The sequence below is a fragment of the Peromyscus maniculatus genome, chromosome 7, assembly GCF_049852395.1.
Source record: "Peromyscus maniculatus bairdii isolate BWxNUB_F1_BW_parent chromosome 7, HU_Pman_BW_mat_3.1, whole genome shotgun sequence".
Taxonomy (NCBI): domain Eukaryota; kingdom Metazoa; phylum Chordata; class Mammalia; order Rodentia; family Cricetidae; genus Peromyscus; species Peromyscus maniculatus.
In genome coordinates, this window is record NC_134858.1 from 35,608,038 (window position 1) to 35,680,126 (window position 72,089).

The 72,089-nt window shown below is 37.4% G+C and overlaps 5 protein-coding genes and 1 pseudogene across 7 annotated transcripts in view; all 6 read left to right on the forward strand.

The window, feature by feature from the left end:
- The first annotated feature begins 6,358 nt into the window (after positions 1-6,358).
- LOC102928317 (olfactory receptor 8B8-like) lies at positions 6,359-7,295 on the forward strand (annotated as a pseudogene).
- A 20,021-nt stretch (positions 7,296-27,316) lies between these two features.
- LOC102928318 (olfactory receptor 8B3-like) lies at positions 27,317-37,316 on the forward strand. The gene is made up of 3 exons (XM_006998634.4): positions 27,317-28,219; positions 31,442-31,477; positions 37,236-37,316. Exons 1-3 carry the CDS (start codon positions 27,317-27,319, stop codon positions 37,314-37,316), a joined length of 1,020 nt encoding a protein of 339 aa, XP_006998696.4.
- Positions 37,317-38,076: 760 nt separating this feature from the next.
- On the forward strand, positions 38,077-39,015 carry LOC102927726 (olfactory receptor 8B3-like). Its single transcript, XM_006998632.3, has one exon. The coding sequence runs from the start codon at positions 38,077-38,079 to the stop codon at positions 39,013-39,015; it is 939 nt and encodes a 312-aa protein (XP_006998694.1).
- A 5,847-nt stretch (positions 39,016-44,862) lies between these two features.
- Positions 44,863-45,795, forward strand: LOC102928024 (olfactory receptor 8B3-like). Its single transcript, XM_006998633.3, has one exon. It carries the CDS (start codon positions 44,863-44,865, stop codon positions 45,793-45,795), a length of 933 nt encoding a protein of 310 aa, XP_006998695.3.
- Positions 45,796-61,324: 15,529 nt separating this feature from the next.
- LOC102908975 (olfactory receptor 8B3-like) lies at positions 61,325-62,275 on the forward strand. The gene has a single exon (XM_006999001.4). It carries the CDS (start codon positions 61,343-61,345, stop codon positions 62,273-62,275), a length of 933 nt encoding a protein of 310 aa, XP_006999063.3. The 5' UTR covers positions 61,325-61,342.
- Positions 62,276-66,693: 4,418 nt separating this feature from the next.
- The window catches only part of LOC102911481 (olfactory receptor 8B3-like), a 5,918-nt gene continuing 522 nt past the window's right edge, over positions 66,694-72,089 (forward strand). Inside the window, exons 1-2 of one of the 3 annotated variants that reach the window (XM_042282111.2) lie at positions 66,694-66,710; positions 69,516-70,449. In XM_042282111.2, coding sequence (XP_042138045.2) covers positions 66,694-66,710; positions 69,516-70,449 — 951 coding nt within the window. Of the gene's footprint in view, positions 66,711-68,187; positions 68,331-68,623; positions 68,638-69,500 lie in introns of those variants that run through there. The other 2 variants (XM_076575566.1, XM_042282110.2) reach the window with 2 other exon arrangements.

A 72,089-nucleotide genomic window follows, 5' to 3' on the forward strand; every position in this document is an offset into this window, starting at 1 on the left:
TCAAACATGCTTTCCAATGTATCTAACTTTGGATCAGCTAATAGGATATCATCCATATAGTGATAAATTATGGATTGTGGAAACTTTACATGAATTATCTCTAATGGTTTCTGCACAAAGTATTGACACAAAGTAGGGCTGTTTAACATTCCCTGTGGGAGGACCTTCCATTGATATCTCTTGACTGGCTGAGAATTATTATAATTAGGTACTGTGAAGGCAAATTTTTCTCTATCATTTTCCTGTAAGGGTATGGTAAAGAAACAGTCTTTTAAGTCAATAACTATTATAGGCCATTCTTTTGGTAGCATAGAGGGCAAGGGCATCCCAGTCTGTAGGGAGCCCATTGGCTGAATTACTTTATTAATAGCTCTCAGATCTGTCAGCATTCTCCAATTACCAGATTTTTTTTTTAATAACAAATACAGGAGAATTCCAAGGACTGGTAGATTCTTCAATGTGTTGAGCATTTAACTGCTCTTGAACCAGCTGTTCTAAAGCTTGTAGCTTCTCTTTTGTCAAAGGCCATTGTCCAACCCAGACAGGTTTATTAGTTAGCCATTTTAAAGGTAAGGCAGTTGGTACTTCTGAGAGTTCAACAACAGTCGTGCTCTGTTTGTGAACAGCCTGAATGGTTGGTGACTGATTTTTATAGCATGTTATGATATTATTCCTAGAAACATGCATTGGTCTGTATTCCTTTTCTGAAAGTGTAGGAATTTTAATCTGGGTATTCCACTGTTGTAACAGATCTCGGCCCCAAAGATTTACTGCTACATTTGCTACATAAGGCTTCAACCTTCCTCTCTGTCCTTCTGGCCCTATGCATTCAACCCATCTCGAACTCTGTTTTATCTGAGATAGGGTGCCAATCCCTAACAGTTGGACATCTACCTCTTGAAGAGGCCAATTCGGATACCATGATTGTGGTGTAATTATAGTCACATCTGCACCTGTGTCTACCAGGCCCTCCAGAACCAGGCCATTAATTCGAATTCTAAGCTTTGGTCTTTGTTCATTTATGGAAGTCTGCCAAAATATTTGTTTTATAGTGTTCTTTGTAAACTGTGATCCAGCTATCAAAGCTGTTTTATCATCCATTGCAGTATCGGTTTTTACATTAGGCATTGGTTTATTCAGTTGTCCTGGAGAGGAATTTCTTCCACAGTGGCAGGGAATGTTCGTACTACGTTTGGTTTGGGGGCCTGCAAGAGGCCCCCTGAGGCGTTTCCCGCCAGTAAAGGGTTGCCTTGTATATCTATTTTTGATCTGTATTCACTGGTCCAATGTCGGCCTTTGCCACATCTTCTACATAATCCAGGAGGCGGTTGGGGTCTCCTGTTTAGGCTATTCCTAGAAGGAGTATTGCTTCTAGGAGTACCCCATGTACAGTTTTTACTTATATGACCTGGTGTACCACACTTAAAACATTTGGTAACACGGGGCCTTCTTTCACCTCTGGGATTTGTCTCTCCTATCCAAGCCTCATTACTGTAGTTAAGAGACTGAACACCATTAGTATATTGAATCCATTCTTCCAAAGGAGCTGATCTGATCTTTAATGGTGTAAGTATTTTTCTGCATTCTGCATTAGCATTGTCAAATGCCAAGGACTCAGTTAATACTTTTCTTAATTCTTTGTCTGACACAGCTCTTGTTATAGCTCTGTTCAGTCTTTGTAAAAAATCAGTGAAGGGTTCATGCGGTCCCTGAAATATCTTTGTGTATACCTCAGTTGGTTTTCCAGGTTCTGGAATTTTTTCCCAAGCATTTAGAGCTGCTGTATGGCATAGGGATATTGTATGCTCATCATAAGTGGCTTGTACATTCCTGTCAGCGAAACATCCCTCACCAAGTATTTGATCTTGGGAGATCACAAAACCTCTGATTTTACCTTGTTGTTCTAAATTTTTTGCCTCTTATCTCAACCAGCTTTTCCACTGTAACTGCTGACTATATTCTAGAACAGCTGAAATTAACTGATGCCAGTCATCTGGAATGATTCTATGTGAGGTAGACCACGAATTTAACATCTGTTTTACATATGTGGATTGTATCCCATACGTAACTACTGCTTCCTTTATATTTTTCAAGTCCCTTGTTGAAATTGGTTGTAATGTATATGTCATATATGGCTCGGGGTGTGTGTCATCTGCTGGCTTCTCATGGACAATAACAGGATAAGCCATTGTATGAGAGCCATTTGGAGATGTTACAACCTCTATGGTCTTGACCTTCTGCTTATTAGTTCCCTTGTCATGTTTACTGAGAGTTTCTTCTAGGGCTTGCAAACGAGCACCTAGGGTCTGTTCTAGGGAGTGAACCTCCTCTCTTGCAAGGGACTCCATATTTCTCATGGAATCATAGAAGTTTTTATGTTCCTCAGAAACACATGATTCCATGGACCTTATCCTATCAATTAACGATAATCTTTCTTCCTTATATACTGTCTGAGTAGCCACAACTTCACTCTGGAGAGTTAGTGTTCTATCCATTAAATATTCATATTTATTATCAATAAAATCAATTTTGGGTACAAGCCTGTTTTGTAAATCCTGATTAGCAGATTCTAGAGAAAGAATCTTTTTCTCTAAGCCTTCATTGCTATCTTTGAAAGCAGATTCCAGAGAGAGAATCTTTTTCTCTAAGCCTTCATTGCTATCTTTGAAAGCAGATTCCAGAGAGAGAATCTTTTTCTCTAAGCTTTCATTGCTATCTTTGAAAGCAGATTCCAGAGAGAGAATCTTTTTCTGTAAGCCTTCATTACTATCTTTTAAAGCCTGTATCAGTCCCAATAATGACTCATCTTTGTTCTTAAACCAGTGTTTGAACACTGTGTGAATTATTATGATGAATACCAAAATGGTATAGCCCAGATATGCCTTAGGAATGTCGTATATTTCCAGGAAGATGTCATTCATCATACAGGCAAAAAGGTTTTTAAACTCTTGTGAGGTAATGTTGTCGGCCATATTACACGAATTACTCAAAATTTGTTAGTCAATTTTAAGGTGTAAAATTATCAAGTACCTTTACTTGAAACAATATGCTTACCTTTCATGTAGTAGCACTTTTCAGCCAGCAGGTGGCGTTGGTACAGCTCCGAAACAGGGCCTGCTGGCGATCTTGGCTGGAGTCGGAGGGAGATGGCGGAAATCGGAGCTAGCACTCTCCTGCCTCTTTCGCTGGTCTGTGGCTAGGCTAGGGAATTGAGATCGGACTAGCTGCTCCCTTTTTTGGGAATGGAACCGTATAGGTGTTCCCTGGTTGTATGGAACTTTGCAGGCGGGTTTAGGTACCTGCCAGCTAGGGAGGAGACAGCGGGAGCCGCCCAGGCCTTTGGAGTTTGCCCCACGTGAGCGCCAGATATTGGAGAAATTATTTTGGCCACTCCACGTAGTTAAAAGGATATTTATTAAATGGCGTAACTCACAAATTAAGTAATGGGTAGGTCCCAGGGTCTGGGGAAGGTGTATCGCAATCCAGCGGTGTTCTCCGGAGCTCTGCACAGTCAATCTGCACCGGTCAGCGTTCTGGCACCGAGCGAGCGCCCAGAGCGAGCACTGGCCCATCCAGCTCTCGGGTCCCCAGGTGCCTCCCCTCGCCCTGCCTCGTAGGCGTGACAGTTGCCAGAGTCTCAATGGGGGTTGGAACTTCCAGAACCAAGCTGGAATGGCTACCCACTACACCCAGGTATACACACAAAGGACTTCATTGATTATAAAAGAGATACTTGAAAATGCATGTTCATTGCTACTCTATTAACAAGAGCTACAAAATGGAATGTAGATATTCATCAACCAATGAAAAGATAATGAGAATGTGGTATCTATACACAAGGGAATAACAATCAGCCATTAAGAAAAATGAAATTTGAATTTAAATGGATGAAATTGGGAAAATTGCATGTATAGAGGAAAGAAACATACATTCTCTCACATATATAGATGCTAGCTCAAATCTCCTGTTTTATGTATTTAGCTTGAGGAACATGTGGACATGAGGAAAGTATTAATGGACCAGTATGGGAAAGGATGTATTTAGGGTGGCAGCCATTGGTAGGTTGCCTATGCCTCAGTGGATGACCCCCACGCATGCTCATATCAGCTGCAATATTTGTTCTTAGGAAGCATATTACTAGGTTAAAATACCATGATCAAAAACAGTAAAAAAAGGGTTTTAATTTAGCTCACATTTCAATGATATAAAGTCTATCAGAGCAGGTATGGCATGGCATGGCATGTTGGCAGAATCAGGAAACTGGCTGGTCACACTTTCATTCTTACAGAGAGAGAGAGAGAGAGAGAGAGAGAGAGAGAGAGAGAGAGAGAGAGAGAGAGAGAATGGTGTGACAAAACTATAAACCATTAAATCAACCAACCTTCACTAACACACATTCTACAGTGAGGCTTTCCCTTTAAAGGTTCTATAATATTCCCAGGAGACCTGCTCTTTTCTGAATGGAAACAGAGGAGTGGATCTGGGGGAGAGGGGAAATTGGGGAGGATACTGAGAGAAGTGGAGGGAGGGAGAAACTGCAGTCAGAATGTATTAAAAACAAGAAGTAAAAAATAAATTAAATTTACAAAGGTTGCATAACTTACATATTGTAGAATATTATTTTGAAGTATGTTGTATTTTTTCCTACTGCTTTTGCTAACAATGCAAAGATGTGTTACATTTGTTTGATTAAATAAAATTAACCTGTGAGAAGGAGGTTGAGTCAGCAAGTAGCTGACAGGAAGTGGGTAGGGAGAAACCAAGTGTGGTTGGGTTCTTAAGTGGGGGCTGAGCACTATGGAAAGAAAAAGGTTGGCTACTTGCTATTCAGCAGAATAATTCCACCTCAACCTTTGAATCTTGAGATCTTTAGAGGGATGCAGATTTAGATAAAGTTTCCCTTAATAGCTTAGAAAGAGTTGGTGCCTGAGGGAACATAATTCCCTCAGACTGTGGCCTTTGCAGCCAAACCACTGCTAAGTTGCTGTAGCTGATTAGGACAGTAGTTGCTTAAGGGGGAGCCACTGTAAATAATTTTTTTAAAAAGACAACACTTCCCAGAAGAATCCCACTAATGGGGACCAAGTATTCAAATACATGAGCCTATTTGAAACATTTTTATTTAAACCACCACAGTGGAGATTATATATATTTACACACACACACACACACACACACACACACACACACACAACTTTCAGAGAGTACCAGCTAATAGAATGACCCTCTGTCGACATAGAGTATGTTTTCCTTAATTTCCTATTCTCTGGGATATCCTGATTGATGAGAAATTAAAATGGATACACAATGGCATGTTTCCACCCAGGCAATTTCATTTTAGTGAACAGGTTGTAAATACAGGACAGCTAATGCACCAAAGTGTTTCCCCAGAGAAAATCCTGCAGAAGCATAGGGCTTCTAATTTTTAATGAGGTCCCTAGGATTTACAAGGTCATAGAAACCTCTTGAGCCATATTGGCAGCTTTTGGCATCAGTAGATGCTATTTATCTCCCCAAAGTTAGAGAGGACCCTCTGGGCCAAACCTCTCCATCGGTTATATTCTGTAGCTAATGATTTCTCACAACCTTGGAGAGCGAACAGTGTATTCTGGATCTTTCAGTCCAGAATTCATTCCAAACTAAAGGATTAGCATTATGTTTTACTTCATCATATGCTCCTAAATTCACCAGACCATCAGAGGTCTTGGGACCCCCTACCAATGCTGTGAAGGGGAAGTTAAGAAGTTCCATTTCTGAAGTCTCCATGCAAAAAGGTGACCGTTTTTGTTTTTGGAAACCTCCTCTAAGGGAGCCAAGGAGTGTTTGATATTCCTCATCTCATCTGAGACAACCATGGAGTCTGAGGTAGGAGCTAGCCTACCCAGTTAGAAGTGCAGGAGAGTGGTTGAAACAGTCTGCCTCTTATTCTCACAGAAATAAATGATTAATATACACAAAAACTTTAATATTAATCCTTAAATATCCTTTGGTTATGTGTTTTTATGTGTGGGTACACACATTCCATAGATTGCATGTGAAGATCAGGGAATAATTTGCAGGAACAGGTCCTCTCCTTCCCTGTTATAGATCCTGGGGATTGAATTAAGGTCATTAGGCTTGGACACAAGTGCTGTTACTGTTTTCCTGGCCCAATATTCCTTTTTATACATTCCCTTAGTATTATAAGGGAATACATATAGAAATGTAAATGGAAAGGGAAAGTGCAGAGAAGAGTGTGTTTGAGAGTGATTTTCCGTTCTGGGTCTTAATATTGTTATGTATGGTCTACTGGAAAAAGCTAGGATATTATCTTAATGTTCCCATTTCTTACATTCTCACAGATACAACCTGAGGAGAAATGGCCTCCAGCAATGGTTCCACCACAGTGAAGGAGTTCATCCTGCTGGGCTTGACACAGCAGCCAGAGCTCCAGCTGCCTCTCTTCTTCCTCTTCTTGGGAATCTATGTGGTCTCCATGGTGGGGAACCTGGGCTTGATGGTTCTGATCATTTTGAACCCTCACCTGCACACCCCCATGTACTACTTTCTCTTCAACCTTTCCTTCATTGATTTCTGCTACTCCTCTGTCATAACCCCCAAAATGCTGGTGAGTTTTGTGAAGCAGAACATCATCTCCCATGCTGAGTGCATGACTCAGCTCTTTTTCTTTGCCTTCTTTGTTATTGATGAATGTTGTATTTTGACAGCCATGGCCTATGACAGATATGTGGCCATCTGTAAGCCCCTGCTTTACCAGGTTACCATGTCCCATCAGGTCTGCTTTGTGCTGACAATGAGTTTACACAATGGGGTTTGTGGGTGCCATGGCCCACACAGTGTGTATGCTGAGACTGACCTTCTGTGCTGGCAACATCATCAATCACTACATGTGTGACATACCCCCTCTCCTGAAGCTCTCCTGCACAAGCACCACCATCAACGAGCTGGTGGTGTTCATAGTTGTGGGTGTCAATGTGATAGGACCTAGTTTGATCATCTTCACTTCTTACACTTTGATCATTTCCAACATTTCCCACATCCGTTCCACAGAGAGCAGGTCCAAGGCTTTTAGTACCTGTAGCTCTCACATAATAGCTGTTTCTATTTTCTTTGGAGCTTCGGCATTCATGTATCTTAAGCCTTCTCCTATTGGAACTGTGGGTGAAGATAAGGTGTCCACAGTCTTCTACACCATTGTGGGCCCAATGTTGAACCCTTTCATCTACAGTTTGAGGAACAAGGATGTCCACATTGCACTGACTAAGACTTTCAAGAAAAGCATGCTTATATAGATAGAAACTTTTTTCTTATAGATACAGATTTTCGTTGCTGCAGGCAATGTATCAATCTATGGAGAGAATCCTATGAAGTTGAAATGAAATTCCAGTTATTTGATAATATAGAAATTTAATTGTGCAAATCAGTTCACAGACCAAGGCATGTAAAGAAGAGGGTGAATTCTTCACTCTTTAATAAATAGTAAAGTGAGTACATCTGTTCTTGACTCTCTAGCTTGCTTTTAGGTTTTCTAATTTTTGCTTTCTGTTTTTGTCTCAATATGAGTAACAAACTCATGGTTGTTTTGTCTCAGCCTCATGAGTGCTATAATTATAGGTAGGCATATACCACTGTATATGGCTTATATAGATTTAAGTAACATTCTGAGTTAATAAATTAAAAAATGGCAAGATTGTGAGGGTTTTTGTTTTTGTTTTTATTTTGTTTTTAAACTGGAAACACCTAGGATCTTGTAGAACTGTGATGGGTATGCATCGATTCAGAGGTCTTAGAGTTAGTCTTTCCTAACTGAGGAAACCTCTGTTCAGTGTTGAACAAGCTTCTGTCGGGGAGATTTCTTTCTTCCTCTAAGAGAAGAAGAACAGTGTGAGTGTCCCTGTTACTCTGATTTCTCTTTCCATTTTAAGTTCCAGGGAATTTGAAAAAGTGAACTCAAAATTTCTTATCCTAATTCCTAAGGACAGGAAATGAAATAGCAATTTTCAGTGGCCAAATGGAACCTAAACTTGTGTGCACATCTCTGACTTCAGTAACATGGTGGACATGCAGACAGGCTATGTCACTGACAGGAAGACTAGCTAGACATTCTAACAATACTCTGAAGAGAAAGTTTGTTCTGATCAGAAATGAATTTTATAATCTTAATTAATTAGCAGATGAATATTTTAATTATACTACTTGTTTCAGAGGTTTATGTGGAAAAATCATGCAGTTTGTACTTGACTCTTTATGTAGGAGATGATATGCAGAACACTTATGGCTTTTTTAAGAATGAGAGGTCAGGGTGGGCTTCACTAAGGATGTGGTTTGTGAGCTGAGAAGTAATTGAACAGAGGGAGCCAGCCATAGAGAGGGAATTCACAGCAAAAGGGGTATTTGGCACAAAGTCTGACTGGCAATGAAAACCTTGATGCAAATAGAAGCAGGAAAACATTAATTCAGCTCCAATATAGTTTGTAAGGACACAAATCTGGAGATTTGTGTGATCCATGAAAAAAAAAACTTAGAAATGAAGCTGATGTGTTAAGGGTCTATAAGGGAAAGGATGGGTACCACTAGAAAAAAATAAAATTTCCTGTGATTTTAATCACACAAAGGACTATTTTATTTTATTTTTACTGTCTTGAAGTACTAGCTATGTTTATTTTGTACACTCCCTCAAGATACAGTGAAAATTCCATTGCTAATTTTTAGTGAAGTTCATTACACAATCCACCTTTAATAATACTGAGATGCCATTATCTGTAGAGCCAGTGTCTTCCCTAATATTTGCATGTTTTTCTCCAGAGCAGTCATAAGCTGTAAGATCTGAACTGTGTGGTCAGGTACCAAAGTGAAAAGCTTTTTTGATCTCATCATTTCACCCATTGGCACAAATGTCTCAATGTGGAAGGATGACTGAAATTGACCTCCTTTTGGCTATAAATTCTCAGTTTTGTGCTCTGTGTCATCTGGGACTCAGTTTCTCAACTAAAGATGCTGTACAGGTTAAATAATGTGTCACATATTTAAACAGAACTGTCTTGTTTCATCTTGTACAAGTTTTATGGCAGTGTTTTCTCTGATGCAGAGCCTCCCTGAAATCAGCAAGTGTCTCACACTATCACTTATCCCCATTGCTGTTGTATTATTGGGAGTTCGAATATAACTGTTGCTGTGCAAGCATTATCGTAGCTATTGAAATTATCATTGCCATTCAAGATTCTTTGTGCATATGCATGTGTATTATTTACTAGATATGAAGTAGGCCTACAGTTCAATAACTTTAATTAAAGAAAATATAACATGAGCTGAACAAAGATAACACCAATGGTCATGCCAAAGTGGATGGGGATGGGGAAAAGCCCACAGGCTTTCAACCTTACACAAAGAAGTATAGGCAACTGAGAAAAATCTGGGGGAGAGGGGTGGTCTTCCCCAGGCAAGAAAATGTCAATTGGCTGTCCAGTGCCAAATTGTCAACCTGAAAATGTAAACACAATTATCAATATATGGACAGAGAAGGTTATATTTAGGAGTATATATGCATATACATATATATGCAAGCAGTAACAATTGGTGAAAAAAGAGGCTAGGATTTGAAGGAGATGGGGGAAGGTTTATATGGAAGGGCTTGGAGGGAGGAAAGGGAAGGGATAAATGTTATAATTATATTATAAACTCAAAAAAAAAATCAGGGGCTGGATCAGTGATTCAGCAGTTAAGAGCACTCGCTGCTTTTGCAGAGGACCTGGGTTTGGTTCCCAGAACCCAGGTCAACTCACAACCGTGTGTAAATCCAGTCCCAGGAGATCAAAGCCATCTTCTGATCTTTCTGTTTACCAGGTGTGTGCGTGACTCACATACCTATATTCAGGCAAAACACTCATACACATAAAATAAACAAATCTTTAAACAATTCAATTATAACATAGCAATGAAGTGCAAAGTAGAAGGACATAGAGAAAATAATAGTGGTTGTAAATTTTCAAATATTCAAGGAAATTAATGTTCTTGGTAGGAAAAGTATTTGTTTATTTAGATATTTGTCATAGGATAACAATAAAGTGGTTTGGGATCTCTGGGACAGCAAGATACACACAAATGATGAAGCTCTGTCCTACTTTGTTCCTGAGACACATGTGAAATGGCTGTTGGCAGTTGATGGCTGCTGATGGACAGATGGTCACTTTTCTTCAAGGACATGGCAGCTGGTATGTTGCTTGTGCCCTGGTGGATAGCCAAATACCCATGTACTTACAGGTAGCCCTAATTAGACATGGTGTGACTAATAACAGTAAAAAAGAAGACATGAAGTTGGAAGGAGGATGGAGTGGGGTCACTAGGAGGATTTAGAGAAAAGTAATGCTGGACGGATATGATCTGTACATGACATATGACTGCATATGAATTATGAAACTTTCAGGGAAGAAAAATATTATTTTAAAAATAAAATAGTGGCTTCTACATTCAAATTCATGTACCCGATGGCTTTGTCTAATTCTTGTTATATAGTAGTATCTAGAAACTTATAATTTTTTTACTTAATCAGTAAAATAGTAAAGTTGCCAAATATATACAATTCCAGTATATATTTGGCAACTTTACTTTCTTTTAATGATATAAAATAGGATGTTATCTCACACATAAATGACATTGGTGTTTCAAGGAAACTGTCATTTTTGTTTTGCTTTATTAATGATGGTTAATATTAATGCAGTCTCAGTAGGCTAGCACTTTGTAGTAAATTGACATCAACAAATAGATACAGGGTTGTTAATGTAGAGTTTATTTTAAAATGAGGTTTATAGTGTAGCCTCTAATCTAATTTTGTTGATATCTTAATAAGTGGAGGGAGTATAAATTCAGACAAGGATATTCATGCAGAGTTAAGGTCCTTCAATAATGGAAACCTATGTCCAGACTGACCCTGTAAAGAAAACGATTCCAGTGTTTCAGGCACCCAACATGCTGTATTATGACCTAGAGTTTTCAGTAGCAACATTAAAGAATTACACACACACACACACACACACACACACACACACACACCATTGTAAGCATATACTGAGAAAAACAAGACAGCTAAAACAGAAACCAAAATTCAAAGTTTAGAAGAATTGGATATTAACTAGATAACTTTTATCTCTTTTTAAAACTGACACACAGTATTTTTACAGACTGATAATTTGATACATGTTTTCAGTCTAAAGGGCAAGTTGAGGCACACCAAATATGAGATAAAAAAGTTTATTGGACCAAAATGAGTTAGCCAACCAGACAGAAGTGGAAAATTCTAGTTCCTCAGAAAACATGCTCTTGAAGTCATATCTGAGAGGTTGGGCTCATGGCAAACCCATTGTTACAGTTGTCAATAAGAATAGCACAGGAGCACTGGAAGTCTAATTGGTGAGAAAGAGGAGGGTTTATATGAGCGAGAATTGTTGAAACCAAGGTTGGATAAAGCACAGGGACAAATAACCAAATGAATGGAAGCACATGAACTATGAACCAAAGGCTGAGGGACCCCCAACTGGATCAGGCCCTCTGAATAGGTGAGACAGTTGATTGGATTGATCTGTTTGGGAGGTATCTAGGCAGTGGTACCAGGTCCTGGGCTCATTGCATGAGTTAGCTGTTTGAAACCTGGGACTTATGCAGGGACGCTTGGCTCAATCTGGGAGGAGGGGACTGGACCTGCCTAGACTGAATCTTTCAGGTCGATCCCAGTCCTCGGGAGAGACCTTGATCTGGAGGAGGTGGGAATGGGGAGTGGGCTGGGGGGAAGGGGAGGGGGGCAGGAAGGGAGAGAACAAGGGAATCTGTGGCTATTATGTAGAACTGAATAGTATTGTAAAAGAAAAAAGAAAAAAAAAAGAATAGCACAGGGCACTGAGTGTTCACCAGTTATTTTCCTACACTTGGGTTAAGAGTTGTGGTAAGCACAAAGTGATCTTTCCCATCATATTTATTATCTTTATTGCATCTTTGCTACTCAGAAAATCGCTAGGCTAAATGAGAATGGTGAAGGTGACCAGGACCTCTTGCATCACATGTCTAGGAAGTGAAGAATTTCATGACTTCATTCTGGTTACATTTTAAGTGTTCCTTTCTTATTTCCCACTTTCAGTAAGTAAATTATCCTGGAAGCATTGGTTGTAGATCTGAAGGCCTCATGTTGCTTGTACCAAGACCTCATGACTTGTGCCTTGGAAGTTGTGCCTTACAAAGAAGAAAAGATAAGTCTATAGATAAGAGACCAGGGTCAAATTATAGACAGCTATATGGGATCTTACTGATACCAGACACTTAGTTCCATAAACCTGTCTACCGAATTGTTTCCACAATGTAAAATAATTAGGATACAAAAATGGATAAGGGGTCATAGATAAAATTATTTAGGGTTCATTTTCCATAAATCTGTAATATTCTCAGACAACAATTTACTTAAATTACAGTTTTTGTCCTATGTGTATATTCTTCATCATTTTGACCAGAAAATGATTCTCTGTGAAACAAAATTTCTCTTTTTAAACTTTCTTTCTTTTTTTTTTTTTTTAAAAAAAAAATCTCTTACAAAGATTTCCTCTGTAAAACACATCCACTGGGCTGAAAGGATGGCTCAGCCGTTGAGAGATTGTACTGCTCTTGAAAGGAAGTCAGCACCCTCTTCATGTTGTTCAATACTGTCTGTAACTGTAGCTCCAGGATCTAATGCCCTCTTCTGGCCTCTTCTGGCACAACCCCCCATGTGCACAAACTCACACTCATACACACACCTATAAGCATAATTAACATGTAACAACAATTCATGAAAATATTGAATTTGAAAGAGGGCAAGAAGAAGTAAATAGGAGGCTTTGGAGAGAGAAAAAAGAAGGGAGAAATGATCAAATTTAATCCAAATCTTGAAAAACTAAGAAACATGCTATTTACACCTGATTTTGTTTAAAAATAAAAAATAAAATCTCTTAAAATATAAATAAATATAACCATGGCTGGCTGATATCTATGGGGGAGCCTCTCTGTATCTGAAGAGAAACAATGTAAGAGTGGATGGGTGGGGGTGGGGAGAAACTGTGAACAGGGGAAGGAGGGAAAACTTTGGTTGGGATCTAAAAACAAAACAAAACAAAACAAACAACAAAAATATAAATAAATAAAACACATATCAAATGTCTCAAGAAAGCTGGGTTCCCTTCTAATGTTTGGCTTCATTCATTACTTCTAATCCTCAGCAATGTGAGCCAGCAATTTGTAGATTGATATCAATTCATGATGTAGAAATATACATGTTATCATAATATAACCCTTTAAGGTGGAAACAAATCTACATATATCTTTATTTAAAATCATATGAACAAAATGCTTAGCTCTATACTTCAACCATGTGTTTAATAGTTGATATCCTGGTCTTTTAAAGAACGATTTGAGCCGGGTGGTGGTGGCACACGCCTTTAATCCCAGCACTCGAGAGGCAGAGCCAGGCAGATCTTTGTGAGTTCAAGGCCAGCCTGGGCTACCAAGTGAGTTCCAGGAAAAGCACAAAGCTACACAAAGAAACCCTGCCTCGAAAAACCAAAAAAAAAAAGAAAGAAAGAAAGAAAGAAAGAAAGAAAGAAAGAAAGAAAGAAAGAAAGAAAGAAAGAAAGAAAGAAAGAAAGAAAGAAAATAATGATTTTGGAGATCTAGGGTCCTGATAATTTGTTGGTAGCTTCTGACTACATCCTGGATTCAGAGTATAGAAATTCCCTTGTCCAGGGAACTGTAGGAAAGTACAGCTAGTCACTGCAGTGTTTTCTGTTCACTACAAGGCTAACCTAAAGGTTCAGTTGCAATAAGAAGACTTCATTTGAACGGAAATGAAGATCCTACTCTGTTAAGAATATCCAGAAGTAGGAGCTTGTATTGGGGCTAGCTTGTATTGTATTATATTGGGATTATTGTGTTTATGGAAATTTCAGAAATCAATGTTAGGGTGATGTAGGTGGCAGAAATAGCATGCTCTGCATTCCCATGGCCCAGGCATTTTTTAAATCTTATGCTTGTGATACTATAAGGCCTTCATTAATGATTACAAGACATGATAAAATCTCAACATTTAACATCTCCTTTTTCCTAAATACACATGAGTTCTTTTTATTGAGCACATTTAAAATCTTTCTTCCAAGCAGTGTTTTTATTAAAATAAAGATTTGTGCATCTGTATAGGTTCCATTTTGGTCATCCTGTATGTTCATATAATATGTAATAATCAAATCAAACAAAGATTTCTGTATTTTCAAATATGGACCATGTTTGTGTGTTGGTAATTTCACATTCTTGTAGTAATTTTGAAACCCATCACTGAATAATTCTGGTGATTATTCCATTCCCTAGAAAGAGGCTTCAGGGTCTTCCTGGTTTATCTTCTGTTGCTGTGATAAATACTTTTAGGCTCTCTAACAGGCCCAAGCATTGCAAATATGGTGCTGCAGTCTTCCCCTCTCCACTTCCTTCTCCCTTGCTAAACTATTAAACTATACTCCTAAAGCTAGCCACCAAGGTCTAGTCTCTTATTTTGTCACTACCTTATGCCTTACTAAAACACCAAAGTCCATCAATAAAAGTTCATTATTTGACTGCACTGGCTAACATGTCCAATTAGGACTTACCAACTCACCCTAACACAGACTTGTCCCTTTTTCTTCTTAAAAACCACTCCTGCAGAAACACCTACTGCTGCCTTTGCCCAATCCAGAGGCAGCCCCTGACTCCCACTCGGCTTATCCCTCAGGGGAAATACCATTGCACAAATTCTGAATCATCTTATTATAAAAACCTAGAGCCAGATATTGGAGTAAATGCTGAAAGATCAGAGAGAGAAAGGAACAAGCCACAGCTACCAGTCACTTCTCACCTTGCCATCTCCAAAAATCCTCTGACTGAAAGCTTCTGAGTCCTCAGCTGAAATGTTCTCAGCCAAAAGGCTCTCAGCTGAAAGGTTTCTGATGAAAAGACTTCTAGTTCCTATCTCCTCACATATTATATGCCTTTCTCAGCCTACTCATATCACTTCCTGTCTCAACATTCCTGGTGCTGGGATTAAAGGCATGTGACTCCCAAGTATTAGGGTTAAAGGTGTGTGCACTTCCCAGTGTTATTTCTCTCCTAGACTGAATTAATCTCATGTGATCTAGGGTGGCTTTGAACTCAGAGATCCAGATGGATCTTTGCCTCCTGAGTGCTAGGATTAAAGGTGTGTGCCACCACTGCCTGGCATCTATGTTTAATCTAGTAGCTGGCTCTGTCCATATGTCACCACATTTCCCCCCTTTTTTTGTCTAAAATAATAAATAAGAGAAACTATATACAAACACGTATATACAATATATACAGTCAAGAATTACATTAACAATATCCAGTCCATTAACATTTGACAATTTCAGAGGGAATACTCAATTATTTATGCTATTTTTGTGAGTTCAAAATGTTGTGCCTAATTCACTTTCTATCCTAACTTGTATTACCATCCAAAAACTATTTTTGATGTCTTTCAAACTTAGACACTTTACACCTCTTTAGTGAGTTTGTTTTCTGAATTTGTTAACAAGGAAAACTGTAACTATAACTATACAGTCTTCAATCCATCAGAGACCCAAGGAAAAAAATATTACCTAAGTAAACAGAAAGTGCAGGCAAGCAACTCCTAAAAAATATGAGAGATGACAGAAACAGCTGCCTGCCTGTCCTGTGAAACATTGGGGTACCCAACTTCAGGCTATAGGCCTACTATATCTGATAGATTTATATATGAAGCAGGATTTTTATGAAATTCTGAGTCCTCCAGCACATTTCCTACCAATAGTTGATCAATCTCATCATTACCTTGTTCTAGAGGACCTGGCAGACCTGTATGGGATTGGATTGTTCCTACACCTGATTATTTCTTGTAACTGAATAGATAATAAAGTTATTTCTGACTTATCAAGGATAAATTCAGCAGTTTCAATGTGTAAAACCACACTTTCTGCATAATGAGGGTCAGTAAGTATGTTGAGAGATTTCGGAAAATCCATTAATACCATAAGAATGGCATGTGGTTTTGACTTTTGGACAGAATAATTAGAACTTTGATCCACTTTTCTTAATTTTTCTGATTTGTAACCTGCCTTTCATGACTTGTTTGCATCAGTGTAAAATATAGAGGCTACAGATATTGGTGTTTCCCATACAACATGAGGCAGGATTCTGTTAGTTCTCTTTAAAAATTGAATTATCTTGCTCTTGGGATATTTGTTGTTAATCTTTCCCAAAAAATTACTCCAAATTTTTTTTGCCACAGTTCACTTTCTGCTCATAACTTGTCAATTTCATCATTAGTTAAAGGTAATACAATTACTGCTGGGTCTATTCCTGCTAATTGATGAAGTCTCAATTTTCCTTTTAGAATCAACTCAGAGATCTTTTCCACATAAGTTTTTAATTTTTTACTCTGTTTATTTGGTAGAAATATCCATTCCAATATATCTCCCATCTGCATTAAAATTCCTATATGAGAATGCTTAGAGGGTAAAATAACCAGAATGCAACCAAGCTTTGGATCCACATAATCCACATGTACATCCTGTAATTTCTTTCCACAAATGCCAATTCTCTCTCAGCTTCAGCTGATAATTCTTTTAGACTATTTAAGTCTTTGTCACCCTCTAAGGTTTTGAACAAATTACTCAGTTCATTTTTTACTCCAGGATTGGTCAGTAGATTAGAAATGTCTCCTAACAATCTCTGAAAGTCATTAAGAGTCCATAATCAATCTCTTCTAATTTGCACTTTTTTGGGGTCTAATTTTTGTAGACCTATTTTATAACCTAAATAATTAATAGAATTTCCTCTTTGTGTTTTTTCAGGGGTAATTTGTAAGCCTCAACAAGGCAAAATTATCTTTACTTCTTCAAACATTCTTTCTAAAGTATCTATATTTGATATAGATTTGAATCAGCTAGTAAAATGTTGTCCATATAATTGTAAACTATAGGTTGAGGAAATTGCTTATGTATTATTTCCAATAGCTGTCATAAAAATATTGGCACAGGGTTGGGCTATTTAACATTCCCTGTGGGAGAAGCTTTCATTTCTATCTCTTAACAGGCTGAAAATTATTATAAATAGGCACCATGAAGACAAGTTTTTCTCTGTTTTTTTTTCTTGTAAAGGTATTGAGAAGAAAGTCTTTTAAATTATTAACTATAAGATGCCATCTTTTAGGTAACAGAGGAGGCAAAGGAATTCCAGACTGTAGAGAACTCATTGGCTGAATTACCTTGTTAATAGCTCTTAAATCTGTTACCATTCCCCATTTACAAGATTTCCTTTCAATAACAAATACAAAAGAATTCCAAAGGCTGGTTGATTCTTCAATATGCTGAGCGTTTACCTGCTCTTGTACAAGCTGTTCTAAGGCCTGTAGTTTCTCTGTTGATAAAGGTCAATGCTGAACCCATACAGGCTTTTCTTAATCACTCTAAAGGTAGGGCTGTTGGTAGCTTTGAAAGATCAGCAGCGGTTGTAACCTGTTCTTGCATAATCTGGATGGTCAGTGACTGTTCTTGATAAAATCTTCTGATATTTCCCCCAGAAACATGTGTTAGTTTATGGTTTGTTTCTGAGATTGGAAGAATGTTAATCTGGGTATTTCATTGCTGTAACAAATTACATTCCCATTAATTCATGGCTATATTAGCCACATATGGCTTTAACTTTTCTCTCTGTCCTTCTGGCCCTATACATTCTACCTGTCTTATGCTCTGTTTCACTAGAGATAATGTTCCAATCCCTAACAACTGAACATTTACCTTCTGAAGAGGCCAATTTGGATGCCAAGATTCTGTTGCAATTATTGTTGTATCTGTACCTGTGTCTATAAGACCTTCAATGACAACTTCACTTATTCATATTTTTCAATTTGGGTCTTTGTTCATTTATAGAACTTTGATAAAAAGTTTGCTTTATGGTTCCTCCTGATTTTTTTGTTCTCTCTTCTATAGTTGTTCTATCATCCAGAGGAGTATGGTTTTTTACAATAGGCATTGGGTTCTTTAATTACTCTGGGAAAGAGTTTCCTCCACAATTACAGGAAAGGACTGAATGGAATTTGACATGGGGGCCTGCAAGAGGCCTCTCAGGGAGTTTCCTGATGGCAAAGGCAAAGGATTACCTTGTCTGTCCCTTCTTGATCGACATTCCTTACTCCAATATCTGCTTTTGCCATACCTTCTGGATAATCCAGAAGGGAGGGACATTCTGTTGGAATTATTTTCAGAAAGAAATATTGTTTCTAGGAACACCCTGTTTACAGTCCTTTTTTGGGTGACCTTGTTTACCACAATTGAAACATTTGATATTATTATTTTTCTTCAAACCTCTGTAAATCACCTCTCTTATCCAAGTATCATCATGGTCATGAGATTTAATATTAATTGTATCTTAGATCTATTCCTCCAAGGGTGCTGATCTTGCCCTTAATGGCCTAATTACCATTTTGAATTGTGCATTTGCAATTTCAAAAGCCAGAGATTCAATTATTATTTGTCTAGTTTCTGAATTTGGTATCATTTTATTTACAGCTGAAGTCAATCTTTGTAAGAAGTCAGTGAAGGTTTCTTGTGGACCTGTATAGCTTTTGTAAATAACTCAATTTTCTTTCCTATTTCTTTAATTCTGTCCCAAGCATTCAAGGCTGCTAGGCAGCATAACGCTCAGGTGTGATCATCATATAAAGACTGTATTTATATATCAGCATAATAGCCCTCCCCAAGAAGTTGATCTTGGAAGATTTCAAGACCTTTTGTCCTACTCTGTTGTTCAATGGTCTTAGTCTCATCTTTCCACCAGATCCTCCATTGTAATTGGGGAATAGCCTCTAAACAGCTGTAACCAAATCTCTCCAGTCTTGAGGGATAATTATGTTACAAATTGACTATGAGTTAAACATCTGTTTCACATATGATGAATGCATGCCACATGAGACTATAGCTTCTTTGAATCTTTTCAAATGTAACATTTGCACAGGAGTCCAATAAGCTTGTACACAGTCCTGTGGATATGTTTCATTTGACAGTTCCTGCAAGGTGACTGGATAAATTAAGTTTGGCTGTTTGAAAGCCTTAGGCTGTTTCTCTGTAAGCTTATAATAGAATATTGAGATTGGTTCTCCTTTAAATTACTCTGTCTGGGTATGAATATCTCTATGATTTGTTTTAAGAGATTTTTCTAAAACTTTTATCTTGGTACTCCTATTAACCAACTTTTTAAAAGATAAAATGGAAATGATCAAACAAATATTTATAATTGACATTATGTAAATCCCATTAACATTAATTATCTTCTCATTAATTGTTCCATTTTCAGAATGTCAATTATATTTTCAAACAGAAACCAAACTCCCTCTATTGTAAAATTGTTTACCATTTTTTAAGTGAGGAAAAATGTCTTTTTTTAAAACTAATTCTCTTTTTTAAGAAATCCCAATTGATTCACCAAATTTCATGACTATGATGATTCAGATGATAGTGTCACAGCAGCCTGAAGGGGTCCAGTGAAATCCAAAGCTCCCCAGGAGAGGAAAAAAGCAAAAAAGCCAGCCATCTGCACAGGCAACCATGCAAAAACAGCTAATTCCAGCATGTTTGGAGCCTGAGCCTTGGCCTTGGCCTGGACTTGGGTTTGGGCTTTGGCCTGGGCCTGAGCCTGTGGTTGTAAAACTACAGACAAGCAGATTTTTTGTGATTTTTCTGCCCCAAAATTTGGATGCTAGATGTTGCTCAATTGTTAAATTGTTTTATAATAATAATAAAAAAAACAGAGCCAGATATTAGGGTAAATGCTGAAAGATCAGAGAGACAAAAGAACAAGCCACAGCTACTTCTCACCTCACCAAATCCATAAATTCTCTAACCATTTGCTTCTGAGTCCTCAGGTGAAAGGGTCTCAGCTGAAAAGCTCTCAGCTTAAAGGCCTTCTTCAACTGAAAGGCTCTCAGCCAAAATGTCTCTTATTTTCTGTCTCCTCATGCCTTATATACCTTTCTCTGTCCAGCTATCACTTCCTTCCTAGTGCTGGGATTAATGGTGTATGTGCATCCCAAGTACTGAGGTTAAAGACATGTATCACCACTGCCTGGCTCTGTTTCTCTCCTAGACAGAATAAATCTCATGTAGTCCAGGGTGGCTTTGAACTCACAGAGATCCAGATGGATTTCTGCATACAGAGTGCTAGGATTAAAGGTCTGTGCCACACTGCTTAGCTTCTGTGTTTAATCTAGTGGCTGGCTCTGTCCTCTGATCCTCAGGCAAGCTTTATTTGATACACAATAAAACACATCTCCTTTGTGTTGAGAATTTGGTGTCTGGGTATGTTCTGTCCTGGCTCTAAGACCCCCTTCCAGTACCATAACTAAAACAACTTGGAAAGAAAACAAAGTATTTTACATTATAGACTGTAGTTCATCATTGAGGGAAGCCAAGGAAGGAACTGAAGCAGAGTCAATGGAGGAGTGCTGCTTATTGGCCTGATCCTCTTGCTCATCTACCTTTCTTTCCAGGCAAGTTCACCTTCCCAGGGATGGCACAGCCCACAGTAGGTGAGACTGTCTTACCTCAATTAGCAATAAAAAAAAAACAAGTCCCAAAGACACACTCATGTGCATGGTCTATGGCATAGTACAGCAGATGGCAATTAATAATTCTGATGTCAACCTACCAGATAAATAATTCTCTGATGAAGGAACCCTGTTTCAAGCAAGGTTTATGAGGCCACAGACTATGAAAACTGGTTGCCTCTGTCTGTAATTTCACATGTGCAAAAACAGCTGGGGAATCTCCCCATTACCATGCATTTTAATGTAACGTGCACATTTAATCTCATGATTATATCTCAATCTTATGGACATTTATTATGTGGACTATCTACATATGATTATTCCTTAAACTGTATAATTTTGATGAATAGAAATAATACTAGGATGTACTTTCATAGAGAGGATTGTATTCCATGACTTCAAGACAATTAAAACAATTAGCTTATTTAAAACCTGAGAGCAAATTCAAAGTAGACTAGTTGCCCTTGCAACTGAATCACACAAGGACAGATTCCTAAATGTCTGTTGAACCAAGGTCAGGCACGAAGCAACTTTTGTGCCAGATACTTGATTATTAAAAGTCGGGCTGATAACATTAAGACATAGCTCCCTGCACATATTCTTTCTGCAATTGACTCTCTGAACAAACTCCTAATCTCAGTTTTATGATACAAGACTCAAGGTTCAGCCAACTAACTGTTTATTGTTTAGGTCCTGAATTTCAATGTCATTCTCCACTGGGAAATACTGAGCACTCGGCACTACATGCCTTTTGTCTTTGCTTTACAGACTGCACACCGGGGAACCTGGCTGACAGCCTAGTGCTGCCATGATTACTTACTTCCAGCCACACCAGTTGCCTGGTCAACATGACAGTCCAAGCCCAAGAGAAACTATGATTTCTCATGCATAATTAGAATGGTTCTTGCAGACAAAAATTTCTCTATGTTCCAGTCACTTTGTCCCAAATGAACACACAGAGGCTTATATCAATTACAAACTATTTGGTCTATGGCTCAGGATCCTTGATAGCTAATTCTTTCATCTTAAATTGGCCCATTTCTATTTATCTATGTGTTTCCACATGACTGTGGCATTACCAGTCTGCTGGCATGTTGCCCCTCGGGTGGTGGGCTGGTGTCTGCTCTGACTCCATCTTTCTTCTCCTTCTCTCTCATTGGATTCCCCACCTGGCTCTATTCTGCCTTGCCATAGGCCATGGAAGCATCTTTATTAACCAATGGTAGCAACATATAATCATAGAATAAAGAAAGACCATGCCACAGCACTCTGTTTCTTACTGTTTACTCAATGAATGCAATGCAACCCTCAGAAGGAAACTCATATATTGTCTAGAATTTTCTGTTGAAAGGAAGATTTTTCAAGATAAAGTAAAAAAGAAAGTTACCATCAGAACATGTGTGTTCCTTTCCTAATACCCCTCAGATACAAAAGTTTAGTTCTCACTGACATAGATTTTTTTGAATACCTTGGGTGAGGTATTGGAGATGGCCCATGAAAGACTGTGATACCCATGGAGTCATCTGATAGAAGAAATCATTCAGTTGAGATTATTTCTTGCCATTTATGTCTAGATTTGTGTCACATTGAAAAACAGTAACTAGAACATAGAATGGTCTGGGCATCTTCAGAATGAGTCTGCCTATGGGACTTAAGTGAACCTAGAAACTCTCTCACAAGATATTCAGACCTGCCACACCAAGATTATTCTAAATCTCATTATCTACATTGATCATCATAAATTAACCTGTGGTTAACTTAATGTTATAACCTCTTGAACAATTACATTTGCCTTTTCAGCACCTATCTTGTTGATGGCTAAAGTTATTTTACATGCCAAGTGGCACATGATGTATAATTCTCTGTCTGACTCTGTCTCTCTGCCTGTATCTTCTATCTCTCTCTGTCTGTCTCTTTATCTCTATCTCTCCCTCTGTAGAATTGAATGAGGAAGTGAGAGTAATTGATAGACTAAATTCTGTTACTGATATTTTCTCCACAGAAGTCAATCCACAAGTTTTGAATTTAGGCTTTCTCAAGTCCTTAGGACACAGGCAGAACAAAGCCACAGTATTTTCCAGAATATAATAGAAATACATTCCATTCCAGCTCTTCAGGTTGTTCTACTCTGAAATGAGAATGACGTTTAGCTTCTGCATTCTAGGTACTTTTTAGCTCAAAGATGCAAAGTCATATGTTCTTTCTACAAAGCAATTCTATAGGTTTATGAAGCATAGAATCAGGTTCATCATGGCAAATAAGCTATCCTGGTTTCAGTTTTTAGCATTAGTTACTTTATTGTTATGAACAAATGTACTACTAACATGGAGAAGGAAAAATTACATTGTTTCACAGCTGGAATGTTCAGTCTATCATGGCCAAGCAGAGGTATGACTGATGGAGCCTGGTGTAAGCTGATCACTGCGTTCATACACAGAAAACATACAAAGCATTGAATCCTAGTGATCATCTTGCTTCTCCTTTTAATTCTGTCTGTGAATGGTGCCACTCATATCTCTTTAATAATAAAATTCTATCTGCTTTCAGAATAATAACTTTGATGTTGAAAATGTGTAGGGTTCTTCAGTATCTAATTATCCTGTAAGCATTTAGGAACATACTTTTTCAGAGGAATGTTATAGTTTTTGTTTCTTTAGTGAAGCTGGGAACTGAATCCAGACCCTGGAATAATGGACATCCAAGGCAAATACTCTACTGCTGAGCTTCATCCTTAAACAAAAGTGTTCATTTTAAATATCATGTTTTACAAGGTAAATAGCATTCCTAAATTATACATAGGTACATTTGGCCTAGAATTAAGAAAGAATACATGAAAGAGTGTGGATTTAAAGACAAAAAGAGGCCTTAGTCTGTCCTTCACGGTTTATCTGTACTGTTTCAGGAGGGAAAGATGGAAAATGAGATAAAAATTATCATATTAAAAAGCTAGATGTCAGAAATACTAGAAACTTTTATGCCAAAAACCTGGTGCCTTCTCATAAGCCAAAACACATGTTCATATGCACAAAAAATTGTTTTGTTCTTTAACTTGTGTGTGTATGTATGAAGCTGTGTATATATGTGTATATGTATGCTTGTGTTTGTATATATATGCAAATATGTGTGTATGTGTTTATGTTTCTGTATGTATATGCATGTATTTGTATATATATACATATGAGTATGTGTGTGTATATGTATGTATGTGTATGTACATGAGTATGTGTATATATGTGTGTTTATATTTATGTGTGTGCATATGCATGAATGTGTATCTATGTGCATATGTGTGCATGCATGTGTATGTGTGTGCATATATGCACATATTTTTGTGTATATGTATACATGTGTATATATGTATGTATATATATATATAAATATATATATGTATATATATATATATATATATACAAATGTGTGTGTGCAGGTGTAGGTGTATATACATTTGTATGTTTGTGTATGCATGTGGGCATGTGTTTGTATATGTGTGTGTTTATATGTGTATATGCATGTATGTGTGTATGCTTATATGTAAATATGCATGTGTATATGTATGTGAATGTCTATGTGTATGTATATATATTTATGTGTGTGCACATTTGTATATATTTGAATGCATGTATATATGTATGTATGCATATATGTGTATATATTCATATGTGTGAATACAGGTACATAGTTTGTGTATGTGTGTTAAGTATGTGTTTATGCATGTACATATATTCATGTTTCTTTGTTTATGTGTGTGTGTGTGTGTGTGTGTGTATGTGTGTGTGTGTATGTAGGGTGCACATGACACAGTTGACATAAGAAGATAACTTGCTGCAGTCAGTTCTTAACTTTCACCTGTGGGTTCAGGTTGTTGAACTCTAGTTTTCAGAATCAGCAACAAATGTTTTCTTCCTATGAAATATCTTGCTGGTTCTATCAAAAATCATAGCTTGTGTATGGGAACATTTCTTTATATACCTGACTTGATCCTTTAAGAGCAAAGGTATTTTGAGCTAGAAAAATTTATGATGATTAAATGTATATATATATATATATATATATATATATATATATATATATTATGTGTCTCCTTTAATTTTGGAGTGTCAAAAGACACCTTCTAGAATAGAAGTTGTTTGACATTATTAATCCAACAAGGGATTGCTATCTAGAGTACATAAATCATTCAAAATTATACACTAAAAATCCCCATAATAATCCAGTCAGAAAATAGGCAAATGATATGAACAAAAAGTTCTCAAAAGATGAGGCACAGTCAATAAAATCCCGAAAAAGTAGTCAGTATTCTCAGGCATGAGGAAATGTAAATCAAAACTACATCAAGATTCCATTCTTATTGTAGCCAAAAATATTACCATCAGAAATAAACAAACACACTTATAACATTAGTGAGTCCATGTGACCAAAGGAACCTATTACTCTGTTGGTGGGATGTAAATTAGTGTGATCACCATCAAAACCAATGTAGGAAGGTTCCCAATGCAGTAAAAAAAATGTGAGCTTACAAATGAACCATAAATATCTTACAGAGGATAAACTCTCCAAATTCAAAGTCAGTTCTATAAGATACAGATCATATAGGAGCACAATTCACAAAGCCATGACATAGAGTCAGTCTATATCCGATCTGTGGATTGGGAAGATAGAGTGAGGTGGGCATGGAGGTGGATGCTTCTCAACTCAGCACTTGGAAGGCTGAGCTTGGAGGATGGTGATTTGCACTAAATAACAAGTTTCTGGGCTAGCCTCAGCTACATAGTGAGATGATAGCTCACATATTGTGGTACTGTACAATGAAAATTTTCTTCAGTTATAAAATAGAGTAAAATGTGTTTTGTTAAAAAATGGATGGAAAAAGTGAAATAAGTTATTCTCAAAGGCAAGTGAACAGAAACATGGAGAATACAGAAAGAGGGTACATGAAAAGGGGAACTACTAGCCATGCAGAAATGGAATATGTGTGTGTGTGGGGGGAGTTAACAAAGTTTGACCAAATAGGTGAGTATAATGGAAGTACATTATGTGTATAAGTGAAAATGTCATACAAAGCCCATTACTTTGTATGTTATATTTGATATTAAAAATAGCTGAATGAAAATTTTTGTGCCTATAAAATAATTTGGGGTTTATTATTGAATATTTAATAGGACTCAAGATATTAAAATTATTATAAAAGATTATTAAATACTATTTTATTCACTAAAAGTAATATAGTAGACTTATAATTAGTGAAGATTGATCACAAGTCTAGGCTTAAATTCATGAATGGCTTTAAAGACTCCATATTTGTGTACCCTGGGAATTGTTTAATCCCTGGTGGAAAGTGTACATCTATTATCATGAACTGAGGCATAAAAACAAACTTCATTATTTCTTCTCTTCCTATTTGATCACCTTAGAGACGGCATGTCCTAAGGGACAGGCATTTCTGGATTTTTAATGGGGTCTGAAAGATTGAAAAGCCAGAAGCAAGTTCAATGTGATGTAGAATGTGGTGGCACTGAGGTCTGGTATGTTACTTTCCTACTCTTGGTAGATTTTTCACTGTGGATTTGAGCTACATCAGATCATGATTTCTAGAACATCCCAATTGTGAGGAATACCCAGATTAAGAAAAAGAAGCTTCTTTGGCTCTGTCAGGTTAGCTTTTACTCTTCCAAAGCCAGTTCTTCCAGATGAGCAGAGGTGAGACTCTTGAGGAACCAGCAACAAGTTGTTTGAGAGGAAAGAGGGTAGGTTCCTCTGGTCTCAGTCTGTCCCACCCACCCATGAAAGATAACAATGGCGGCTATTATATTCAATAACAAGAAATTGCAGCAAGGCTTCTACTCTACTGTCTAATTGTGTCTTATTAAAACATCACTTCATCCTTCCTCTGGTACCATGGCAAGTTTAGCATGCAGCAACATCCAGGAAGGAGAGATTGTCTCCTTTATGGAACATTGATGTGTGCTACACATCCAGAAAGATTACACGAGAATACAGTTTGAGAAATTTATTTGCAAATTTATTTACAAATATCCAGCACTGACGTGTTATCTTTATTTTCCTTGTATACATTTGGAAGCGTATTTGTAATTCTGCATTCACTCTCTAACTTAGGCTACAGTTGAAGGGAATGTATAGAAACAGAAGAATATGCAGTCACGTGTGAATCTAAGGTAACACAGATATTCTCCATACATATTATCAATGACTGATTCCTTGGACATTTGAAGTAAGACATCTGGAATCCCAATAGTCTAATACAGATCTTTTTTTGATGGGCGTTGGGGGGAATAAGAAAAAGGACCTGGCCCTGTTACGTCAATGATCTCTTCCTGGTCATCACTGGAGAATGGAGGTGTTTAGTAAATCATTTAAGCAGGAATAGGGAACTAGGAAGTGAAAGGTTAGTGAAAGAACCTTAAAAATACTCTTGTTAATTTTGCCAGCAGGCTTTATTTGGCCATTCAATCTCTATCTTCCAGATAGGAGAGAAATAACTCATGTAGATAAAACTGGTACTGATCCAAAAGGTGGTGGGGTGTGACAGCACATTTGGATGCTGCAAAACAAGAGAACCTAAATCATTCCAGTCCTTTACCATGTATTAAAACTTAGAAACAGATCACAGGATGTCTGCCAATTAAAAAATTTTTTCTATCTCCCCAGATTTTCAATGATAAGATGCTGGCTGGAAATGTCTCCTTGGTGACTGAGTTTGTTCTTGCTGGTTTGACAGACCGTCCAGAGCTCCAGCTGCCCCTCTTTTACCTGTTTCTAATGATCTACATTGTTACAGTGGTGGGAAACTTTGGCCTGGTCACCCTAATTGGCTTCAGTCCTCACCTGCACACTCCCATGTACTATTTCCTCTTCAACCTCTCCTTCATTGATCTCTGCTACTCTTCTGTCTTCAGTCCCAAAATGCTGATGAACTTTGTCTCCGAGAAGAATACCATCTCATATGTAGGCTGCATGACTCAGCTGTTTCTCTTTCTCTTTTTTGTCATCTCTGAATGCTACATGTTGACCTCAATGGCCTATGATCGCTATGTGGCCATCTGTAATCCACTGCTGTATAAGGTTACCATGTCTGCTCAGGTATGTTCTATGCTATCTTTTGCTTCTTATGTGATGGCTTTTGCTGGAGCCTCTGCCCACACAGGCTGCATGCTCAGACTGACCTTCTGCAATGCCAATGTCATCAACCATTATTTGTGTGACATCCTGCCCCTCCTCCAACTTTCTTGCACCAGCACCTATGTCAACGAGGTTGTAGTTCTCATAGTTGTGGGTATTAACATCACAGTGCCCAGCTTTACCATCCTCATTTCCTATGTTTTCATCCTTGTCAACATTCTCAATATCAAATCCACACAAGGAAGATCAAAAGCCTTCAGCACCTGTAGCTCTCACATCATAGCAATTTCTTTGTTTTTTGGGTCAGGAGCATTTATGTACTTCAATCATTCTGAATCTATGGACCAGGGAAAAGTTTCTTCTGTTTTCTACACTAATGTGGTTCCCATGCTCAACCCACTAATTTACAGTTTGAGGAACAAGGATGTCAAAATAGCATTGAAGAAAGTTATGATTAAAGTCCATAGTAGATTCATACCCTAATTGGAAATAAAATAATACAAAGAACTAAAATTTAAATTTAAAGAATCTTAATTTTTTACTGTTATTTTCATGGAGATATTTTGTTTATCCCAATGTGGCTTTTACATGTATTGCTCTGGTGGTTAAATTTATTATCAATATTCTTGTGGCTTGGTAGTGCAACAATCACATTTAACATAGAGACTATACCATATTTTTTTTTCAATAATTTTCCCATCTCTTTTTAAGATTTAGCTATCTCTGAGATAAGGAAGTACCCATGAAATAATATTTGTTGTTTGGATCATACAGCAATCATTTACTAGTATGAGTACTAATAAAATACAATAAATAATTTAGCTTTATATATAAACTACTGAGGCTTATAGTATCTCCTCAGCTCCCCAATCATGGGAGGCAACTGTGAGGAGCACAGCCTGCTGTAAATCTATAGCCAAGGCTCCTTCAGATGCACTCTAGTCCTCACTTTGATATGCCTCAAATACATCACAGTACACACACAGTCTTACTCAAATGCATTAGTTCATTTTCTGGTATGGACTAAGATGGGCCAATTTATCCACAGAGTGAGCCCCTTCTAAGAGGAAGTACTTCTTTGGAGATTTCCTGTGATCTTTCCATTAACTTTTAGATCTGTCCTCAGTCTGAACTTTCCCCACCTAATCCTTCCACGTCTCTTTTAGATGTAAGATTTTTCTCTCTGATCTGAGGTTTTCCACACTGATTCAGTTCCACTTCATTCCATCCTTCACAAATTCCTGTAGTTAATGGCTTGCAACTGTGATTATTTTTTGGATTCTACTTCACTAAATAGAACTAAATGATTGCATTATATGAAAAGCTTCTGAAATTGGTATGATAGTCACAACAGATTACTTTTATTGTAAAAGCACAAACTCATAGGATGTAATATAAGACTCAGAAGCAGATTTTCATGTGGGTATTTCATTGGTTTACGATAAATCAACATACTAATTTCATTGGAAAAAGAAAGTATTCAAAGTAATTTCTTTTGAAATCTCAAATATCCACAAAGAAAACCATGTGCAAAAATTGATTCCTCTAAAATGGACCAAAGTCATACACAAAAAACTTGAACTATAAATCTTTAGATTCATCTTTTAGAAAACATTGAACCAAGACCAAAAAAATAAATAAAATTAACTTAAATGAGTACTTTTTAATCAATAAAATATTTTAGTTGTATCAGACTAGAAGAATATTTCAGGGAATACACCAAATAAAGGCATATCCAGGATATATATGTATGTATCAGCAATTAAGTACCATTTAATATCATTTAATAAGTTGACAAATGTCTCAAAATACACACTATGGCAAACTGTCAGTGCACACATATAAATGTGTTACTCTGGGAGACATGGCATCATATTCAATTGTGTGGCCACTGGTGAGTCCATTGGTGTGGTTCCTATTAAGCATGCATCCCTTAATCAATAGTTTGAGAAATAAAGATGTTACAATTTCCCTGAGAAAATGTTGACCAGGTGGAAGATTTGACTGCACATATGTGTCTAGTGCCTGTTGTTTGGACACAGAGAGAGTTTGTATTCAATTACAATATGCCAGTGGTAACATTTTATTCTCTTTATTGTTCTTAAAAATATTTATTGTATTTTTAAATTTTCAGTATTTCTAAGGTATAGAAGTAGTAGAGTTATTAGGGACACTTAAAATATAAAATATGGTATTATGAGATACATATTGATGCTGTAATGAAAACTAACCTTATATCTTCTGTATCACAATAGAGGAAATATGAGTCTTGTAAAACATGTTTATGATCATTCTGGAGTATCTCATTTTTCTTCTTGACCATTTTTATAATACTATATGCCTGTAACATATCATATTTAAGAATAATTCTAAAGAAAAACTTCATTGTTTTTCTACTAAATTATAAACTTACATTTCTTTCACCAGTAATGAAAAGAGTTCTTATATATGGCCAGGTATAGCAACACTAGTGTGGTGTTTGCTGTTGTCAGTGTGATTTCTCATTTTGTCTGCAATGTGTCTTTGCAGCGTTATTCAGAACTGATGCTTCTCTTTTCTGCATACTGTCTATTAAAGTCAACATATCCCCTTCAGTTTCATTGTCAGAGATATGAAGACTTCTTTTTAAAAATTATTTATTTTATTTTTTTAGATTATAATACTATTTCATCATTTCCCTTTTCTCTTTACTTTCTCTAAAACCTCCTGTATACTGCGCCTTGCTCTCTTTCAAATTCATGGCCTCTTTTTCTCATGAATTGTTGTTACATGCATATATATTTATCTATTTACAGACTAATTCCTACATATATACATACAACATGCTTCATCTGTATAATTTTACTTGTATGTATGGTTGCAGGGCTGATCATGTGGTATTGGATGACCAATTGGTGTGTCTTTGCCAGGGAAGAGTATTTCTCACATTGTTAACAATCCTTACTTACCTATAGTTCTTTGTATAGGGTTGAGGCCATCCGTGCTGGGATGTGTATTGTTGTCCTGGTTCAGCTCATCTTTAGGCAGGTAGTTATATTAGAGAGACTATGGTACAGCTTCTGATAGTCTTAGAAGAGAATATCACAGCAAACTTCTTGATTCTCTTGCTCTTACAGTATTGCCTCCTCTTTCTCCTCAGTATTTCTTGAGCCTTAAGTCTGATGTATTGTAGATGTGACTGTAGGGATTGAGCTCTATAATTATGCACAGTGATTGGTTGTGGGTTTCTGTGATCCTATCCACCTGTTGCAAAGAAATGTTTCCTTGATGAAGGTGAGGACTGCACTTTCCTGTAAGTATAAGGAAAATATTAACAACATAATTAGGGATTATGCTGGTTTAGTAAAGTGGTAGCTTCAGGTTCTCCGCCTTGATCTATGACTTCACTGTCTTGGGGTAGTTGGCTAAGTTTCCAGTACCAGACATGATTCCTGTCCTGTTGAGTGGGTCTTAAGTCCAATTAGAGAGCTGCTGGTTACCACCAAAATATGCATGCAACTAGCATACTCTTACTATTTTTTCCCTCTTTTCCATATATCTTTCATGGCAAGTGTTGGTTATAAAGAGTCATTGATCTGGTTTGAGGCCTCTGGTTTCTGCTACACTACAGATTCTGGGCCCTCACTGGGACTCCTCTTGGATATCCTCTTGTTGCCCTGTGTTGTGGAGGTCCTGAAGCAGATCATGGTTGGGGTGGATATTGAGGTAGGCCAAACCATAATCTTAGTTCTGGGCCTGGGTAGTTGCAGGGTTGGTCAGCTCACAAGCTCTCCCAGTCTTCACCACCAGGGTGAGTTCTCCATCATTGCCCTAGCTAGGTCACCCCTTGTAGTATGAGCAATAGGTAGGTCCAGGACTCTTGCTTCCACTGCTTTCGTACTCTCAGAGTTTGGCTTCCACACCTACAGCTTCAGGCACAGCTCTACTGTGTAGCTGAATCACAGTATAGGGACCACTCTCCTGAGTGCTGCAGTTGTTGAGGAGCAGGGACAGCTCTCTTGCTCTTATGACCTCAGGGCCAGCTCTCCCACCTGGCACAGGGGGCAAGTGGTGGGAGTATGTATATGTGTGGGGGTGGTAGAAAGGCATCTCTCCCAAACCCATACCACCATGTGGCAGATGAGGAGTGGGCCAGATCTCCCATGATCACATTCTTAGGACTCATTTACCCCTAATCCCATCAATAGGGTCAGTTCTATTCTACTGCTCAGATGAGGTGCAGTGCCCACTTTCCTGAGTGTTATGGCCAGTAAGAGCGAAGGTCAGTTCCTTCATCTACCACAAGTGGATGGGGCAAAAGGGCTTGCCTTCACCACCACAAGGCAGATAAGTGGTGTGTGGCCAGCTATCCCACTCTCCCACACTCAGGTCCAGCTTACTCGAACCTCTGCCAACAGGATCAGCTTTATTATGCTGCCAAGTCAAGGAGCAGGATCCAATTTCCTTAATGCTGCATCTAGAAAGGGGAGGTGAAGCATGATCCTAAGTAGTCTTAACAATAAAAACCCAGAGTCAGATGTTAGGGTAAAATCTGAGAGATCAGAGAGAAGTGGAGCAGCCAGCAACCAGAGAGTTCTAACCTGTATGAAATCTCAGACCTAACGGGGTATCCTATCTTTATGACTCCTCAGACTGAATGGGGAGGGGTCCTGTCTTTACTCAGACAGAATCGGGATATGTCCTGTCTCCACCTGCCTTATATTCCTGTCTTCAACTCCCTAGTGCTGGGATTAAAAGTGTGGACCACTACCACCTAGTTCTGTTTCTCTTTTAGACTGATTCAATCTCATGTTTCCCAGGGTGGCCTTGAAATCCTGATCTGTCTGCTTCCTCCCACATGCTGCAATTAAAAGTGTGCATCAGCACTGCCTGGTCTATGTGGTAAACTAGTGCTGGCTCTGCCTTCTGATCTCCAGGCAAGCTTTATTTGTCAGAACACAAACAAAATTTCATACAGCATTTCTCCCTTTTTGTCTAAACAAAAAGCAAAGGTTCTAACTAACAGAAAAACTATATGTAGTAAGTACAATACCTATATACAAGTATATATAGGCAATAATTACACTAACAATGTCTAGTCCATTAGCATTTGACAAATTCAAAGAAAATATTCTATTATCTATCTTATCTTGGTGAGTCCAAAGTGTTGTACCTAATTCACTTTCTATCCTAACTTTTATTACCATCTGAAAACTATCTTTTTATGTATCTCAATCTTATACACTTTACACCTCTTTTAAGAGTGTTTTTTTTTTAAATCTGGTAACAAGGAAAACTTAACTATAACTGTTTAGTCTTCAACTCCATCAGAAACCTGAGAAGGATATAATATTACCTGAGTAAACAGGAAGTGTAGAGCAAACATCTTCCAAAAATAAGAAATGACAGAAACCACTGGCAGCCTGGACAGTCACCCAAGGTTCCTCTGCAATGTTGGTGCATTCATCTTTGGTTTATAGGCATAGAATATCTGACAGGCTTTTCTGTGAAGCAGGAATTTTGAAGAACTGCCCCTTCTTCTTTTTTTTCTTCAAAGTTTGGCAGTCACTTTCTTTTGTGTCCTGCTTGTCCAATTTGGACAGCACAGTGTCAGCAGTCAAGGTAGGGCAGTTTTTTTTGTTGTTTTTTGCCTAGAGGCTAACTTACCACAAAGAAAGTACACTGTATATAGAGTTTCTATGATGCTCATCATCTACTCTGAAGTAGATTGGTGCTGCCCGCAGCATACATTTCTCATTGTTATAAAATTAAAAAAAACTTTTGTTATTAAAAAATTTTAAATTCCATTTTCTGTAGATCTCTGAAGTGTTTGAAGACCACTTGCCAATTTAAATATACCTCTGTTTGACCTTGACAACATACCTAATATAACTAAAAGTTTGATTGTAGTAGGTGACTCATTACTAACCTGCATTTCTTTATTATCCTAAATAGTTTTTAATAATAACTTTCAAGGACTAGAAATTTGCATTACATTGTTAGATGAGCTGTATAGGTACAATACCTTAAACAAGAGTAGAAACATGTAGAGTATATTCTAATTAAAATAACTTTAAATTTGTATCAATATATAAAATCCACATCAACGTACAATATTTAAAACTAGTAATTGTGGTTTTTTGTTTAAAAGTAGATTCAATAATCTACATTTTTATCCTATCATTTCTATAACATATATGCACTAATAATAACCTCAATTATACATCAAAAATCCAAGCCCATGTAAACTATTTAAACCTAGTAGTTGATTTTTAAAGTAGATTCAATAATCTACCTTTTTTCCTATTTCTAGTGGAGGGTCACCTCCCTTGTTCATCATAGAAATGAAGGGTAAGGAGTAAGAGGGAGGGCATCTCTCCCCTGTCCACGCTGCTTCATGACAGATAAGGACAGCTCTCCTACACTCACAACTTTGGGACTGTCTCTCCCACATCACCACCATCAGGGGCAGCTCTATTTTGCTGCCCAGGTGAAAAGCAGGACCTGCTCTTATGAGTGCTGCTGGTGTTGGACAGGAGCAGTTCTCATGCTTTTATGACCCCAGGTCCAGTTCTCCTACCCTTCTCAGGCACAGAGGTCGGGGGAAAGGGCATCTCTCCCAGCCATGCCACCATATGGTAGATGAGGAGTGGTACCAAATCTCCTGTACTCATGATCTTGGGACTGGTTTACCTGTGTCCCATCAACAGAGTCAACTGTGCTTTGCCACCCAGATAGGTACAAGGCCCTCTTTTCCAAGTGCTTCAGCCGGTAAAGGGGAGGGTCGGCTCCCTTGCCAGCTAGAGGCAGTAGGGGCAAGAGGGTAGGGCATCTTTTCTTCACTACCACCACCACCGTGCAGATGAGGGAGGTGGTACCAGTATACCCCTCTAAAGCCCTAAGGGTTGGTTCACCATATACCTATCTACAGGGTAAACTCCACTGTGCTGCCAAGGTGAAGTGCAGGACCTGTTCTCCCAAGTGCTGTAGCTGGTGAGAAGTTGGGTCAGGTCCCCCATCTGCTACATGTATAGAGAGGTGATGGGAGGAGGACATCTTTTCCTCACCCAAGCCACTACATGGGGTATGACCTGCTCTCCCATTCTCACACCCTCAGGGCAAGCTCAACCAAGCCCTCATAAACAATATCAACTTTATTGTGTTGGCTGGGTGAGGTGTGGTGTAGGATCTTCTCTCCTGAGTGCTTGAGCAGGTGAGGGGTAAGACCAGTTCTCCCTAGTGTTGCAGCCAGCAAGGGGCAGGGCCAACTCTGTCCAGCCCTATCCTCTAGGCCTTCATGGTATCAGGAGACAAGGACATCTACATAGACCATGGTTGCATCAAGGCCATGAACCCACACATAGACCCGAAGCAGCCCATGCCCAGACATCACCATGGCATGGGTGACAATCAAGCCATCCATGTCAGCCCACTCCTCACTGCTTTCACTTCATCAGATATGCCTCTGTCCACAGGACATGAACCCTTCTGTCTGTCTCTCTCTTCATTACCACACCATACATTTGTTAACTGTAACAGTGCCTGCCTGCCTGTTCCCTTATGGCTCCAGGCAAACCCCTGTTTTCTCTTTCGAAGTTAGTCTGGTCTGCCCAGGACCTGTGTGTAGATCTCTTTGTCCTGCTCAGTCAATCAGAGCCTACTCTTAGGATTATTAAGCCATATACTTTTATTTTATTTTATTGTTTGAGGTTGTATCATTTCCTTCCTCCTTCTTCTCCCTCCAAACCAACAAATGCCCTTCTCACTTTCCTTCATATTTGTGTGAGTCTGTGTGTCTATGAACATATAGGGCACATTGATGGTAGATTCCAGAATATCACATAGTACCCCTGAATCTGGAGTTATAAAGAATTGTGAGTCACTTCACTTAGGTGCTAGAAACAGAACCCTGGTCCTCTACAAGAGCTGTAAGTGCTCTTAGCCACTGAGCTGCCTCTTTGTCCTTCACTTTTGCTCTTTTTATTCAATGCAGTGTGAGTAGTTTTAGATGAGGCTGCTGGGCAAGAAAAAGAAGCAAAACACACCAAATTGGAAAGTATGAAGCATAATGACATTTTTTCACAGAGAATGTGGTATTATATAGAAAATCCAAATGATTCAACAAAAATACATGTAATTAGAAAAGAAATTTGACTCACCAAAATATGAGTCAACACTAAAAGTTGAATTTTCCATGTATTAACAATAAACAGCCTAAAAAGAAATTAAGAAAATAAGTCTATATACCAGAATATTAAAGAAGAATAAAATATTGGGGCTGAAGAAAGAACTTTCAGTAAAGTGTTTGATTCCCAAAAATGAGGACCTGAGAGAACTCACTTTAAAAGATTGCTAGCTGTATGCCATGATATGGTTGTTGAAGTGAATAAATAAAGAACCCCAACTGTGGAAATTCCTATCTGTGTTTCCTGGATGCGGATTCTTTGTAATGTGACCTGCTATGATAGTTACTCTACCATGATGGACTATACCTTAAGGTAACGAACCCAAATAAACCAATTCTTAACCTGCTTTTGTAGGGTATTTTTTCATAGCCACAAGAAAAATAACCATCTAAAAGTGAAAGAATTTTCTTCAGAATGACAGTATGAAAAAAATAAGACTCATTGGCCGAACAGGGTAATCAGATAGAAATTTCTAGTAGGTGTTCTATTAGTAACAATTTCTCAAGATATGTAAAGCTTTAAAAGAAGCACTTGTGGTGTTTCATGTGACATAGCACTGAAGGTGACATGCTACAACACCTACCAGACCCAGAATTTGGTAAGCCAAGAGTACAGCCTATTCTCACTTAACTGCTGAAAGGAAGAGACAAAGAACCCAAGTCACAGATTTCTCCACAGAGCCTGAGATGATTGGAGAGTTGGGAGTCTCTCTTTCTACATCCACTGGGAAATGACTTGTCACAGAGTGAAGAGAAAAATATAAGACAAATTTTAAATCCCTCTAGATTTATGATTAAAGACAGATTATTATTCATGGTGTAACATAATCCCCAAGTTCCTTATTCTATCTAAATGCTTTTCTCTGGAGAAGAAGCAGGCACAGGCCACCCTGTTTATAAGCAAATATATTCTGCAGGTAACTTCACATGAAATCCTCAGAGCCTTATCAACTGGAACTATGACAATATTGTCACAGATCATTTTTTTCTGCTTCCAGTAAAGACTCAAAGTATTAATCTCATAATTTTCTAAAATTCAGAGATCATTCCAGAAGATTTCAGGCATTAAGTCTTGACTATATCTTCTTAGAATGAGAGGCTACAAATCCCTGGATTCTGAAATATTTCTTCCAGATAGGAACCTAAGAGATCGTCCAGGTTTGGACTGAGACTACTACAATGGGAATGGGTGTGTCTCTGACTCTTATTCTCCTTTTGGGTTACAGTCCAGCCTCAATATGAGGACTTTTGTCTTATAGTTTTGCATCTTGTTTTGTCATGTTTGGTTGTTATCTCTAGGAGGCCTGCTCCTCTATAAAGGGAAACAAAGGAAAAATGGATCATGGGATGAGGAAGATGCCAGGGAGCGGGGAGGAATAGAGGGAGTGGAACTGTCGTTAGGATGTATTATATGAGAGAAGAATCAGAGGGGGCGGGTGAAGAGGAGGGAGAGGGAGAGAATGGTGATGTCTGGATCCCAGGCATAGTAATAGATTGCCTAATATAGGCTATTTCTTCCCTGTCTGATACAAATTGAGACTAAGTGAAAGTAGCAGAAGAAAGCATTCAAGGTGATCAGAGAGTGTTAAGAGTTGTTGGTGTTGATGGCCATTGGAATTGCAGCATCTCTAGTAGGGTTCTTATGCATGGGCCAGGACTCAAGTGTTCAGGATTCATGACTCTGTAAGATGGAGCAGCAGATACATCAATCTTGTTCTTATACTCATACATTAGAAACATTCTTATCATTCATGCTATAGAAGAGGAGAATCTGTAGCAGCAAAAGCCAGCTCTGGCTTGCCAACGCATCTGTTTCAGACTTCATTGATGTAGAGAGAGCTCTAGTAAAGAACAAATTAGGTGGGAGAAGTTTGAATCATTATTATTGCATTTTCTTTCTGCACTCCTTTCGTGCATTTTCTTATCCAGAAATAATGTTGTAATTTGGTACTTCTGGCCTTATGACTGTAAGATAATTTGCTTGCAACTGTAACAGCTGATTCGGTATTATGTATACATATTTGGGGCTAGAAGAAACACTCCCAGAATATACATCACAGGTGGGAAGGACCCATGACTAGTGTGGATTATCTTCTAATGCAACTTTTTTTCTTGAGTCCACAGATTGTCTTAGAGAAGAATGGATACGGATACTGTAAATGTCTCTTTGGTGACTGAATTCATTCTGGTAGGATTAACAGACCAGCCTGATCTCCAAATACCCCTGTTCTTTGTCTTTCTAGCAATGTATATGGTCACTGCATTAGGAAATTTGGGTTTGATGATTCTAGTTTTGCTGAATTCACATCTTCACACACCCATGTACTTTTTCCTCTTTAACTTGTCCTTTATAGACTTTTGTTATTCTTCTGTGTTCACTCCCAAAATGTTGATGAACTTCATATTAAGGAGGAATGCCATTTCCTATGTGCAATGTATGACTCAACTCTATTTCTTCTGTTTTTTTGTTGTTTCTGAATGCTATGTGCTGACTTCAATGGCCTATGATCGCTATGTGGCTATCTGTAATCCACTTTTGTATAATGTTGTTATGTCTCCTCAAGTGTGTTTAAATCTAATGCTTGGTTCATATTTGATGGCATTTTCTGATGCTGTAGCTCACACTGTATGCATGCTGAGATTGACCTTCTGTGATGTCAACACTATCAATCACTATTTCTGTGACATCCTCCCATTGCTCCAGCTTTCCTGCACTAGCACCTATGTTAATAAGCTTGTAGCTTATATTGTAGTCATCATCAACATCATTGTTCCCACTCCCACCATTTTTATCTCATATGTTTTCATCCTCTTGAGCATCTTCCGCATCAGTTCCTCTGAGGGCAGATCTAAAGCCTTCAGCACCTGCAGCTCCCACATCATTGCTGTTTCTCTGTTTTTTGGTTCAGGTGCATTTATGTATTTCAAGCCCTCCTCTGCTGGGTCTATGGATGGGGCAAAAATCTCTTCTGTATTTTATACCAATGTAGTTCCTATGATGAATCCCTTAATCTACAGCTTGAGAAATAAAGATGTTAAGATTGCCCTGAGAAAAACCCTGACAAGGTGGAAGGTTTGACTGGATACATATGTCTTTATGCCTACATGTTTGGGTATACATATAGTTTTATTTAGTCAACACATTTGATTGGCAGCTCTGTATTTCACTTTTTCTTCTAAGAAAATTTTGTGGTTATTAACTTTTTTGATTTATTGAACTGGAAGAAACTATTACCAGAAGGAGAAACTTGAGGTTCTGCATGATGTGCTGAAATATATATATATATATATATATATATATATATATATATATATATATATATGTGTGTGTGTGTGTGTGTGTGTGTGTGTGTGATGATAAAACAGCAAGTCCTGTACTCACAGTCATTATTCTCTCAGCCCTGAAGCAGTTTTCTAAAAAGTATATCAAACTTCTCAGTTTTAAAAGGGAAAATTCACATATTTATAAGAAAGGTGAGCTTATTTTTATTCACATAACAGATTATATCTTGAGCAAATGATGAATATTGCAGGACAAGGCCATCTTCAACACTTCAGAGATTATAAATATTTTTATTTTATAATAATAACTTCTTGGTATAAATTACACAAATTTGCCAAAGTTGGTTTAGGGCAGCTTCAGAAGTTGTTTGAAATCCTACCGAAAATCCAAACCTACATTTATTTAAGTCATTTTACATAAGCATGTCTGCAGAAGGGATGTTCATGAGTTTTTAATTTTTATGAAGAAATGAAGTGGAATTTTGATGCAGATTTCATTGAATCTATAGGTTGTTTGTGATATGATAGCCATTTTCACAATACTAAAACTACCAATCCATGAACAAAAACTACCAATCCATGAACATTGGAAGTATTTCCATCATTTGGTATCTCCATTTGTTTTTCATTGTCTTAAATTTCTTATCACACCAATGTCCTGCACATACAGTAAATAGATGTTAAGAGCGCAATTTATGCTGGCATAGTGCATCTAAATATGAAAATTCTGACTAACAGAAATATAATACATTGCATAAAGGTGCAAAATGAGATGTTTGTCATAATTTTTAAGGAGTCTGACATATCTGTCAAATTAGCAAATACAGGAGATATGCTGCTCTCCAGTGGAGAATATACAGAGGAGAACAGGTGTTCTAAATTATACTTTCCAAGGCACAAGATAAGAAACTTGAAGAACAATGGGGAAATGCAACCCTAGTGTGGATTTGAAGATAATTTGGAGAATGTTTTTCCAATATTTGACCAAAATGCATGTTCTTAATGAAAATTAGTGAAAACAGCCAAGTATTTTAGCTTTGTTCTTAAATAGTACACATCACATAGAATGAGAAATGGTAAAGTTGTGCTGTAACATCCAGCTATGCTACACATTCTGTTTATGCATATTTGTCAATGTGAATAAAATGTTAATTAATGATGGTGCTTTTGAAGTCTTTAGAATAAATAATTGGGCCTTTGTACATCTACACAGATAACACTTGAGTATATTTATTATAATCAAAAAAATAAAATTAAAGAAAACAATGCTTCACGATCACATTCCTCCTTTAAGTTAATGTAGAAGACAATGAAACAAAGGAAGATCCTATAACATTTCTCAGTTTCAGTTTTAGTAGAGCAGACACATCCTCACTGAGAATGGTGAAAGGTGTTGACTGAGAATTCTGAAGGTCTACCAAACCTGCCTTTTTGTTTGTTTGTTTGTTTTTGGTTTTTTTTGTTTGTTTGTTTGTTTTTTTTTGAGACAGGGTTTCTCTGTGTAGCTTTGCACCTTTCCTGGAACTCACTTTGGAGACCAGGCTGGCCTTGAACTCACAGAGATTCGCCTGCCTCTGCCTCCTGAGTACTGGGATTAAAGGCGTGTGCCACCACTGCCTGGCAAACCTGACCTTTTTTACATGGTATAGGAAACTCACCAATATTACAGGGTCCCCAAATGCGAATATATTGGCTTAGTTTAATTTGAAAAGTTGAGTATTTTGATATTCATGGGGACAAATCAATGTAGACTCTGATGCTCACCAGATGTAAATAAACTGACATAACAATATCTTCATATTTATTTATCTATCTGTTTATTTTTTGTATATCTGGCTATAAATCCATCTTTCTGTCAATGAAGAAAATGTCTGTGACTTCCAGTAAGCCCAAATAATCTGTAGGCCTCTGTGATTCAAGTTAGGTTCCTTAAAGTTTAAGATAGTGGTATCTTGACTAATCAATATAATTTTCTTTTTCTTTACACATTAAGATAAGTAAGAGAAATTCAAATAGCTACTGAGATTCTTAGATTTAAAAAAAAGGAACTCATTATTTTAAATGGAACCAATGTATTTAAGTTGAAATTCTTAAATTTTCTGCATTGAACAGCTATAAATCTCACAACTCTAGAAGAGTCTCATGCAGCATTTCAAGTGAGAGCAAGAGGACATAGTTGTGGGAGTTAGTAGTGCACCATCTAAAAATAGCAGCATTCACTGGGGTGCAGTTTTGGTTGGACTAGAAGGTACACAGTTTGAAGATAGTACCTTTAAAGTAGTAGTATGATTTTCTGAGAGTATCTGAATAAACCACAAACTGTTAAGTTTTTTTTTAAATGCTTCACCCACATGTGTATGCCAATGGGGAGACGTTTGGATAGTCTAGAAGGAGTGGAGTGCAAGCTATGTTGTAGCCACTCAACTTCAATCCAATCTCAACTGTATGCCTGAAGCCAAACAGTCCAGCCAGTATCCAGGGAGCAAGCTTTAGCCAGTAAATGAATGAGAATATGATGGAGTGTTTTTAAAAGAAGGATATAATGATTCATAATCAGCAAATCATCTGTCAATATGTTTCATCATAGTGTATAATTGACCTCCCAGTAGAAAGGCCTGTTTTAAGTGTCACAGTTATTGATTCTGCAGAGACAAAAGAGAATGCCTGTCAGCTTAGAACATACAAAATTTTGTGTATCCTGATTAATTGATTAATATACTTTTTATTGAGATGTATGCGTTACATGAATTTGAAATATATCCTCTTTTTATTTGTTTTCTAGTATATAATGTTTATCTACAACCTTCCTAATAGAATACACAGATTTTGTAAATCTGTACTTTTTCAAATCTTGAAAGGCTTATATTTGAATACTTAATATATTTTATATTGGATAAAGTTTTTATACGTGAATATTACATATAAATCTTTTAAACATATAACATCAGGTCAAAATTATTAATTTTTAACATTGCCACTATATATAGTAATATGTGACATAAGATTTCATATAAAAATCTGTGACTAATTGAGTATATTTCCTACATATGTGCTCACCAGACCATTTTTCATTTCTGCAATCCAATGTTTATCAGCCTTCTTACACTACATTCTGAGGGAGACCAGATCCCTCTTTTTTTCCCAACATACTCTTGAGCAGGGAGAAATAAGGAATATGTAGATAGAAATATAGAGTAGAGAGACAGAAACATAAGACAGCCTTGAGAGGGCCTGGGTCAAAACCCACAAGGCCCTACTGTCTCTTATAAAGGGCTTTTAAAGGAATGCCAAGGGGTGGAAGAAAAGATCTCCCAGCACAACGAGGTGCAGACCATCCCAGATACCTGGTGACCACGCACATGTCAAGCCATCCCCTAATGCAGCCCTGCTGTGTAAAGCAAGCTCAGATCTCACTAGGAAGCTTTTGTGAGCTACCACAACATTCCTGTCCTATATATATCATATATATATATAGTTGTATGTATCTATATAAAATATCAACAACAGAGGAGGGATAACATGGTGTTTGTCTTTCTGAGACTAGATTAATTTATAGCTATTTAATTTAGGTTATTTCATATAATTATATAATTAATATATTAATGCTATATAATGATTAATATAGTTCATTAATAGTTAATAAATTATATGTATTTGAATATAATAAGGCAAAGAAAAAGGCCATTAATTTGAGAGGGAGTTAAACAGTCAGCATGTGAGTGCTTGGAGAATGGAAAGGGAACTGAGTAATCAATACAACTATATTTTATTTTATTTTCATAAAATATTTTAGAGTATTTATATATTTTCATATTTTGATTTTAAATTTAAAATACAATTACATACTTTCCCTTTCTTGCCTCTAACCCTTCACATGCACAACTCCTTGAACTCTCTAAAATTCAGGGTCTCTATATCTTTTATCATTGTTACATATATCCACACATTTTCCTAAACATGTAAATACAACCTCTCATTCTATATAATGTTACTTCTTTGTACATGGGTTCATCGCTGATCACTTGATATTGGTGTTGGATAATACCAAATAATAAATTCGGTAGGTTTCTCGTGAAAAGACTATTTGTTTCACTCCCAGCATTCTTCAATTGTCTTCAGTTCTATAGGGTTGAGGCTCCATGGATTTTTCCCTTCCATGTTAGTATATCTCCTGGTATAGTTCTTTGTCAGAAATATATTTTTAAAAATAGCATCTGTGATGTTTCTGGTAGTATAAAACTGGAAGTGACTCACTATCACACTCTACAACTTTCAAACACAGAATTTAGTATTTAGTCAGGAGTAGGACCTATAGGTAATTCTCTCTTAACTGAAAGAAGCAAGAAAGGAAGAACTTCAAACTCAGATTTTCTTTCAGCTCTCAAGATAATTGGAGAGGCAAGAGTCTATCTCTCTATCTATACTGGGGACAAATGTTCTCTAGAGTGAATGGGAAGAATGAGTATAATTGTGGGTCTCTCAGGAAATTAGGATCATGATCCAGAGGGTAATACAATTTCCTCAGCTCCTTCTTTGATTTAAATTGTCTCCTCTGAGGAAGAGCCAAGACATTCTTTCAACCTGTTTATAAACATGCATATCCTTTAGTTAAAGGGCCCTTTTTCTGCTTCAAGAAAATATTCAAAGCCTTAATCACAAATAATGTACTGCAATTCAGAAATTAACCAAGGAAAATTGAGTCTTGTGTATATCTTCTTTGAACTGAAATATTTGAAAACTTTGAATCTGAAATATATATCCAGTTAAACAGGGATAAATAGGAAAGTAAGTAATCTCTTGTGTTTGGGCTGAAAATTATGTTTCTGAATTTCAGATATACTAACACCCTCTTCCTCTCCCCTTTTAAATGAATGTTTGTTTTTTATTTTTATTTTATTAAAAAGAGATTTTTTTCATATAATATATTCTGGTTACAGTTTCCTCTCCCTCAATTCCTCTGAAGTTGTTTTTGACTCTCCTCCTATCCAACTCTACTCCCTTTCTGTCTCTTCATATAGGATAGGCTTCAGCAACTTCTTCCCTGTCCTTTCCAAAATGAGACCCAAGTGACACAGGCAGAAGTAAAGCCTTCAGAGGAATCAGAGAGAGGTGTTGGTGACCACTGGATTTGCAGCATCTCTGTTAGGATTTCTTGCAAGGTCAGGCCTTAATTCTTCAAGATTCATAACTTCATGACACGGGGACAGGAAACATTCTCTTCCTGACTCTCTCTTTTTCTTTTAGTTTTAGATTTGGCACATTATTTTTATGCATACCATAGCAAAGACAAATTTGCAGCAGCAACCATCACCGTACTGTCCAGGCATCTGCTTCCAATTTTGTTATAGGGCAAGCTCTAGTGAAGAAAGATAGGAGATGGGAGAATATTGAACCCTTCTCAGTGGAGTCTTCTCCTGTATTTTGTGATATTTTTTTCAGAAATTATGATGAAATTATATTATCAATTGCTTTCTGATTTAAGATAATTCATTTGTGACTGCACCATTTGATTTTGTATGTATAGTTGGGGCTAGAAAAAGCATTGCCAGCACACATATCATGGATGGGAAGGATCCATGACTGAGTGTCGATCATCCTCTAATGTAACTTTATTTTCTGTGTCCACAGGCTGCCTCAGAGAAGAATGGATATAGTTAACGTCTCTTTGGTGACTGAATTCATTCTGGTAGGATTAACAGACCAGCCTGATCTCCAAATGCCCCTGTTCTTCGTGTTTCTAGCAATGTATCTGGTCACTGCATTGGGAAATCTGTGTTTGATAATTCTGACTGTGCTGAATTCTCACCTCCACACCCCTATGTACTTTTTTCTCTTTAACTTGTCTTTTATAGACCTCTGTTATTGTTCTGTGTTCACTCCCCAAATGCTGGTGAACTTTATATTAAGGAAGAATACAATTTCCTACGTGGAATGTATGACCCAAGTCTATTTCTTCTGTTTTTTTGTTATTTCAGAATGTTATGTGTTGACTTCAATGGCCTATGATCGATACATGGCCATCTGCAATCCACTGTTGTATAATGTTGTCATGTCTCCTAAATTATGTTTGAGCCTTATGCTTGGTTCCTACTTTATTGCATTTTCTGATGCTTTAGCTCACACTGTATGCATGCTGAGACTGACCTTCTGTGATGCCAACACCATCAACCACTACCTCTGTGATATTCCTCCTTTGCTCCAGCTGTCCTGCACAAGCACGTATGTCAACGAACTTGTCATTTGTATTGTTGGGAGCATCAACATCATTGTTCCTACTTCAACTGTCTTTATTTCTTATGGTTGCATCCTCTGCAGCATATTCCGCATCAGTTCCTCTGAGGGCAGGTCAAAAGCTTTCAGTACCTGCAGCTCCCACATCATTGCTGTTTTTCTGTTCTTTGGTTCAAGTGCATTTGTGTATTTCAAACCCTCCTCAGGGGATTCCATGAATGAAGGAAAAATCTTTTCTGTCTTTTATACCAATGTGGTTCCCATGTTGAATCCTTTAATCTACAGTTTGAGAAACAAAGATATTAAAGTTGCCCTTAGGAAAACCCTGAGCAGCAGGACCATTTGACTGGACAAGCTTGTCTTTATGCCTCTTACTTTTGTGCAGGGATAGTTTCAATTATGAGCAATATTTTATTGGGAGATTTCTGTCCTTTTCTTTCCTAGAAAATCTTCTACTTTTCATTTTAATTTTTTACAGTTTCTGAACAGGCAGAAACTCTTGGTAAAATCCAGAAACCTTATCTGTTTTTTTTCCTTTATAAAAGGAAGTCTGGGTCTTCTAGATTTGGTTTTATTATTTCCATATTCTGCCATCTTCATTTTTTGTCATTTTCTGTCTTATTTAAAAATAATTTCAGTAAAACAACATTTTTTCCTCCATTAATTAAAAATTAATGTTTTTTTCTGTAGTGTAATCTAAAACATGTCTTTAAATGGTCAAATGTAGTAACACTAGAATGGCAGTTTCCACTGTGTATGGATTTCTCATTTTGAAGATATATCTTTAAATGAGTAATTCAAACATCTGATTCTGTTCTTTTCTGTACATCTTCCATTGGAAAGCAGCATATCTCTTTTCAACTGCCAATGTGAAAGATGTGATTTATTGGTAATCAATAGTTTAATTAAAGCTGTAGAATATGCTAATTATTTCAGGTTTCAAGCACCTTATTAATTCATATATTTTTCTGAATTTTATTATTATTATTTTGGAAATATGATCATGAGAGAATATTTCATCTTTGAATCTGGATTATAGTTTGTTTGTGGGGGACACCTGTGTCTAGATTTGCTTCAGCTGTCACTTTATTTTGAATTATTCTTTTAGTTAGAATAGGCCAGGTTTTTTTGTAGTAGGGGGTTGAGTTCATCTACAAAATTAAAAAATGAAATAATTTGAATGTGTTTTAAGGGTTTAGTAATTCAAGAAAAGAAGACCTGGGACAGGAAGTGTACCAACCAAAGTCATTAAACTGGAAGCCAAGAAGGCAGTGAATATATAAGAGCCTTCCTCTACAAAGAATCACTGAAGGGTTCTGAAAATCATATTACCACCTGGATATTAACTTTCTTCTGTAGAGCATTGCAAATATTTCCCTTGCTTTATTAATCTCACATTATCCTTCACATCCAGAATGACCATGCATTAATAGTGTTTTGAGTAACGAAAATTGCTTTATTGGGAAATGAAGACAGACTACATCATTGGGTACAAGTGGAGTGAGGACAGCTAAACCAAGGAATAAAGAGCGAGTGGTCATTGAGACACTAGTTAGGAAGAAGGCTTCAGACAGTGTAGGACAGGCAATAGAAGCCTCTTTGTAGGGCATCTTTTATCTTCTCTGGAACTTCCTGGAAATATTGTGAGGACTGAAACATCTCTCTGAATAGGTTTAAAGAAGCTCAGGTAAATTGATAACGAAGAAAAGTTTAACCCAAAGGGAGATCCAGAGACAAGTAAATCATTCCATCAAGGTTGACTTTCATGTGGGATTCCCATATGGAATTTCTCTGCAAAATGAACAAAATATCTCTAAAATGGACTGTCTTAGCATACTAAAAGTATCAAGGACAAATAGATGATTTCCATACTAATCCTGAAGAGCTGGCTTTTTCTCTTCTGTAAATCAATGTGAGTGGATAAAGTGTTTATAGACAAAAGTCATTTTAAATTATTCACCTGAAACATGAAAACTTACAATGACTGTAGCAAGACTACAAGACTTTTAATTCTGGATAGAGACTGTCCTCTACAGTGTGTGGGAGGATGGTGGGATCCTGTGCATCATGGTTTTTTTTTTTTTTTTTTTTTTTTTTTTTTTTTTTTTTTGTGTGTGTGTGTGTGTGTGTGTGTGTGTGTGTGTGTGTGTTTTCCTCAAATATCTCTTAGTGAGAGGAATTATCACACTTCACATACTAATGTAATATCAATCAGGAACAGAAGTAAAACACATCCATTAAGGAGGGCAACCCTTGGAGTCATCACAGAACACACCCAGACACCTAGTTCAGCAAAAAGGAGGGACAAGTCCTGTGGGCCAGGGAGAGGGGCTGCCTCTGGATCTGACAAAAGCAGACAGCAAGCAGCAAGCAGAAGCAGCAGGGTTTTTTTTTTCTTGTTTGTTTGTTTTTGTCTTCATTGTTTTTTGTTGTTGTCCCCACCCCCAGTGTGTTTTTAAGAAGAAAAAGGAAGAAATTGTGCTAGGGTGGGTCAGAAAGTTCTGATTGTATAGGTTAGCCAAATTATGAATTTTGACTGTTGGATCTTGGTGTTTTGTCTCAGGAATGAGTCTGTGGCCAAATAAGGGAAGGGAGCTTGGAGGCTAGTTTTAGGAATGTACTATAATGATTTCTAGCAAGGGAGAGCTAAAGGAGGAAAGGGGCAAAACCTGTCAGTACAATGTTTGCCTGAGAGAGCACTCCAATATCCACAGCCCATGTGCAGGTCCACAAAGGTCTCCTAGTGAGGTCTGAGCTTGCTTTACCCAGCAGGGCTTCATAAGGGGATAGATTGACCACATGCATGGTTACCACGTGTTTGGAAGGGTCTGCACTTGGCTGTGCTGCGGGGAGGTCCTTTGTTCCACCCCTAGTCATTCCTATAAAAGGCCCTTTAGAAGAGACAGAAGTGGCTGGTGGATAATGGTCCAGGCCCTTCTGAGGCTATCCTGTGTTTCTGTTTCTTTTTCTCTCTCCTCTATCTTTCTATCTAATACCTCTTGTGCCTCAGTCCTCAAGTGTACCCTGTCATAAAATGTGGGAGCCAGTATCCCAGCTGGGATCCCACAGGCTCAGATGCCTGTGACGGCAGGAGATGATTGCAAGAATGACTGTGTTCACATGTCCTATAGAACAGACATTTGCACATCTTTGTTGCAGTGAGGTGTCCCAGGACTGATCCAGACAGGACAGATATGATGATAATACTATTTTCGCTCTTCCTCCTTTTTCTTTGTTCTCAAATGGGTAATATGTAGATAATGAGGCCTCACTCACGTCCTCAAGTATAAAATAGCCAGCAAATTATTTCAATGTAGTCAGGATAAAAAGATTGATGAACAGAATAATCATCTATGTATCCATGCTTGATGAAGCAAGCATTTAAGAGATCAAGGCCAGCATGGGTAATTTTGCAAAACCCTACTTGGGAAAAAACACTGAGGAAACAGGTCAGTGCCGAGTGCTTATTTGATATGTGTTAGTAACTGGAGTAGAGCCTGAACACCACAAACAACAAAACCAACAAAACCACATAAAGAGTAATGTAGAGTTCAGGGATCCTATCCATATTTTATTTACATAAGTATATGACCATTATATTGTCCATTTCATCAAAATTTTGCTCCAGTTTTGCTTTATATACCCATATATAATATTTACATAGTCATGTATTAATCCTGATTTTCACAGTTAAGCATTCTTACAAAGCTATGATTAGAATGTTATTTATATGAACAATGAACAAACTTAAGCAAACATGAGGAACAAAATGGATCTCACAGAAGTGAACCTACAGAGGCAATGTAAAACTGTAGAGCAATGTAGAATTGTCCAGGGCAGAAACACCCTGTTTACCACACCTCAGGAGGAACTTTCACCTATGTCTATTAAAGAATGGAAGACAATTTTCAGTCCAGTTGAATAGATTTGTGGTGTTCAATAAAGATTATTTTTGTATCAGTACTGCTTTAAAGAGAGTATATTTTCATTCCAATTTTTAGAACTTCATTTACCCTCTTGTATTATCTCAATAAAGTCTTCTGTAAATTAAATCCTTCAAATATTTATTAGAAGAATTATTATAATTGCTACATGTTAGGGTCAAACCCAGGGCCTCCCATGAGCTAGTGAGTACTCTACCATTGACCCATATCCTCAGCACATTAATGTATCATTCCACTTGCTAACAATAAAAATCTAATGAGGAACTTAATAAGTCCATATATCAAAGAGGAACAATATTCTGGAGAATTACTGTACTTTTCATAATCAAAGACCTCAAAGTATGTACACTGAAAATGGCCTAATATTGCTAAAAGAAGTTGAGGTATAAATACACAGAAATATCCTTTGCTCATAACTTAGATATGTTATCATTAATATCTTGCTTCCACTGTCATGCAAGCACATGCCCTTGCCACCTCTGTGCCTACACACAAGTGCACACACACCATAGGTATATGCACATCCTCCATCCACAAAAAGTAAATAATAAGGAATTAACTAAAGAGCTGAAAAATTTGTAGGAGAAAACCACTAAACCCTGCCTAAAGAAATTAATGAGACAACCACACAGAAAACACAGCCCTTATTAAGTGGTCAGAAAATTTAGCAGTTTTACATTGTAAATCTGTTCCCAAAGCCATCTATAGAACCAGTGCCATCTTCATTATATCCCAGTGACATTTTTAATCCTACCATTCATAAATAATCTGAAAGTACTATGAATATGAAAAGCCAACTTGATAAAAGAGCTAGATTGCTCCCACTTCCAAATTTTAAAATTTATTACAAACCTATGGTGATCCAAGCAATTTGGTATGGAAATAAGGAAAGGTAATTAGAGATTGTAGGAACACTGCCCAAGAATGAGGTTGTTAAAGGAGAATTCCAAGTGCTTGTAGAAAAACTCCAAGGAAACAAGAGTCTTATGACTTCAGTTTCTTAAAAAACACAAAATTATTCTTGGAATGTGCTTTTGTGCACTACCAGGGGTAGCAGATAGGGGTGAGTTTATTTCATATTATTCATTACAACAGGCTATTGTTGTTTGTTTATATGCCTTTATGGGAAAACATGTTTTTGTCACATGTGGCTTGTCCTTAGGATTATACAGTTTACTCATTCAACCATTCTTAACTCATAGAGCATAAATTATCTGATGTTCTGAATAAGTTTAGCTATTGCATGAGATTTTAGTCTGCCTTATTTTAGGTCCCATTCTCCCAGGTCCCACTGCCTCAAGAGTGGTAAATAAAAGGTGGAATAGAGATTCCAGAAACAAGCTCTTAGCTGAAGGTAAAGGAACATTTGAAGAAGTTTCCAAGACCATCTGTCAGGGGGGATGGGCAGTCTCTTCAACTAGGAAAACTGAAAGTAGACATGCCAGAAAATTAAAATGGACCCTTACAGACACTGTATATCATTTACTCCAAGTGGGTCAAATACCCAGAGTCAAGATTTAAAAATAAACTGTTTATAAGACAACATAGGATCTGAAATCCACAGCTGAACATGTGGTGATGACTCCTATACAATAACATGAAAACACAGGCAGCCACAGAAAAACAGAGGAGTTTCACTATAGGGAGATTTCTCTCAGGTGAATAAAACTGTCCATTTATGTCATATTGTAGATCTGTTTCTAGTTTGTTGAGAAATCTTCAGGCTGGTTTCCACATCAGTAGCACTAATCTACACTCCCATCCTTCTGGATTTCCCCTTCCCAACATTCACAGAAGCCTTTGTTGTTCTTTGTATTCCTGATGATGACCATTCTGGCTGGAGAGAAGTGGAACCTTCAAGTAGTTCTATCTGTATTACATTGATGACTCAGAAGGTTGAGTCTTCTTCAGGTTTTTACTAGTCATTGCCATTTGCATTTCTTCTTTTGATGACTGTTCAGTTTCTCATTTTTTTCCTTTTCTTGTTGAGAATAGATTTTCATATAATATATTCTGATTAGAGTTCCCTTCCCACAACCAGCTCTTCCCAGATACTCCCTACTTTCACATCTACACAAATCTACACTTTTTGTTCCTCTCTCTTCAGAAAACAAACAGACATCTAAAAAAAAGATAAAACAAAAACAAACATACCTGCATAGAAAAAAACAAAAAATGAGCAGAGGAAAATACAATCCAAAGAAACAGTACAAGAAACACATATAGATTCAGAGAAGCACACATTTGCATACAGAGAAATCCCATAAAGACACAAAATCTGAAACTATAATATTAGACAAAAAACCTATAGGATTAAAAAAATAAACTGAGAAAATATTATGAAACAAGAAACCCCCAAAAATACCATTGAGTTCATTTTGTGCTGTCCATCTACTGCCAGGCATTAGATATGCCCTCAAGTGTGGTTTATATATCCATTAAGACTCTATTGCAAATTTTCCCTTTGCAAGCAGTTATCAATTGGATATAGCTTCTGGGTTAGGGATGGGGGCTTATGTCCACTTCTCCTAACAGTACTGGGACTCCATCTGGTTTAGACCTGTGTAAGCCCTGTGCATATTGTCATACTCTGAATTCATATGTGCTTCAATTCTGTTGTGTCTAGAAGGCCTTATACCTTTGGTGTCTTCCATTCCCATTGATTTTTGCTTTGTGTTCTGCAGGGTTTCATGAGCCTTGAGGGGAGGGATTTGATGGAGACATCCCATTTAGGGCTAGGACTGAGTGTTCCAAGGTCTCTCTCTCTCTCTCTCTCTCTCTCTCTCTCTCTCTCTCTCTCTCTCTCTCTCTCTCTTTTGGTTTTTTGAGACAGGGTTTCTCTGCGTAGCTTTGCGCCTTTCCTGGAACTCACTTGGTAGCCCAGGCTGGCCTCGAACTCACAGAAATCCGCCTTCCTCTGCCTCCCGAGTGCTGGGATTAAAGGAGTGTGCCACCACCGCCCAGCTATGTACCAAGGTCTCTTACTGTCTTCACACTGTCCAGTTGTGAATCTCCATGTTTGTTCCTAACTACTGCAGGAGGAAGCTTCACTAGTGAATGCTGAGTAAGACACTGATCTATAAACATGGTAGAATGTGAAAATGGAAGATAAGAAATCAGAAACAGAGACAAAACAAAAGGAAAAACCTTTTTCAGTTCAGGTTCTTTCTTTTCTGACTTTGCTTTTATACATGACATAATCTGCAAACCCAATTTTTAAAAATCAAAAGTAGTCTTTGTGATGTCTGATAAATGGTGGAATTCTTTTTTTAATAATTTAATTTAATTTTACATGTCAGCCACAGAGTCCCCTGTCCTCCTCCCTCCCACCCCCCAACCTCCAACCTTACCCCAGCCCATCCCCTATTCCCATCTCCTCCAGGGCAAAGACTCCTATGGGGATTGAGTTCAACCTGGTAGATTCAGTCCAGGCAGGTCCAGTCCCCTCCTCCCAGGCTGAGCCAAGTGTCCCTGCATAAGTCCCAGGTTCCAAACAGCCAGTTCATCCACTGAGGACAGGTTCCAGTCCCACTGCCTGGGTGCCTCCCAAAAAGTTCAAGCTAATCAACTGTCTCACTTATCCAGAGGGCCGGATCCAGTTGGGGGCTCCTCAGCTATTGGTTCATAGTTCATGTGTTTCCATTCATTTGGTTATTTGTCCCTGTTCTTTTTCCAATCTTGGTCTCAACAATTCTCGCTCATACATTCCATCCTCTTTCTCGCCAATTGGACTCCTGGAACTCCACCTGGGGCCTGGCCGTGGATCTCTGCATCTGCTTCCCTCAGTCATTGGATGGGGTTTCTAGCATGACAATTAGGGTGTTTGGCCATCCTATCACCAGAGTAGGTCAGTTCAGGCTTTCTCTCACCCATTGCCAGTAGTCTGTTGTGGAGGTATCTTTGTGCATTTCTGGGGACCTATCTAGCACTTTGCTTCTTCCTATTCTCATGTGGTCTTTATTTATCATGGTCTCTTATTTCCTGTTCTCCCTCTCTGTTCTTGATCCAGCTGGGATCTCCTGCTCCCCTAAGCTCTCTTTCCCTTGAACCTTGCCCTTCATTACCCTCACTCATGTCCAGGTTGTTCATGTAGATCTCATCCATTTCTCTGTCATTGGGCAATACCTGTGTCTTTCTTAGGGTCCTGTTTTCTAGGTAGCCTCCTTGGAGTTGTGAGTAGCATTCTAGTCATCTTTGTTTTACATCTAGTATCCTCCTATGAATGAGTACATACCATGTTTGTCTTTCTGAGTCTGGGTTACCTCACTCAGGATGATTTTTTTTTCTAAATCCATCCATTTACCTGCAAACCTCATGATGTCATTGTTTTTCTCTGCTCTCCATGGTGTATATGTACCACATTTTATTTATCCATTCTTCAGTTGAAGGTCATCCAGGTTGTTTCCAGGTTCCGGCTATTACAAACAATGCAAAGACAGAGAGAGACACACACAGACAGAGAGACAGAGAGACAGAGACATACAGAGGCAGAGAGACAGACAGAGACAGACAGAGAGACAGACAGAGACAGAGAGGCAGAGACAGAGAGATAGGCAGAGACAGAGAGACAGACAGAGAGATAGAGACAAGAGACAGAGATAGAGGCAGAGACAGAGAGAGAGATAGCATGTATACCACAATGTGCAGATTAGGGTCAGAGGACAGAATTGGTTCTCTAGTGTACAAACAGCCAAACACATACATATAAAAACAATAAATATGCAGCTGAGGAACCTGCATGGTACTGAACTAGGTCCTCTGCATACAGGAGAGAGTTGTGTAGCTTAGTCTGTTTGAGGAGCCCCTGGCAGTGGGATCAGGATCTATTCCTGGTGCATAAGCTGGCTTTTTGGAGCCCATTCCCTATGGTGGGATGCCTTGCTCAGCCTTAATGCTGTTGGGAGGAGTTTGGACCTGCCTCAACTGAATATACCAGGTTTTGCTGACTCCCTATGGGAGGCCTACCTTTTGGAGGAGGGGAAAGAGGTGGGGTGGGGGTGTAGGCAGGGTAAAGGGAGAGGGGCAAGAGAGGGGGATCTGTTGGTATGTAAAATGAATAAAAAATTTCTGAAATTAAAAAAAATAAAATTAAAAACCAAAAAAAAAAAAGAAGCCAGAAACAGTACCCTGACAGAGGCAAGACATACAGGGAACATGGACTGAAGAATATAATTGAAATGAATGTAGAGAGGGGGAATACAAAGACATAGGGAACTACGAATGTAACAGATTGGTGAAGATAGGAAAACTGTGAGCTAGGTAAAGGTTTGACCAAATGAGCTGCATGAAGCATTTGTTTAGCGTAAGAAGGAAACAAACTGAAGCCATTTTTGATAGAACTTCTATTTTTAACAAGGGTTAAATAATGTTTAAGTTCCCAAGACATCCACAGACCTCCGTGGGTAACGGACATCCTGGTTGGCAAATTAAGATGTGAATTCTGGGCAAGTCACCCTACCACAGTTGAATAAACCAACCAATGAGAACAAGATAAGTGTACCACAGAGAGTTGTTTCTGGGAAAATCCATAATCTTTGAATCCTAATTGGTGAAAAATGTAACTGTAACTTGGCATAGACGTCTGGGATTAAAAGCTCTGTGACATTCTGGCGTGTGGTAGCAGTTCGGCTCCCGAGTCTGTTCTGCCACTGTGATCAGTCAGGAGTGGCTTGATTACAATCAATTTTTGTTTTCTGCATTGACTTGGTGTGTGAGTTGTGTTGGCTTCACCCATACCCCATAACATTTAGGAGCCTATGATCTTGCTCTCCAAGTAAAACATATAATAAGAGATTGTAGAACACATGATATGAACAAACAGGAATGGAATACTGAGGGATTAGGGTTTAAGAGGGAATAGAAATTGAGTATGAAGGAAAAGATATATGGAGATGTTTTGACTAAAAGTAAGTATGTATGAAGAAGGCTTATGAAATGTCACTAGTTTGTAAGCTAATTAAAAATAGAATTTAGAACAATGGCAATAGATACTGTTAGGGAATCTATGAGAGACCCCACTGATGAACAACTCAAAAAGAGGTAACCCATAGCTAGGATTGGGGTTGTTTTTGATAGTCTATGATGTCTCACAGAGACATTCCCAATGAAAGGATGGCTATATTTAAATGTCTATGTATGTAGATGTTTATGCTCTGGGTAGTTTCTGCAGTAGTAGGTTTCCATGTCCTCAGTTCATAAGTCCACATGTTAGTTATCCCCACCCTCCCATACTCATTCTCCTACTCTTCTTTCTTATTCCAACCTGACATAGTCCTTTTTCTTCCATCATTTATATTTTCTCCTTTGCAATGGTCTTTTTGTACTCTTTGCAGGTTCAGGTCCTGAGACAGGGAAAGGGTGTTTGTGGAAGAAGAATTTTCTGAACACAAGATGAGTTTCATATAAGTGGCTGCTCCCAAACAGCTTGAGTCATCTTTATTTACAGTTCAAAAAGAAGCATGAGCTAACAGCATTAACTTCCAGAAAAAAAAAAGATTTCCCCCCAACTTTTACATAAAAAATCCTTTAAACCAAAAACAAAGCTTAGCATTTTGCTAACTTGGCTAAACATCAGGCAAGGCATATCCTGTCCTTACAAATCTGAAGAGTGATAAACATAGGCACACATTCTCAAGAACAACAATATTGTTCAAAACTTAACAAAGCATATTTATATTTAATTATAGGAATTATTTGCCATAAACTATCTACATACAGTTAGATTGTATTTCTCTAAATATTATCTCGTTCTACAAAAGAGGTCATATACATCTAAGCCTCTTTATAACAAACTTAAGAAGCATCAGTTCCCAAAGAATTTTAGGGGAAAATATTTGAGAAAAAGTGGCGTTTCCCATCATGATCACATCTGTGCCATGCGTGACTGACAAAGTGATCCTGAAAACTGCCAAGAGAATCATCAATATTGTGAGAGAGACGAGAACATGCAGGCTGCACATTCTCAGCAGCATTCTGCACTGTCCTGAAGTCCACTGGTTCTTGCTGAGTGAAAAACCATTTCTGCGGGCTTTCCCTCATGGTGACCCATTGGACAAGTATTCAGATGCTGCTCTGAAACTAGGCCACAGGGCTGCCACCACTCTTTCCTGTCACCGGCATTCTATTCCCTAAATCTTAAAGCCAACCCCATGGACCTTGGCTAGTTTTCTGCCTTTTATTTGTATTCTAACTTAAATGCATACACCTCTGAATATTGAACTATAACATTCATATATGGAAGATAATACAAATTGTTTGTGTGGCTCTGTGTTACCTCATTCATAATGATTATTTCTAGCTCCATTAATTTATTCACAATTTCATTTTTCTTTACCCTGAATAATATTCCTTTGTGTATCTATTTATTATCCATTCGTCAGCTGAAAGATAACTGTTGCACTTGATTTTCATCCAGAATTTGATATTAAGTCTCTATTGCTGAAGAAGTTTCTATTACTGAAGTGCATATTTGATTCATAGGAAATGGAGAAATCAAACTGGTTCTGACCTGTAAGCCTCATCCCTACTGGCTAGATTTCATAGTGTAGTATATGGTTCTAAGAACAGACTGGGGGAAGAAAAATAATCTAGCTGTAAACCTTGTAACTACAATAATAATTAGTCTTGGTAGATAGGCTCACTGGTTCGATGATGACACAAATGTAATGAGAGTATTCCACCTCATGACTGGATTTAAAGCCCATAGTATGAGACAGAAACTCATGCTTGGTAAAATTAACTGGGTCTCACATCCATGGCTAGATATGTAATAGGCTCTAGGGGAGAACCCAATACTACTATTCTACTAAATATACATAGAAACAAATTGTCCCCTAAACTCTTATCTTCATATACACATGGTGAGTCTTTTAACCCTCATTAGGGTAATTTCTTATCAAAACAAATTGTGATTAATACAGAGACCTATAACTGATAAAATTACAGAGAATATGGAGTGCTGCACTATAAATGGGGCATAGTTAGTTCAGGATGTATTTCTCTGTGTCTTCCTGCTGTGGATATTGCTCTATATATAAATAAAACACTGATGGCCAGTTGCCAGGCAGGAAGTAGGTGGGACAAGGAGAGAGGAGAATTCTGGGAAGCGGAAGGCTGAGGAGAGAGACACTGCAGCCACCGCCAGGACAAGCAGCATGTGAAGACGCTGGTAGGCCACCAGCCACGTGGCAAGGTATAGATTTATAAAAATGGGTTAATTTAAGATATAAGAACAGTTAGCAAGAAGCCTGCCATGGCCATACAGTTTATAAGTGATATAAGCGTCTGAGTGATTATTTTATAAGTGGATTGTGGGACTGCGGGGCTTGGGGAACCTGGAGAGAAGCCCTCCAGCTACATCTTCCACTCAAAGTTACTGGTGTCTTCAGCAACAAAGTATTGTTATTTAATTATAGTGGGCAACCAACAGCAATAGGAATAACTTGTATTTTTTCTTATACCACTGAAGCCTTCATGACCAATGGGGAAGTGTCCCATGTCTGACATAGACTTTCATTTGATAATCCATGTCCCCTGAGAAGTGCATTGTTCACTAGTGCAGAGTACCTCTTTTCAACCACCCTTTCTCAAGGACCATGCTGTAAGGGTAGATATATTGTCAGAGCCAGGGGGAGTGGATAGTTACATTAAAGTAGTATTCTCTGCCCAGGGCAGTGTAACTGTTATCAGGTCAGAGGAAGAATGGGGAAGAACTGGAAGGGAGGGAAAGGCAGGTGGGCTTTGTCAGAATGTGTTAAATGATTATAGAAAATTCTTAAACAATAAGAAATTAAAAAAATATATTATTACTTAGGAAACCTCTCTCCTGTGGGCTAGCTTTTATTGTGCTTAGGTGCTATATAGGCTTCTGGGGGGGGGATACAATAATGGTCTTAACCAGCACTGGGCTCTGCATTCAGTAATACTAACCTGACAGCAACATGTACCTATTGATGTAATAGTGGCTTGACAGTTATGGGGCAACTAACTGGCTTCTGATTGGATCTGAGGCTTGCTTCACTGGAGATAATGTCATGTCTGACACTGTAAGCCTGGTCAAAAGTCCTAATAGTTTGGTAAATATTCATGTATTCAAATTACTTTCTAAATATATATGTTTATATGAGAGACCTAGAATGCTCTCAACTAGGTCATATAAGCTTCTTTTTGCTGTGGTCTAGAGTCAATGCAGAGAAACATACCTGGCTAAAGACCTGAGAGAAAGAGATTGAATGATCAGCCCTAAATGAAACAGACCTGCTACTGCAAAGGCTCAGGGAGTAGAAAAGGAGAGGAGGTAGAAAAAATACAAAAGAGTTGAAGGATATTGATGAGTGATGTGAAATGCTATTTTCTGGATGTAGCGTGGCTATTACATTCATAAATTAACAACAGCTGTGATTACCAGCACATGATCTACACAAGAAAAAGCCAATTAAAATTGCTACATAGATGAGGGAGATTATCTCCAGGCCCTATTCTTTACTGAAGACCTATAGGCAAACAATAGATGTTAACAAGGGAAGAATATTGTCCTTTGAGCGAATCGTCCTATACCCATGTAATATGGGCATCAATATTTGGACTTAGTGGGTTAAAAGGAAAAGACATGAAGTTAGGAGATGGAGATATTAGGAAGATACAAGGGAAGTTGGTACATATGGTTGTTTTAGTGTGTAAATGTATATAAAATTATCAAAGAATGAAAAAGTGTTACCAAGAGAGTATTAACATTCATTGTCTAAACTGATCTGAAATATTTGTATTTTTGGTCTCTGGCTGAAACTATGCATAATATTTTCTGTACTCTTCATATGTTTTAGTGTGAGTTCATGATCATAATAATTTCCTTCCATTCTTTTGGCCACTAAACATATGTTCTTAGAAACATTTTATGTTCAGTGTCCAAATAAGCATAGTTGTTTACAGACAATAACAATGCCCAGTTCCTGGAATGTTTTCTTTTTTCTTTCTTTCTTTCTTTTTTTGTTTTTTTTGAGGTATGGTTTCTCTGTGTAGCCCCAGCTGTCCTGGAACTTGTTCTGTAGACTGGGTGGGCCTCCAACTTACAGAGATCTGTCTGCCTCTGTTTCTGGGGTGCTGGGATTAAAGGCTTGTACCACCACTGGACTCAGCAGAATGTTTCAAATGAACTGTAATACTGAACATCATAGTAAAAGACCATGCTATGATATACTAGACTAATTGATTTTGAAAATTATGAATAAATTAATGATGACTAATAAGTTTTTCAAGTAATGAGAATGTAATAAATATATACCCTTATAAAAATTCAGAAAGAAAACAGATCTGAATACCTTTCTCACATCTTAGAAATTTTACAAAACGATATATAAACATAATCATTGAAATTGAAGACTTATTGAAAACAATAAAAGAGAAATGATTTGTGATTTAGGGTTAGGAAAAAATAAGGTAAGATACCAACAGAAAAATCATAAAAGAAAAATACACAAATTGAACTTCATCTAATAAAACTATTTTCTCCTAAAATATATAGTATTGAGACAATGAAATTATAAGCCCAACTACTGACCAAGCAAGATTCTCAGACATAATTGTCCAGTGGGTTTTTAGAAGTAACAACTAGACAAAGAATTTGATCCTTTAAATTCCTTAAAAAATATATCCTATAAGTTATATTCTATAGGTTTTTGAAGGCATTGGATAGAATTCTAAAAGCATTCCATAAGTTACAAGACTTGAAGTCATTTACTCAAATCCTTAAAATTTCAGAGAAATTAATTAGGGAGCTTTGCGTATATCCAACTGCAATTTCTTAATTATGATGAAGAAATATACAAGGAACTCCACAACAGATCCCTCTATAGGGATCAAGATAATTGAAAAAGTTGGGCGTTTATATTTCCATCTCCACAAGAGGGAGTATTTTCCCTGAAGAGAAACGTATAAAATTTTGAGTCTCTAAGAAACTAAAGGCATATCACAATCCAAGTTGTAAATAAAACCGCCTCAATTTCTTTTTATATTCAAATGCTATCCTCTTGGGAAGGGAGTAACTATACTTCTACCACATTTATAAGGAAGTGGGTTAAGCCATTTAAGTCACAGTAAAACCATCTAGTGGCAGTGTGAGGATCATAATAAAATTATTTCCTCTGCTGTTGGAACAGAACACTCAAAGATCTAATCACAAACTATCACTTGTAGTTCAGAAGTATTTCTAAAGTATATCATGCATTAAGTCTTTACTGTAGTCTCCAACTAGAAACAAAGGGTCAAACACCTTGGAATCCAAAATTGCTCTTCTACATACACTGAAGAGCAAAGGTAAGGAATCTCTAAATTTTTTGCTGATATGTTGATTTTCTGACTATATGAATATTTTTCTTAATAGAAAATGGACTGTAACATGTCATTTCTTCTCTATCTTGTGTAATCCAGGGACTCAAGTGAAATTGTTCAAGAAAGTGTTTATGGAGAATGTTAAGAGATGTAGTGGCCATCCAAGTTGCAGGATACCTCTCCATGGACAGGACTTACACTTTTCTAGATTCATGATTTTATCTGTGACTTAGAGTAGAAAAAAAAAAAAACCTCTTAGTCTGATTCCTAGCTGTACAAGAGATAAACCTGTATTTATGGTTAGCATTAATTGGCCAGGACCTTGTCCTCCAGATTTATTTATGTGTGGAGTACTCTAGTGAAAGAATATATTACATGAGAGAGAATGTTTCTCTTTTCATCTCTTCTCATCTCTTCCCATTTATCATTTTTTTTCTAGAAATTACATTTTTCAGCACCATCTTTTCCTGTGTAAGATAATTTGGCGATGCTCCATACAATTTACGTATTCAGGCAGTCTTGTCTCATAGATTCCAAACACACACATCAAGGAACTATGATAGGAAGAGGAGATCATTTTCTAATGAGATAATTTTTCCTGTGTCTGCAGATTCTTAGAGAAGCATGACCTCCGCAAATGTCTCTTTGGTGACCGAATTCATTCTGGTAGGATTAACAGATCACCCTGATCTCCAAATACCCCTGTTCTTTGTGTTTTTAGCAATGTATATTGTTACTGCATTGGGAAATTTGTGTTTGATAATTTTAATTGTACTAAATTCACACCTTCACACCCCAATGTACTTTTTCCTCTTTAATTTGTCCTTCATAGACTTCTGCTATTCTTCTGTGTTCACGCCCAAAATGCTGATGAACTTTATATTAACTAAGAATGTCATTTCTTATATGGGATGTTTGACCCAGCTCTATTTCTTTTGTTTCTTTGTCATTTCTGAATGTTATGTCCTGACATCAATGGCCTATGATCGCTATGTGGCCATATGTAATCCACTCTTGTACACTGTTGCCATGTCCCCTAAATTGTGTTTGAACCTTATGCTTGGTACATATGCAATGGCATTTTCTGGTGCCATGGCTCACACAGGATGCATGCTGAGACTGACCTTCTGTGATGCAAACACCATCAATCACTACTTCTGTGACATCCTCCCTGTGATGCAGCTCTCCTGCACCAGCACTTATGTCAATGAGCTTGTGGTTTTCATTGTGGTGGGCATCAACATCATTGTGCCCAGCATCACCATCTTTATCTCTTATGGTTTCATTATCTCCAGCATCTGCCATATAAACTCTGCTGAAGGCAGGTCCAAGGCCTTCAGCACCTGCAGTTCCCACATAATTGCTGTTTCTCTGTTCTTTGGATCAGGTGCATTCATGTATCTCAAACCATCTTCTTCTTCATCTATGGATCAAGGAAAAACCTCTTCTGTCTTTTATACCAATGTGGTTCCCATGATGAATCCCTTAATCTACAGTTTGAGGAACAAAGATGTAAAAATGGCCCTGAGAAAAACTCTGAGCAGATGGAAATTTTGAGTGGATACTTAATAGTTACTTAAAATACTTTATGGGATGGTATTTAACCCATTTTCCCTAGGCATTATTCTGTTTTTAAATTTAATGTTTAAAATTTAGCACATGATTCCTTGGAGTATAAATACATTGTACCTTGATTAATGCAACTCTTATTTCTTTCATATCCTAATAAAGGAAATCTGAATGATTTTAAAATTTGAATTTGTTTTTAATTTAACTGAGTAACGTAAGTCTGATCTTTTGTCAGAGGTTGTGGGTTTTTCATGTTTGTTCATAATGCGTCTTTGGGAATGTAAGCCTTGCCTCCTTTCTGTAGATCCCCCTTTGTAATGTAAAGAACTTCTTAAACCACCAGCGTCCAATACAAACTGTAAGACACATCACAGTTTACACCTGCACCCTCTGTTTTCTGCTTGTACTGGTTGCCAGCACTCACTTACTGTGTATAATGGATACTGATGCTCAGAGAGGCCATTGATTTACTGATAATCCAATAGATTAAAGTGTAAAGTTTCCTATTTTTTCCTGATTTCAAGTTGACTGTTAGTACCAACATGTAGTCTAAATTTATGTTATTATTTTTTATTGGAGGAATTACAACTATGTGGCAATAGTTCCATTTTTGAATTTGATTATGGTTTGTTTCTGTGTGATATGTACATTTTTCTCTACGGTTAGAGTTTTCATTTTGTTGAGGATTGTTGTTTTTGTAGGAGCAGACATGTTCTTTTGGAGTAGTGAATTGAGTTCATCCATAATATTATAAATAAAAGTATCTGAGTGTTTTCTTTGTTCTGTAATACAGAACAAGATAGATGAGAGAACAAACAAACAACCTCCCCCCCCCCAAAAAAAAAACAATAGGTCTTAAAAAAGGAATGAAGGGGGCTAGGCATTGAGAACCTGTGATTGCAGAAAATTTTGAAGGAGGATTTAAAAAACAATCTTTCTCCTGATTTTGAGTGCCATATAACGCTAACTATCCCCAATGCCCGCACTACAGCAGAGCTTTGGGTAATAGCGGTTCTTACACTGGGAGATGGATATTGGTTGCATTTTCAGGAAATCAAGCAGCATGAAGACAGCCCAAGAGAGCAAGTGGCCCTGGACACTCTAGGTAGGAAGATAAATTTTAGTCTGGGAAAGTCAGGAAAGTGGCTCTCCCTATGGCTCTAATATTTTATGAAAATTCCTAGAAATATTGTAAGGACCATATTTCTCTTGACAGGAGAAAGGCTCAAGTTACTAAACAGCAAGGTAAAACTCAAAGGGAGCCTGAAGACAAATCCTGAATGTGTTGGCTTTCATGTACTACCATATGGAATTTAAGTTGCAGAATGATCAAGGTACAGCTAGCAGATGAAGATTTTTTTCTTAAGGTTGAACTTTGGTGAACAAATTAAGAAATTGTCCTTTTAAAATAATAGAGTTGGATATATTTTTTAAATTGACAAGATGATAACAATTTTTATAATCCCTAATTTTAAGCATTAAAAATGCATAGTAGCTTTAAAAATAACTTGAATTAAAATTTTCCATTTTTCATTTCCAGTCTTAAACTCAGTGTTTAGGTGCTTAGCTTTGTAAAAGATGTGTTGTCTATTTTAGGTATTAGGCATTTCTAAATCCATGAATTTTACTTTTCCATTCACACTGACCTACTATTTGTTCCTATATGAATTTTTGGTTTTAATTTGGAAATACTGGTCAGGAAAAGAACTACTGCTCTTGGGTGGACTTTTATTTATTTTTTTACTTTTTGTTAACTTAGTGTTACTCTAAAAATGAATTTTCTGACTTTGTCTTTCATTAATGGTCCTTGTTAATAACATCAGTGGTCCAAATGTCTGGCAGAATTGACTGGGTTCACCTCTTCCTCTTCCTTCTCTCTTCAGTGCAGTGATGTGTACCATGATAGTTCCAGACATGGCAGATACCATTCCAGGACCAATTTGATACCTTTCCAGCTTTTCTTAGCCATTTCCTTGGAAGAATGGAGATAACACAATCACATGGATAGGGTATAAATGGATTAAGTTTCTATCAGGAAAGAATACATAGCCACTGGCTGGTGAGGCTGACTGGTTATCCCAGCTATTCAGGGAGCTGAGATAAAATGATGATAAAATAGAGTCATTCCTAGACTATAGATCAGTACGAGGCCCACTAGAGCAACTTAGCAAGAACATGTCTCAAAGTTAAAATTGATAGGGTAGAGGGAAGGAGAGATGAGGCAAGCTCTACTAAAGCTTAGTGGTAAATTAATTACTTAACATGTGTGAATTCCTCAGTTTTATCATCATTAGGATGCATAAAAAAGTAGTACATGAAAGGATCAGGCATGTTGGAAATACTCCGTTTATAATAACATGTAACCATTATAAATTGTTTATTTTATGGAAAAGTGCTACTGTGTATTCATTATACAATCATATTAATGACATATCTCACAGTAAAATGTTATAAAATTTTAGTTAGAATGTCAGTTATGTGAACAATAACATTTTAAGGAAAAAATAAACAAGTATATTAGTTTCACCTTACTACAAATAATCTAATAGAATAGAATAAAAAGATGCAATAGGAAACGTATTATGTGTTCTCTGCAGATCTGTATACCAGGTCCAAACATTGACTTCATATCTCATTTTCAGTCTGTGTTTTATCATTTCATCAGTTAACTTGTGCTCCTCTCTCAATGAAGTCTTTCCTTAATGAACTTCTTCAAGTACTTTTTATTTTTAAAGGTTTACTTTTAATTGTGTGTGTGTGTGTGTGTGTGTGTGTGTGTGTGTGTGTGTGTGTGTGTGTATGTGTGTGTGTAAGTGCCAATGGAGTCTGGAAGAGAACTCTAGATTCCATAGAGAAGGAGTAATAGATGATTGTGTTACCTGAATTGGAATTGGGACACAAATGCATGTCCTATATGGGAACAGAAAGAGCCCGTAACCACTTAGCCATCTTCCCATCCCATCAAGTATGTGTTATTGTTATCACTGTTATTGTTTAACAGTGCTGGATATAGAACTTAGGGATTCACGTGACTGACTAGGCAAGTGCTGCACTACTGAGAACCATTGCCAACATATTAAGTTTTTATCTTTGAATGTATTTGTTTCTTTTATTTCCAGAGGAGGAAGTTGGCAGGCCTTTCTCAGGTCCAGATAGCTATTTATTCAAGGAGTCATGAACTGTACTGGCAAATACAGATGTCAATTATTATTGTAGACCAGTGTGTGAGTGATGTAGGTAGGCTGCATAATCTTCAGAGGCTTCCAGGGTTTCTCTAAAATCCAGTTAAGAAAGCTGGAACTGGATGTACTTGAACTGGCACTATGACCTGCCCGTTGGGTCAGGAAAACCACCTACATCTTTTCCTGTTGGCCATTGCTTCTGTGACCACTCTTGCTTACCCCCAGGCTCAGGCTTTGGACATACCCCAGCAAAGTACTCCCAATCCCTACTCAGGCTCCATCTTCCTGTAGTAGCCATTACTTTCACTGTAGCCTCCACAGCTTTCCTAATAACTGGGCTATATCACCTAGGGTTGGTATTTAGGAAAGGATGACTCAATTATCATAGCTGTATATAATATAATTACAGAATCCAAATGAGGTGTTGCAGTTCTAATTCAAGTTCATAGGATGCATGCATACATATTTGAATGTGTGTATGCACCTGTGTATAAACTCAGGTTTGTGTGCTCATGTGCAAGCATACACACACACACACACACACACACACACACACACACACACACACACACACACACACACACACCAGGTATATACCCCACAAATACACATGAAACAAGCACATAGATCAAGCATAATGTAGACACACACTAAAAATGAGAGAGAATAATTGGTTCTTAGTCTTATTTGTGTAGACTAGGAGTGGAGTTTACATTTCTTTGACTGAGTACAGCATGAGATGTGACAAGGTTTAACAATAAATCATTAATTGATCTAAATCATCTTTAAATGGGATTAGTGAAATGTGCTATAAAACAACGTGATAATTCTCAAAATAACAAAAATCTTAAGATAGAATGAGAAAATTATGTAACATAAGGATCAAGGACAAGAGCTCATTCAATGTTGACTCTGGGATAAACAATACAGTGACAACCCTTTTGAAATTTTTCATTCAATATATCACTGAAAGTTCTAGATAGAATCATTGGGCATGAAAAACTAACAAGTGCTATTAAATTAGATCCCTTGAAGAATAATGGTTTCTCTTTACAGAGGATGTGGCCCTCTGTGTCCAAAGTTCTAATGAACTAAACAAAAATCCTATAATGAATACAAACATTAAATAAATTATAAATATTAACATTTAAATGTCATTTGCATTTTGATATACTAACAATGATTAATACAAAGTGGAAATTAAGAAAATAAGCATGTATACCAATGCATTCCAACAGAAAGTAGAACATTTTTAATAACAAATTCTACCAAACTTTCCTGAAAGAAATTAATAAGGCATAAATATAAGGAAACACATCCTCATTCATAGGTTGGGAAACAATATTTTTAAACAGCAATGTCCAAATTAGCCTATATGTGCTTAGCTGAGATACGCAAACAAACAAACAAACAGACAGACACTTAAAAGATGTCCATGGGATGACTCTTTGTTTGACTTGAGTAACACTGGGCTTATGTTATTAATTTTGATGTTTTCACTTCTCTTCCACTTTTGGGAAGAGTTTGAAAAATATTGTTATTAACTATTTTTGATAGGCTTGAATATAACATTCACTCTTGTTCTGTTTTGTCCCTGGTGGCTACCAGGTGTTCAGAATATGACAGACACAGTCAGTGCTCTGATAAAACAGAGACTGAAATCAACTGAACAGCAGTGTACAAATAAGTTGCATTACAGCATAGCACATACTTCTTTCTACCCTGGGGACATACTTGGGGGGTAGCGTGGCTAGGAGTTTTGATATCTCATGTCTTTGACATACATTGGGTAGGAGTTGTAATGATCACCAGTCTACATTCACATATCTATTCTTACTGGAACTGAAAACAAGGCTACTGAATCTTAATTACTATCAATACTCCACCATAGCCTAGCATTCTAGATAGCAGCCAAACATCTGAGCTTAACGCAAAGATGATTTAGTGCATTGGAAGTACCATGAACCTTTCTTCTACAGGGAGAAACCAGTAGGAGAGATTTGAACTCTACCTCTATATTAACTATGCAGACTGCCAGTCTCAGCCACCATCACTTTCTCACTGGCATTTGGGATTAGAGTATATACCGTGTGGTACTGAAAGACCTGTGAGACAGGCTAGATAGAAAATAATCTTATGGATAACCCATGAACACAATGTGGTGTTGGATGTGTGTGTGTGTGTGTGTGTGTGTGTGTGTGTGTGTGTGTGTGTGTGTATGTATTACATTCATTTCCCTGGAGTACGTTTTCATTCTTATTCTATGTTGCTTTGTCAAGAACAGTGCATGGTAAGAGAGTAGCTTGATTTTCCCTACCAGATCCAGTGTGGCTTGTTTCATGACAGGTCAGGATATAGGGACCTAATGCCTAATTTTCAGATTCCTCACAGATTCCCCACAGATTGAGTGAGTTCATAACTGTGGTTCAGTTGTTGTGCTAATGAAGTAGAATTCTGCACTTCTTGTTTAATCATCTTGATTAATTAGAAATAATTTATTTTTCATTTTCCCTGAAAAATTTCCAATCCCTAAAGGGAAGAAAAACTTGAGTAAAAATCAAGCCCCTAAGGAATATAACGACAGATTAATGTCCTAGGTGTAGCTGTAAACCACTTTTCTCCTATTACGCATAAAAATTACTCTCCTGAGAAGTTTGAGTCATCAACTACCCTGTTTATAACTGAGTGCATAATAATATTAATTGCATGTTAAAACTCACACTTATGGAAGGTAAATATGATAGAAATTTTGGTCTGCTGCTTGAGATGGTTGTAAGTTATGAATTTTAGTTTGGAGATACTGACTAGATACATACAAGAAATGTATGTGTGATGTAATTGCTCTTCCAAGGATCATACAAGTAAGTAAAGAATGACAAAACACCATATTTTTATGGAATAATTGTGAACTTCAGAATTCAATTTACATTGTTGTCATCTTTGAGACTAAATTCCAGAGATCTACGATACAAGTCACTATTTTCCATAGTGTGCAGTATTGACACTCAAGTGAAAGTGATATAATAATCCATTCAAAGTGGAGCATGGAGACTGTGAAGAGACATTGGAGACCTTCGGGAAGGCCAAAGAATTAAGTAGTTCCTTCTCCTTGAACAGAACCTCATTAGTCTACATTCATAGCTTTTTCTCTGACATGAGGGTAACTAAGCCATACCTGATATTTTTAGAACAATGTACCGATCTTAATTCATCGAAGTCTAACCTGTATTGGAGGCCCACACATGTTTCCAAGGTATATAATTCCAATATCATCAATGAGGGGAAAATTCAAGACAAGGAAAACCAATGAGGATGATGATTCTCTCTTGATTCAGCTCTCTCCTTTCTTATCCTTTGGTTTCAGGAGTCACATTTTCAGAGAAAAGTATTGGTAGTTATCAGTGAGATGGGCTTTATATTGTACTCTGTTAATTATTTTGTTGATAACTGAGCACAGAAAAAGTATAAGAGCCAGAGAATGGATGAATATAAGGAAAAGGTGTTTTCTGGACACAGAATGGCAGCTACACATACAAACTTACTGTAGTTGTAAAAGCATGCACAAGATCTGTACAAGTCCAATTCAGACCAAAACTAGCACAGAAAGAGGAGTTGGGTAAGAAGCTGCAAACTTATCTAAGATCTACTGGCAAATGTAAGATGCTGAGAGAGGGGGAGTCAGTCTTCTCTAAGAGTAGCCCCTGGTAAGTCAGCCATTCCCCTAGTGAAAGGCCACAGTTACAAGAATATATGGGAAACAGAAATCAGCCTGATGAATAAAAATATATAAAATAGGCTAGGTAATGAGGTAGGCTGGACCTGTGAATAGTTGGGGGAGGGAGGGTGGATATGATCAAAGCAAGTATGAAATAATATTATGCTTGTGTGCATGTGTATGAAAATAATTTAGATAAGAGAAACATCACAACTAAAGGAATACATTCTGTTGGTGAACTCTATGTTCTGTGAAAAGTTGTTGTGGGAATGACTGCATTTCCCTCTAACATGATTCCTCTTTGCTGTGCACATAGATTACTTTAAAGAAGAATGGGTCCTGAAAACAGTTCTTCAGTGACTGAATTCATCCTGGTCGGATTAACAGAGGAGCCTAATCTCCAGTGCCCACTCTTCATCGTGTTTCTAGTGATGTACATGATCACTGTGTTAGGAAATCTGGGTTTGATCATCTTGATTGGACTGAATTCTCACCTTCACACCCCAATGTACTTTTTCCTCTTTAACTTGTCCTTTGTTGACCTCTGTTATTCTTCTGTGTTCTCACCCAAAATGTTGATGAGCTTTATATCAGAGAAGAACATTATTTCCTATAGAGGATGCATGACTCAGCTTTTCTTTTTCAGTTTTTTCTGCATTTCTGAGTGTTATGTGCTGACCTCAATGGCCTATGATCGCTATGTGGCCATATGTAATCCACTCTTGTATAACACTGTCATGTCGCCTAAATTATGTTTGATCCTTATGTTTGGCTCATACATGATGGCATTTTCTGGTGCTCTGGCTCACACAGGATGCATGCTGAGACTGACCTTCTGTGATGCCAACACCATCAACCATTACTTGTGTGATATTCTTCCTTTGCTTCAGCTCTCCTGCACCAGCACTTACATCAATGAGCTGGAGGTTTTTGTTGTTGTGGGCATCAACATCATTGTGCCCAGCGTCACCATCTTTATTTCTTATGGTTTCATCCTATCTAGTATTTTCCATATCAGATCTACTGAGGGCAGGTTCAAGGCCTTCAACACCTGCAGTTCCCACATAATTGCTGTTTCTCTGTTCTTTGGATCAGGTGCATTTATGTACCTCAAACCATCCTCTGCCATGTCAATGGATGAAGGTAAAATTTCTTCTGTCTTTTATACCAATACAGTTCCTCTGCTGAATCCCTTAATATACAGCTTGAGGAACAAAGATGTTAAAGTTGCCTTAATAAAGACACTGAGTAAGAGAAAGTGTTGATCTGAAAGAGTGTCCTTTGTCATGTAGTTATAAGACTTGGAAGGTCAGATTCCTTAGTTCCATTTTGTGTCACCATTATCCTACTCTCTTTTTTTGGTAATAGAGTGAAAAAAAAATTGTATGCCCTTTCAATAATATATTTCTGCTTCTTAAAGATATTGAATTCCATTATTTACCATTGGCATGGTTAATTTCTCACTTTTTCACATGTACTTTAAAAACTTTATCAGAGAAATTTGTGTATTTAAAAATATGATATGATCACTTTCATTTTTTCTTCCTATTTCAAAAGATCAATGCCTGGTAATGACCACATCTCAAAATGCTAGGTTAGAATTTTGGCAAGAAAGTGGAGGGACTCACCTGACATGACCTTTAGAAACATGGTTACAATGTGTTTCTATTCATGGTATTCTGTCTTCCACTAGAGGATGTCCACTTTACAAGTCAGAAATGAAAGCTTCCATAGTAAATTAAGTTTGTCCATTCATATATACAAATGCTATGAATTAAACATCTTTCAGCAAGGAGCTCTCTTAGTTAATTTGTCAAGTTGAGTTTTATCTTTTTTTTCTGGAATAGAAGACATATTTTTGAGTCAGGAGAATTTGGAAATGATGACTGAAATGGAGAATTTAAACTTCAAGGAAAGATTGGCAGAGTCAGAGAGTAAGCTAAGTTATGAGAATGTTTTTCATGGAATATGATGTTTAATTATGATTCTTTTGATAAAAGAGCTAAAATGACAATCTTTAAGATACTAAAACAGTAAAAGAAGAGTACTTTAAAAGTAAAAAAAAATACTAAATCAAATGTTATGAAACCACAGTTTAAACATTTTAAACATACCCTGTAAATATTTTGTAGTTGTTTAATTTTTCTAAACTTCTTACATATTTTGGTATTTTGAAATTTAGCATAATCATCGTTAAATCCTTGACTTACACTTCAGAAAGATCATCCATTTATCCATCTGAAACCAATATTAACCTGCTGGATTTTTCCTTAACAATTCATTTTTACATATATTTACATATATATACATAACATGAATACATATTGCAAAATATTATTTGTTGTTTTTTATCTGATTTATCATTTCATTAAAAATGTTTTATGTGTATGTGTCTGTACTTCTATGAATCTATGAATGTGGTGGTATTGTGTTCCACCAAATATTGTGCACCCTAATAAACTTATCTGGGGTCAAAGACAGAACAGTCACTAGATACAAAGACTAGAAAATGGTGGCACTCACACCTTTAATCCTAGCATTCCAGAGGTAGAAATCCCTCTGTATCTCTATGAGTTCAAGGCCACATTGGAAACAGCAAGGCATGGTGACACATGCCTTTAAGCCCAGAAAGCGAGCCTTTAATTCCAGGGAGTGGTGGTAGAAAGCAGAAAGGTATATAAGGTGTGAGGACCAGAAACTAGAAGCATTTGGCTGGTTAAGGTTTTAGCTGGTTAAGCTTCAGGCTTTCGAACAGCAGTTCAGCATAGAGCCATTGGGATGAGGACACAGAAGCTTCCAGTCTGAGAAAATAGGACCAGCTGAGAAGTTGGCCAGGTGAGGTTAGCTGTGGCTCATTCTGTCTCTCTGATCTTCCAGTATACACCCCAATAACTGGCCTCATGTT

What these genes read in the sequence shown, in the direction of transcription:
- LOC102928318 (XM_006998634.4), top strand. Translation starts at nt 27,317, where the DNA reads ATGCTGGCTGGAAATGTCTCCTTGGTGACTGAGTTTGTTCTTGCTGGT. An exon ending in TCAAAATAGCATTGAAGAAA is followed by an intron (nt 28,220 to 31,441) that starts GTTATGATTAAA and finishes TGTGTTGTGGAG; the next exon opens with GTCCTGAAGCAGATCATGGT. An exon ending in TGGTTGGGGTGGATATTGAG is followed by an intron (nt 31,478 to 37,235) that starts GTAGGCCAAACC and finishes TGTTATCTCTAG; the next exon opens with GAGGCCTGCTCCTCTATAAA.
- LOC102927726 (XM_006998632.3), top strand. Translation starts at nt 38,077, where the DNA reads ATGGATACGGATACTGTAAATGTCTCTTTGGTGACTGAATTCATTCTG.
- LOC102928024 (XM_006998633.3), top strand. Translation starts at nt 44,863, where the DNA reads ATGGATATAGTTAACGTCTCTTTGGTGACTGAATTCATTCTGGTAGGA.
- LOC102908975 (XM_006999001.4), top strand. Translation starts at nt 61,343, where the DNA reads ATGACCTCCGCAAATGTCTCTTTGGTGACCGAATTCATTCTGGTAGGA.